This window comes from Tursiops truncatus, chromosome 13, assembly GCF_011762595.2.
Source record: "Tursiops truncatus isolate mTurTru1 chromosome 13, mTurTru1.mat.Y, whole genome shotgun sequence".
Classification (NCBI taxonomy): Eukaryota; Metazoa; Chordata; class Mammalia; order Artiodactyla; family Delphinidae; genus Tursiops; species Tursiops truncatus.
Window position 1 is genome coordinate 57,020,181 of NC_047046.1, and position 72,089 is coordinate 57,092,269.

Here is a 72,089-nt window from a genome sequence, read left to right on the forward strand (position 1 = left end):
GCAAAGTGCTTCCCACCTTGATAAAAACTCATTTTAGACCTGTCACAGTCCTGGGATTTATTTGTCTCTGCATTCCCAGCATCTAGCAGCAGGACTCTTTCTTAGCAGGGTTCAGTGAGCATTTGTCAGTGAATGTGTGATGTGGGAGGGCTGAGCCTGAGTGGTGAAGGATTTGTACCTCTCACTTGGAGCAACCAAGAGAGCCAAGAACTGAGAGCTTCCACCCTCCCTGTCAGGAGCACACCCTCCCTCTGTATCTTGGTCTCTCTGGATGCTAATGGGTGGTGGTTTCTAGGGTGAAATGTAACAAGAGGTGCACTAGAGTCACAGGAATGGGGCTTTTCTCCCTTATCTGCTACCAAGACTGGCTGATTCAGGACAGTCCTCACTATTTTCTTGCCTCAGTGTCCTCATCGATCCAATTCAGGGCTGGGCTTAAAGCCTCTGTTGTCGATCTTTTTAATGTATGCTGAAATCAACAGCAGAAAATTGCCTGGTATCAGTTTTAAAATGAAATAAATCCATCTTAGTTAATACCTCCAACTGATACTATGAAAGTAACTCCATCTACATCTGATAGATGAGAAAAATATGTCTGATTCTTTCCCCTGCCACTCTTTTTGTCTGGCCCATCACCATTTCAGGCCTGGTTTATTAATCAGTCTTCTCTGCCTCTGGTTCTTCTTCACCTTGGTATGTCCAGCTCACTGCTGTCAGAGTTATAATAGCAGACTATTACTTCTGTGCTCAGAAGAGTATTCTGTGCCCCACCATGCATAGAATAAAGAATAAACTCATTAGCTCTCTATTGAAAGCCATGTGCAAACCATCACCACTAGCATAAAATAGATAGCTTGGGGTTCTTTGCTCTCCCCCAAACTGGCCATTTTTTCCCCCTGCCTGCTACATGCTTTCACATGCCCTCCTGCACACATACAAGCTGGTTTCCTGGTCTGAGGTGATCAACACCTCCCATGACACCTGGCTCACTTCTTATGCATTGATTGGCTCCCCACCAGCACTCTGGACATGCCTCTCTCATGGAATGTACCATATTACATTGACTTTATCTAGAGGGACAAAACTTATGTCACATTCATCTTGGGTCCCCAGTTCAAGGCATATACATTTGATCAAACTGAACCAACTACATGTCTCTGCTCATACTGTTTCTCCTTTGGGAATCTTACTTTCTCTCAGGTCTTATTTTCTCCCCTAGCCGTGCTTCTCTCAACCCTGCTGCATTCTGTGACTGGTGAGCTACTTTTTATCTTATACTTGCTGCTTATACATCACCTCTTTTGTGAACCCTCACCTAGGTCTCTCCCACCATTTAACTTCATTGCAAGCAGTTGGTGGAAAGCAGCCAGACTACTCAGGATCATGTTCCTAGACCCTAGCCCAGGCTCTTGATACACATTTGTGGAATGAATATTATTAGTTTTTGTTTCTAAGTTACTTTAAATTTCATAAAATTCTTTTACCTTAATCATCTCTTTTTATAAAACAAGGAGATTATATAGGTATGGTAGCAATGTTAACCTTTTTTTAATACAAGAGATTGAGATTCATACAAAATGGAACCCAGACAAGATCAGAGTTCAAAAGCCAATGTGGGATTCACACTATTATATTTTACATAAACTGAGTTTTTTGTAGTTGTTGTTTGTTTCCTTTTTTACTATTTCTATAATGAGATAGTCACCAGAGTCCTCTTCTCATGGACTCTGGAAATCCTACCTGGGATCACCTCAAGCCTTCAACATGATGCTTTCGCACACCCCCAGGCTGTGTGACCTCCTACTTCTCTGTTAGTTGGCAGGTCACCTGTGTGACATGTATGGCAAGAGGTGCCTGACATTTGGGGAGTTCCTATGTGGTAGAAATTTCATATTTACTATGCAGTTCTTACATAAACCCTTTGCTCTACCTAACTATGATCTTTTATTATTTCATGTTGTTATTTTGTAAATTCCTCTATGGGGAGTATAGGTTTTCGGTTATCATTTGTATCAACCTGCATATAAGAGAAACCAGACTGAAATTCTTATCTTCTGACTCTGATTCCATGGTATTTTCATCAGACCACACACTGTTTAATTAAGGAAAGGTGAGAGTTACAGCCTCTTAGACCTGGGCAGGTCACATTCTTAATAACACACATTTAAAAAATTCCTTGCCTTCTCTACCTTAAGAAATTTCCTTCTCCTCTTTGAAAACTGACAAGTAACCAACCAAACACAGAAATGAAGCATCATCTTTGGGCCAATTTGCTCTTCATAAAACCAGAAAAAGTATGATTTCTTTATCAGAAAGTGCATTTTTTTCATTCCAGTGAACAGCTCTATTTCAAAAGTAACTTTCCTTTGCCAGAAGAATGCCTTTGGTGCAAATACTGTGTTCTTAGATAAAGCCAGCCTACCAGAGGCAAAATGACAAGGGAGGAATGGCATCCTCTTGGAAATACCTGGCGGGTATGTTGTTCTTGAATATACCTTCTATTGTGGGCAGTGGTTTGTTCTGTGAAGTTGAGGTATTAGAGAAAGTGGAATTTGTCTAATGACAAAAAGAGCATAAAATTTGGGGAAAAGGACAAGGACATTTCAAAGCTATTCAGCATCAGGAATTTCATGGAAGTTAGTAGACAGGATGTGTTAGAAGTAATGTGTGTTGTGACCAAAATTACTCTGTATGTGGATTTTTCTAGATTTGGAAGGCCAGTTTGACTGTTCACATGATTACAAAGGACCCAACATTAAGCATAGATTAAGTAATGATCACTTTCTTGGAAAAGCTTGAGAACTGAATGAAATCCTAGAGTGATGGAATCGTTGAATTAAAAGGCTGCAAAGAAAGCTTAGAGGATATCCTCTAGAATTATGTTTTTTAAATGATTGGTCATAACCCTTTAGTTAGGCATGAAATCAATTTAACAGCATTAAAAAAATTAAAATGGAACTGAACCTAAATAGCATAGGGCAATTCATATAACAAGATTAGATACTGTTTCATGAAAATAATTTTTACTCACATAAACACACACACATACACACACACACACACACACACACACACAGAGTGTTTGATTTAAAATATATTTATACATGTCTTACAGTGGGTCATGTCAAAATGTTTAAAAATCACTACCCTAGACCTAAGTTCCAGGAGAACACGGAAGAATCTGTTTTGTTTTGTTTTTCCCCATCACTGAACGTCCTATGTCTAGCACAGTACTTGACCCAAAACAAGGTAAATATATGTCGACTGGTCTAGACCACCCCTGTTATCATATTACTGTGGCCCAGAAAGGTGAAATGTCTTGCCTAAAGTCACAAAACTGGTTAGTGAAAGAATCAGGAGTTCTTGGTACTGAGTCATGTTTTACAATGCTTTCTACTCCATCCTTCAAAGAAAAAAAAAAATTCTTCATAGAATTGTCATTGTATTGGCAATTTAAACTGTTTTCCCTTATAACATGAATCCCTTTTCTAGAAATTTGACCTCTTCCTGATCCCCCCAGTCCTTCCTGGTTCTGCCCATTACACCTGTTCCCCTTTGTCTTGGAATAATTGGCCCTGAGCTTAGCATCTGTCCTCAGACAATTGTTCATCATCTCATCACTCATTTAGCCTAGACTTTTGGTCACAGTGTCCTTCATCTTGGTCCCTGCCGTGTTGTCTTAGATCTCAAGCCCCATAACCTGGATCATCATTAACTCATACTTTTTTCTATTAATTTTAATTAGTTGCAATGATACTAGTTGCATTCTGCTTTCTTCTACTAATATTTTAAATGATAAAGTGTCTAATGAGGATAAGGGTCCTTTTCTTTTTTTTTTGTCCACACTGTGTGGCTTGCGGGATCCCCGACCAGGGATAGAACCCGGGCTCCCTGCAGTGGAAGCACAGAGTCCTAACCACTGGACCACCAGGGGATTACCTGTAAGGGCCTTTCATACTCTGATATATTATGATAATTGCAGGGAAAACATGCAGGTATTAGGCAAAGCACTCTTTTAATTGTACCAGAAGTACAACTCAATAAGGAAATATAAAGGAATAAGGAAAAATAAAAGGAAGGTATTTAATGGCTCCAGGCTTCGAGGCTCCACAGTTTGAATTTTGTTTCCTCCTGTGGTTTGATCTTATATTCTCCTTGATGAAGTTTGGCTTCGCATATGTGCCAAGGGAAGTTGGCAGGTCTGGATTCACATACTTCAGATTCCCCAGTGGAAAAGAGAGCTGCCTCCTTTTAATGTCTGTATATCAACTCCAGAGATGAGCTCTAACTGGTCTTGCTTGGATCATTCTGTCCCTTTCTTGGTGTGCTGGGTTATATGATTGACAGTCCTACTATATCTCTCTTCTCTAGAACTTGCTGTTGGGAGCAGAAGCTGATTGACTGCCTCTAGTTACCACATCTCTGAATTACACCAGGCCACATTTTCACTGGGCTGCTCCCAGCCAATGACCAAGCACAGTGGGAATACTCAAACCAGACCATTTCTGTCTCCTGAGGGATTCCTCTAATGGGCTTTACTGAGTTCAGAGACCCCCCTCCCCCCACTCTACATTGGCCTGGCTGAGACTCTCTCAGAACTGCACTGTAGTCTGATGTCCTTCTACCCAATTCTTCCTTCCCTTTCTCCTTTTATAGATGTCAAACCTCCATCATGGTCTACACAAAGTTTCTCCCTGCCTATTTCTACTGTCTCCTTCTTCGTCTTTCACAAGTATTTCCTCCAATAAACCTCTTGCTTTCTAATCCCGACTTGCTGTCTACTTCTGGGAGGATGTGAACTTATTCAGATTCGAACATAAAATCACATAAAATGGGGATGAGATGATTCACCTAAAGAAGAGATGGCGGGTGTACAAAAGAAAACACATGCCCACTACAGGATTCATCTTTGGGTGTCTGTCAAGTATGGATCATGATGTAGAGAAGATATAGATTAAGTGCCAAGGTCAGAGCAATTAGGCCAGTTTCAAGCCCTCAGGTGTCTTCTAGAGGACATGATATTCCTAAGGGACAGTGAAGTCTCTAAGGATCAAGATAAAGAGATCATGTCTTGGTTTTTGAATTTGTTAAAAGGGATTACTCTAAATGCTCATTCAGACTTGTTTACATGTGTTACTCTGAGCCCTGAACAGACATCAGCCATACAGCAACTTGTGTTACTAACATTGCACTACCCACCTGATGTTCCCAGAGCCTGTTTTGCTTTTTTTATTTTATTTTATTTTTTTAGCGGTACACGGGCCTCTTACTGGTGTGGCCTCTCCCGTTGCGGAGCACAGGCTCCGGACGCGCAGGCTCAGCGGCCATGGCTCACGGGCCCAGCCGCTCCGTGGCACGTGGGATCCTCCCGGACCGGGGCACGAACCCGTGTTCCCTGCATCGGCAGGCGGACTCTCAACCACTGCGCCACCAGGGAAGCCCCTGTTTTGTTTATTTTTTAAATTAAAACAACAATAACAGAGAATTAAAACCTCCATCTACTCATCATTTGGAATTGACAAAAGCTAATGTTTTGTTATATGTGCTTCATATTTGTTTTTTGGTTGTTGTGCAATGATTCTACTTTTTAAGGGGAACTTTATCAGGACCAAGAAATGGTGGTGAGTAAATAGAATTCTTCCACTAATTAGCCTGGATTAGATATCCACCCTGTAATACCATTGATTTTCTTGGTGATAATCCATTTGGCATTCATTATTTCTTTCTTTTGGGAAAATTATTTAAGAGACTATTATTTTTTTATTTTTATTTATTTTATTTTTTTACATCGTTATTGGAGTATAATTGCTTTACAATGGTGTGTTAGTTTCTGCTTTATAACAAAGTGAATCAGTTATACATATACATATGTTCCCATATCTCTTCCCTCTTGCGTCTCCCTCCCTCCCACCCTCCCTATCCAACCTCTCTAGGTGGTCACAAAGTACCGAGCTGATCTCCCTATGCTATGCGGCTGCTTCCCACTAGCTATCTGTTTTACATTTGGTAGTAGGTATATGTCCATGCCACTCTCTCACTTTGTCACAGCTTACCCTTCCCCCTCCCCATATCCTCAAGTCCATTCTCTAGTAGGTCTGTGTCTTTATTCCTGTCTTACCCCTAGGTTCTTCATGACATTTTTTTTTTCTTAAATTCCATACATAAGTGTTAGCATACTGTATTTATCTTTCTCTTTCTGACTTACCGCACTCTGTATGACAGACTCTAGGTCCATCCACCTCATTACAAATAGCTCAATTTCCTTTCTTTTTATGGCTGAGTAATATTCCATTGTATACATGTGCCACATCTTCTTTATCCATTCATCCAATGATGGGCACTTAGGTTGTTTCCATCTCTGGGCTATTGTAAATAGAGCTGTAATGAACATTTTGGTACATGACTCTTTTTGAATTATGGTTTTCTCAGGGTATATGCCCAGCAGTGGGACCCCTGGGTCATATGGTAGCTCTATTTGCAGTTTTTCAAGGAACCTCCATACTGTTCTCCACAGTGGCTGTACCAATTCACATTCCCACCAGCAGTGCAAGAGTGTTCCTTTTTCTCCACACCCTCTCCAGCATTTATTGTTTCTAGATTTTTTGATGATGGCCATTCTGACTGGTGTGAGATGATATCTCATTGTAGTTTTGATTTGCATTTCTCTAATGATTAATGATGTTGAGAATTCTTTCATGTGTTTGTTGGCAGTCTGTATATCTTCTTTGGAGAAATGTCTATTTAGGTCTTCTGCCCATTTTTGGATTGGGTTGTTTGTTTTTTTGTTATTGAGCTGCATGAGCTGCTTGTAAATTTTGGAGATTAATCCTTTGTCAGTTGCTTCATTTGCAAATATTTTCTCCCATTCTGAGGGCTGTCTTTTGGTCTTGTTTATGGTTTCCTTTGCTGTGCAAAAGCTTTGAAGTTTCATTAGGTCCCATTTGTTTATTTTTGTTTTTATTTCCATTTCTCTAGGAGGTGAGTCAAAAAGGATCCTGCTGGGATTTATGTCATAGAATGTTCTGCCTATGTTTTCCTCTAAGAGTTTGATAGTTTCTGGCCTTACATTTAGGTCTTTAATCCATTTTGAGCTTATTTTTGTGTATGGTGTTAGGGAGTGATGTAATCTCATACTTTTGCATGTACCTGACCAGTTTTTCCAGCACCACTTATTGAGTAGGCTGTCCTTTGTCCACTATACATTCCTGCCTCCTTTATCAAAGATAAGGTGACCATATGTGCATGGGTTTATCTCTGGGCTTTCTATCCTGTTCCATTGATCTATCTTTCTGTTTTTGTGCCAGTACCATACTGTCTTGATTACTGTAGCTTTGTAGTATAGTCTGAAGTCAGGGAGCCTGATTCCTCCAGCTCCGTTTTTCGTTCTCAAGGTTGCTTTTGCTATTCGGGGTCTTTTGTGTTTCCACACAAATTGTGAAATTTTTAGTTCTAGTTCTGTGAAAAATTCCAGTGGTAGTTTGATAGGGTTTTCACTGAATCTGTAGACTGCTTTGGGTAGTAGAGTCATTTTCACAATGTTGATTCTTCCAATCCAAGAACATGGTATATCTCTCCATCTATTTGTATCATCTTTAATTTCTTTCATCAGTGTCTTATAATTTTCTGCATACAGGTCTTTTGTCTCCTTAGGTAGGTTTATTCCTAGATATTTTATTCTTTTTGTTGCAATGGTAAATGAGAGTGTTTTCTTGACTTCAGTTTCAGATTTCTCATCATTAGTGTATAGGAATGCCAGAGATTTCTGTGCCTTAATTTTGTATCCTGCTACTTCACCAAATTCTTTGATTAGCTCTAGTAGTTTTCTGGTAGTATCTTTAGGATTCTCTATGTATAGTATCATGTTATCTGCAAACAGTGAAAGCCTTACTTCTTTTCCGATTTGGATTCCTTTTATTTCGTTTTCTTCTCTGATTGCTGTGGCTAAAACTTCCAAAAGTATGTTGAATAAGAGTGGTGAGAGTGGGCAACCTTGTCTTGTTCCTGATCTTGATGGAAATGCTTTCAGTTTTTCACCATTGAGGATGTTGTTGGCTGTGGGTTTGTCATATATGGCCTTTATTATGTTGAGATAAGTTTCCTCTATGTCTACTTTCTGGAGCGTGTTTTATCATAACTTGGTGTTGAATTTTGTCAAAAGCTTTTTCTGCATCTATTGAGATGATCACATGGTGTTTATCCTTCAGTTTGTTAATGTGGTGTATCACATTGATTGATTTGTGTATATTGAAGAATCCTTGCATTCCTGGGTTAACCCCCACTTGATCATGGTGTATGATCCTTTTAATGTGCTGTTGGATTCTGTTTGCTAGTATTTTGTTGAGGATTTTGGCATCTATGTTCATCAGTGACATTGGCCTGTAGTTTTCTTACTTTGTGACATCTTTGTCTGGTTTTGGTATCAGGGTGATGGTGGCCTTGTAGAATGAGTTTGGGAGTTTTCCTCCCTCTGCTCTATTTTGGAAGTTTGAGAAGGATAGGTGTTAGCTCTTCTGTAAATGTTTGATAGAATTCACCTGTGAAGCCATCTGGTCCTGGGCTTTTATTTGTTGGAAAATTTTTAATCACAGTTTCAATTTCAGTGCTTGTGGTTGGTCTGTTCATATTTTCTATTTCTTCCTGATTCAGTCTTGGCAGTCCATTTCTTCCATGTTTTCCATTTTATTGGCATAGAGTTGCTTGTAGTAATCTCTCACGATCTGTTGTATTCTGCAGTGTCAGTTGTTACGTCTCCTTTTTCATTTCTGAATCTATTGATTTGAGTCTTCTCCTTTTTTTTCTTGATGAGTCTGGCTAATGGTTTATCATTTTTGTTTATCTTCTCAAAAAAACAGCTTTTAGTTTTATTGATATTTGCTATCATTTCCTTCATTTCTTTTTCATTTATTTTTGATCTGATCTTTATGATTTCTTTCCTTCTGCTAACTTTGGGGTTTTTTGGTTCTTCTTTCTCTAATTGCTTTAGGTGCAATGTTCAGTTGTTTATTCAAGATGTTTCCTGTTAACTAAGGTAGGATTGTATTGCTATAAACTTCCCTCTTAGAACTGCATTTGCTGCATCCCATAGGTTTTGGGTCATCTTGTCTCCATTGTCATTTGTTTCTAGGTATTTTTAAATTTCCTCTTTGATTTCTTCAGTGATCACTTCGTTATTAAGTACTGTATTGTTTAGCCTCCATGTATTTGTATTTTTTACAGATCCTTTCCTGTAATGGATATCTAGTCTCATAGTATTGTGGTCAGAAAAGATACTTGATACAATTTCAATTTTCTTAAATTTACCAAGGCTTGATTTGTGACCCAAGATATGATCTATCCTGGAGAATGTTCCATGAGCACTTGAGAAAAATGTGTAATCTGTTGTTTTTGGATGGAGTGTCCTATAAATATGAATTAAGTCCATCTTGGTTCAGTGGGTTGTGTAGGCTTCTTGGTGGAGGGGACTAGTGCCTGTGTTCTGGTGGATGAGGCTGGATCTTGTCTTTTTGGTGGGCAGGTCCATATCTTTTGGTGTGTTTTGGGGGTGTCTGTGGACTTATTATGATTTTAGGCAGCCTCTCTGTTAATGGGTGGGCTTGTATTCCTGTCTTGCTAGTTGTTTGGCATAGGGTGTCCAGCACTGTAGCTTGCTGGTCGTTGAGTGAAGCTGGGTGTTGGTGTTGAGATAGAGATCTCTGGGAGATTCTCACCATTTGATATTATGTGGAGCTGGGAGGTCTCTTGTGGACCAGGGTCCTGAATTTGGCTCTCCCACCTCAGAGGCACAGCAGTGACTCCTGGCTGCAGCACCAAGAGCCTTTCATCCACAAGGCTCAGAATAAAAGAGAAAAAGTAGAAAGAAAGAAAGAAAGAAAGAGGATAAAGGAAAATAAAATAAAGTAAGGTAAAATACAATAAAGTTATTAAAATAAAAAAATTATTAAGAAAAAAAGTTTTTTTTTAAGTAAAAAACAAAACAAAACAAAACAAAAACTGACGGATTGAACCCTAGGGCAAATGGTGAAAGCAAAGCTACACAGACAAAATCTCACACACAAGCATACACATACAAACTCACAAAAAGAGGAAAAGGCAAAAAATATTAAATCTTGCTCTCAAAGTCCACCTCCTCAATTTGGGATGATTGGTTGTCTATTCAGGTATTCCGCAGATGCAGGGTACATCAAGTTGATTGTGGAGATTTAGTCCGCTGCTCCTGAGGCAGCTGGGAGAGATTTCCCTTTCTCTTCTTTGTTCGCACAACTCCCGGGGTTCAGCTTTGGTTTCGGCCCCGCCTCTGCATGTAGGTCGCCTGAGGGCGTCTGTTCTTCGCTCAGACAGGACGGGGTTAAAGGAGCCCATGATTGGGGGGCTCTGGCTCACTCAGGCCGGGGGGAGTGAGGGGTACGTTGTGCGGGGTGAGCCTGCGGCGGCACAGGCCGGCATGATGTTGCACCAGCCTGAGGCGCACCGTGCGTTCTCCCAGGGAAGTTGTCCCTGGATCCCGGGACCCTGGCAGTGGCGGGCTGCACAGGCTTCCCGGAAGGGAGGTGTGGATAGTGACCTGTGCTCGCACACAGGCTTCTTGGTGGCTGCAGCAGCAGCCTTAGCGTCTCATGCCCGACTCTGGGGTCCGCGCTGTTAGCCGCGGCTCGCGCCTGTCTCTGGAGCTCCTTTAAGCAGCGCTCTTAATCCCCTCTCCTCGCGCACCAGGAAACAAAGAGGGAAGAAAAAGTCTCTTGCCTCTTCGGCAGGTCCGACTTTTTCCCGGACTCCCTCCTGGCTAGCCGTGGTGCATTAATCCCTTCAGGCTGTGTTCACGCCGCCAACCCCAGTCCTCTCCCTGCGCTCCAACCGAGGCCCAAGCCTCAGCTCCCAGCCCCGCCCGCCCCGGCGGGTGAGCAGACAAGCCGCTGGTCGGCACCGATCCTCTGTGCGGAAATCTCTCCGCTTTGCTCTCTGCACCCCTGTTGCTGCACTCTCCTCCGCGGCGCCGAAGCTCCCCCCCTCCGCCACCCGCAGTCTCCGCCTGCCAAGGGGCTTCTACTGTGTGGAAATCTTTCCTCCTTGACGGCTCCCTCCCACTGGTGCAGGTCCCGTCCCTATTCTTTTGTCTCTGTTTATTCTTTTTTCTTTTGACCTACCCAGGTACGTGGGGGAGTTTCTTGCCTTTTGGGAGGTCTGAGGTCTTCTGCCAGCGTTCAGTAGGTGTTCTGTAGGAGTTCCACGTGTAGATGTATTTCTGATTTATCTGTGGGGAGGAAGGTGATCTCCACGTCTTACTCTTCCGCCATCTTTCCCCTCTCCCTGTAGAGATTCTAATACTTTCTGAATATAAGAGCCTATTATTAACATGCTATTATTCTTGAGAGGACTTACTTTTAACTTTGGTCATGTTTTATAATCTCTTCCATGTGAGCTACTGATTGGCTCTGATTTCCAACTGACTACTTGCTGAGAGCAAGACAAGAAAGGGGCAGTTCACTTTCAGTGAATTTGGAGGTTAAGAGCAGAGGTGTTTGTACCACAGTGTGCTGTCTCCACAGACTGGCTTTGAGGGCCACAAGGTCATGGGTGTGCACTCTGGGGCCACTGGAGGGACACCATGAGGTGAGGGAATGGGAAGATTGAAGAAGAAATGAGGCAAGCAGAGGTTTTTTGCTTTGCAGTTTTGACAAGGACCTGGCTTGGACTCTGTTTGCTTTTGCAGGAAAATCTGCAAGAAGTAGTGACATCCGGAGCAGGACAGGTGGTCACAACTTCCCCTGCTTCTCTCTAGCCAGAAGGAGGCTAATGTCCAGCCCCTGGTGAGGCCCACTTGATTCACCAGTCAGAGCATGATGATCTGAGGATCTGTGCCAAATCTCCTGCTGGGTCAAGCTGTGAGACCAACTGTTCCTTATTTTCTAAGCACTGAGCTGCTTATGGACTTTGCTCCTTTGTTTAGAAATTGTGTCCAATCCCTCTCCTCTGGATTTGCTGGATCTCCAAGCCTGAAGTCAAGCCAGCATTGGCTATGATCTATTCCCCCAATCATACATTTAATAACCATAATAACCACACCACAGTTACAGCTTCCCTTCTTGTCTTCAAGGGGTTTCTACATATTCTACCTTATTTGATACTAGAAGGCAGATGTTGTCACCTGTTTGGCAGGTGTAGGCCTGAGGTCCAGAGAAGTTAATATAAAGCCAGTGTCAGAGCCAGTAGCCCACCTTCAACATCTTTACCTATAGTTCAGGGCTACCAATGCATTGCCTCTTGGGAAGAAAATGCACATTCCTACTTCCTATTGGACAAAATTTAAACTCTTATAGGACTTTTTATTTTTAGTTCTTTGTTCTCAAGGAGCCAAATGAAGGAAAAGGGGTGTTGGGGAGGGGGATATTTCTTCCTCTACTCCTCTTGAGGTCTTGTGGCTAGACTAATAATAAAATTGACATAAGACAGATTAACAGGAGAAAAAGAAAAAAAAATTATTTTGTGCACACAGAGGTCTCATAGAAATGGGGCCCAAGAAGTGGCCAAAGCTGGCAGTGTTTATACTTTTTGGACGAAGAAATAATAAATGTGTGAGGAATTCACAGGACAAATAAACTTAGGTTTGAGGTGTTCGATTAGTGTATCATCTAAATCGAGTTTGGGCTTGAGGTAGTAAATTTAAAAAGTAACATGTTTTGTTCATATAGATTTCTCGGCCTGAATTCCCTATTCTAGTGATGAGGGTGTCCTTTTACCTCCAGATGCAGGGAATTCACCTTTCACAGGGGAGATTTATTTCCTGCTTTCAGGGAGACAGAGAGGAGCGTCAGAGTGTCCCTCTTGTGTTGGCTGTTTTCTTAAGTAACTTTAATTCAAAATAATCAATACGCCTTTGAGGCATATTATGGGGTGGGCGGCCCGCCCTCATCCCCAAGAGGGGTATTGGCATCGTGGGGCCCAAGGCTATCCACTTGACAAGGCAAAAGTAGGAACTTGTAGGAGTAGACAGTGTGTCTGTGATTTAACAGGAGGAATATAAGAGCAGAAATGAGAAAACTTGAATTTTAATCCCGACTTTTCAGTGAATTAGCTCTGTGACATTTGTTAAACTTAATCTCTCTGAACTTTGCTCCTGTCATAAGCAAGAGTTTATATCCCATAGAGTTAATATCAGATGAAACATAAAATAAAACTGTATTTTAAATTGTAAAGCAAATTCAAATAGAGACATATTTTCAGCATTGTTTTAAATTATTTTTGCATAGAAGGACTAAATAAATATCTCTTGGAAGAACGAATGAAGAAATGAATGAATGACTTGGCTCTTTTGAATACTCTACATCTTCATGAGCTCTTGCAGTCTGTTAGCTTCTCCAATCCCTCCTTCTTCCCAGTGCCCCATTGACTGAGGGTAGATTGTCTTTTCCCCTTTTCCTTTAACTGGATATCAGTCTGCTAGGCACCTTGATCCCCAAAGTGTGTGTATAGTCACCAACCAGTGTTCATGATATCAGTGACAGCCCCTCCCATGCCCTAAAATACAGGGAGAATACTTTCTGAACCAACTGGCCTCACCTCCCACTCCTGTTCTTCCCTCTACTGAGCAGTGTCTCAGAAGTTGTCACCAAGTTTAGCTAATGATAAAACTCTTAGACACTACAGGGGAATAGACTTATTGATTCAAAGACCCTTAGAGCTAAAAGGGTACTGAGAGACCATCCTAACCATTCTCTTTATTTTACAGTTGCAAATGCTGAGGTTCACAAAGATGAAAGGGCTGCATTGGGCCCACTCAGCTAGTTAACACAAGAACCACTAAATCCAAGACTCTGGACTTCCCAGTGCAGTGGTCTTTCCACTTTATAATTCTGAAAGGAGCCTGCAGAAAGAGAAAGCCAAATCTGCACTTGAGGCTTTCTTTAGATAGAAGAGTCAATTCCAAAGATATGTCTCTGTTGCTCTTACCTCCCAGTTTTGAAGATATCTCTTTAAAAAAATTCTTCAGCCTATGCAGTGCCCTTCAGTGCTGTATCCTGCTGAAGCTAACTGTTCTAGGCAGTATTATTTTTCTGATTTATACTTTAGAGAACTCAAGACTTAGTGCTCACCATCTTGTTGTTTGTATACTTTTTAAGTTTTATTTCATTAGAGAGTGAATTCAGTTGATGACAACCTGGAGAGCTTATTGGGGAAAGTCCTAAGGGGCTGATCCCAACTTTGTTTAGTAATTTGGAAACTAAGGGGATTTCCAACCTGGAGCAGGCTGGAAAAAATCTCAGTGACCATTTTTTTTTTTTTTTTTTGGAGGGTGTCTTTTTCTTTTTCTTTTAATTGAGGTATAATTGACATACAACATTATATTAGTTTCAGGTGTACACCATAATGATTCAACATTTGTATACATTGCAAAATGATCACTACAACAAATCTAGCCTACATCCATCACCATATACAGCCAGAGAATTTTTTTTTTCTTGTGATGAGAACTTTTAAAATCTACTCTTCTTAACAACTTTCAAAGATATAATACAGTATTATTAACTAACTACAGTCACCATGCTGTACATCAACAGTCCCCAACATTTTTGGCACCAGGGACCAGTTTTGTGGAAAACAATTTTTCCACGGACGGTGGGGGGTGGGGGATGGTTCAGGCAGTAATGCGAGTGATGGGGAGTGGCAGATGAAGCTTCGCTCACTTGATGGTCACTGACCTCCTGCTGTGCAGCCCAATTCCTAACAGGCTGCAGACTGGTAGGCATCAACGGCCCTGGGATTCGGGACCGCTGCTGTACATGATATCCCCATGGCTTATTTATTTTATAATTGCAAGTTTGTAACTTTTGACTCCCTTCACCCATTTGGCCCACCCTCTACCCCCTGCTGCTGGCAACTACCAATCTGTTCCCTGTATCCATGAGCTTGGTTTCTTTGTTTGTTTGTTTTAGATTCCACATATAAGTGAGATCATATGGACAAATGTCTTTCTCTGTCTGACTTATTTCACTTAGCACATGCTCTCAAGGCCCATTCATGTTGTCGCAAATGGCAGGATTTCCTCATTTTTATGGCTTAATAATATTCCATTGTATATATATGTATACCACATTTTTTTATACATTAATCTGCCAAAAGACACTTAAGTTGTTTCTATATCTTGGCTATTGTAAATAACACTGCAATGAACCTGAGGGTGTATATATATTTTCGAGTTAGTGTATTTGCTTTCTTTAAATAAATACTCAGAAGTGGAATTGTTGGATCATATAGTAGATCTATTTTTAATTTTTTGAGGAACCTCCATAATGTTTTCCATAATGGCTGCATTCTCATCAACAGGGCACAAGGGTTCCTCTTTTTCCACATCATTGCCAACACTTGTTATTTCTTTTCTTTTTGATAATAGCCATTCTAATAGGTATGAAGTGATGTATTTCCCTGATGATTAATGATGTTGAACATCTTCTCTGTACCAGTTGGTCAGCTGTATGTCTTCTTTGGAAAGAAATGTCTGTTCAGATCCTCTGCTTATTTTTTAATTAGATATTTTTTACTATTGAGTTGTATGAATTCTTTATATATTTTGGATATTAACCCCTTATCAGATATATGATTTGCAAATATTTTATCCCATTCTTTTGGTTGCCTTTTCATTTTGTTGATAGTTTCCTTTTCCTCCAGAATTATACTATGTACTCATAGAATGAGACAATGCAACAGATAAAAAGATCAAACCTTGGATTTGAATATGGTAGAGTAGCATGTAGCTAGTTGCTAAATTTTTCACTTTTTCCTTTTTTTTTTTTTTTTTTTTGCAGTACGCGGGCCTCTCACTGATGTGGCCTCTCCCATTGCGGAGCACAGGCTCCGGACGCACAGGCTCAGTGGCCATGGCTCATGGGCCCAGCCACTCCGCGGCATGTGGGATCTTCCCAGACCGGGGCATGAACCTGCGTCCCCTGCATCGGCAGGCAGACTCTCAACCACTCCGCCACCAGGGAAGCCCTAAATTTTTCACTTTTTAACTGTCTGTGTCCATTTTGATTATTTCACTTCCCATGCCATATTGGTTGGTATTTGTGTATCACCTGGTTATGACTCCACCACCAGGCTATACTGTCTTTGTTGTTTTTTAATTAAAAAAACATTTTAATTGTGGTAAAGTACAGATAACATTACCATATTAACTATTTTAAGGTGTACCGTTCAATAGCATTAAGTATATTCACATTGTTGTGCAACCTATCTCCAGAACTTTTTTCATCTTGCAAAACTGAGACTCTAGGGCTTCCCTGGTGGCGCAGTGGTTGAGAGTCTGCCTGCCGATGCAGGGGACACGGGTTCGTGCCCCGGTCCGGGAAGATCCCACGTGCGGCGGAGCGGCTGGGCCCGTGAGCCATGGCCGCTGAGCCTGCGCGTCCGGAGCCTGTGCTCCGCCACGGGAGAGGCCACAACAGTGAGAGGCCCGTGTACCGCAAAAAACAAAAACAAAAACAAAAACAAAAACAAAAAAACAACTGAGATTCTATACAGATTAAACAACAATTCACCATTCCTCCATCCCCCCCACCCCCAGCTACTGGCAAACACCCTTCTACTTTCTGTTCCTATGAATTTTACTATGAGTTACTCTATATAGCTCTTGTAAGTGGAATCATGTAGTGTTTGTTTGTCTTTTTGTGACTGACTTGATTCACTTAGCATAACATCCTCACGATTTATTCATGTTGTAACATGTATCAGAATTTCTTTTCTTTTAAAGTGAATTTCCTGGTGGTCCAGTGATTAGGACTCCATGCTTCTACTGCAGGAGCCACAGGTTTGATCCCTGATGGAGGTAAGTTCCCACATGCTGCATGGCCAATAATAATAATAATTTCTTTTAAAGGTTGGATACTATTCCATTGTATGTATATACCACATTTTGTCTATCCATTCACCCATCGATGGGCACTTGGGGTTGTTTCTACCATTTGGCTATTGTGAATAAAAGTGAAACATGCATGAAGTTAAAAAGTCAATGCATTTCTAAAGGGCTTATGACGTCCTCATCCTTATCTCTTTGCCCTATAATCACACTCCCCAAAGGCAGCCTTTTTCAACTCTTTTAGTCGTTCTTCTGGGCCTTGAATGCATAATCCTAAATAATATGCTAATGCTGTTATTTCTTGATTTATCTGTTTCAGTCATTATTATTTTGTAACTATAGCAAAGGTTTAAGCATTCTTCAAACACTCTTGTTCCTCCCATTCTCCCAATATAGTTATATAAATATGTTTAGTTTATTCAATACAACTAAGTGTCATTTACTTCTGATCTATATATTGTAAATAAGTTATGTTTCTTTCTTCTTTTTCCAGATTTAATAATTGCCTCATTTTAAAGTTTGGTCTATTTTCTATAGATTTTCTATATGTCTATTACTAATTCTTCATATAATCAAATGACTTCTTAGTACAAGCTTTATTAGAGTCAGATATATCAGACAGCTCATGATTTCCCTGTTTTCCTGGACATGCTCCTCCTGGAGGCCTCTGTTCTCACACTCTTCCAATCTAGATGAATTGTTTTCTAACAGGCTCCACTGTCTTTGAACTGAACTAGCTGCTTAGTTTTGGGAACAGTGTTGGCCAGAAATTCAGTTCCTCGCTGGCCCAGGTCTGGTTTATTCATCTTTTGAACTTCTTTTCCAAGTGTACTCTGGGACCCAACCCTCTAGCTAGGCCTGGAGATGATGGGTCAGATAGGTGGCGTGGAGAGAACACTGCACAGACCTCAGTTTCCTCATCTCTAAAATTAGAATTATAAAGTTTATTTCACAGAATCCTTCCGAAAATCAATTGACATAAGGTTTATGGAATCACTTAATAAATGGGAGAAGTAAAAGGTGACATTACTTTTATGCAGGAAAGAATAGAACAGTTAATGCATGTGACATCCTACAGTATATGTCGGCAGGTACACTGATCTATAAGCTTCTCTTGTGTGGGAGCTGGGTGGGTGCTAGTCAATGTTACATTTTTGGTTCCCTGCATTGTGTCTGACACATGATGTATGTTTGAAGAAAATAAATTATTTTAGTAAGAAAATAAGAAGTCAGTGCCAAAAGACATGTACAGAAAATAAGGCCTATGGAAGTTCACAGAAGTGACAAAATTCAGTTATATCTCCATATAACAGCAATTTTTGTGTAGGCTTAATTTAAGAAAGAACTTTCTAAAAATAAAACTATTAACTATGAAATGAATTGTCATAAGATTATCACAAATGGAGGTAAGTTTCTTGCCCTGGAAGTATTCTAGAGAATGCTAGAAAAATGACCTATCAGAAACCTTCTGTACTACATGTAATAAAAATATAATAATCTAGTACTTGTGTATGATACCTACACAATTTAAAAGTAATTTTACATCAATCCTTTCATTTGATTCTCACTATGATTACAATACTGTGAAAATGATAATACATCCTAAGCACGGTTCTACATATATTATTAATATATTATCATATTATATTAATTGTGTATTAATATAATATATGTAAATTCATTTAATCCTCAGAAAACCTTGTGAGGCAGGTCACTATTTTTATCTTTATTAGACAGACAATAAAGCTAAGGCAGGAAGAAGTTAAATAACTTCCCTAAAGTTACATAGCTTATAAATGGCAGAGCTGAGATTTTAATATATGCCATAAAAGCCAGTATCTGTGTGCTCTTAACTATTACACCTTGTGGCCAAGGAGCAAACTCTGATGTCTATCTGGCCCTGGCCTAAGACAGACATGAGTAACATAGAAACACCAGAGAGTGATAGCCCCCCCCAAAGACGGCAGCCGACCCTCAATGCCAGGTAGTTTTTGTCATGTTGGAATGCATATACAATGTTGCTAGATTTTTTGAATTTTATAAAGCATCATTTAGTTTTTAAATGTGGCAATTAAGTAAATATGTGCTTTCATATGTGTGTGTGTATGTGTACATATATACCCATACGCCTGTGTATAAATGTATGTATATCATGTATATTAACAGTGTTCACACTGAACAAACCTGTGCGCTGGGTTTGGCTTCCCTGCTCCACAAGCATGTGACCCCTGACTTCACTGAAACCTAGGGAAACCCCAACTTTCCTGACATGCAAGGAGAGGTTAACTGAATTGTTCAAGGTGTTAGCGGTTAGTTGACTCTGGACATAAGGAAAACCTGGCTTTTATCTCATTATCATGTTCATTCTGTACCATACTTACATAAAGAGGAGATGAAGGAAGGAGTAGCTGAAGGGGGGGTTCCCTCCTTCATGTGGAATATATCTCAACATTCCTGTGGTAGATTAAAATGGCTTTGTTATTCTTGTCATTAAGAGATGGAGTCTAATTCTGCTCCCTAGTGATTTGCTTTGCTTGACCCAAAGAATGTGGCAGAAATTATGTTCTGGGACTTCTGAGATTAGTCATAAGAAGCCGTACAGCATCTGCCTGGACCTTTTGGTACAGTCGTGGTTGGGAATGATTTCTCTGGAACCTGGCCACCTGCTGTGAGAAGCCCAAACCACACAGAGAGACCAAGTGTTAGCTCTCTGGCTGACAGCCACAGTTGGGCTCCCAACAATCCTCCGGAACCAACGGCCAAGCATCCTGCCCAGACCTCAGAGCTGTAAGCCAAGGTACCATATTGGATGTGAACCCTTCTTCCTCAGCTGCCCCATTTGATGCTACATCGTTCAGAGCTCAACTCCTCAGTCCAGTCTCTCCTAAATTCTTGACCCACAATGCATGAGCCAAATAAAATAGTCATTTCAAACTACTACATTTTGGGGTAGTGTGCTGCACAGCAATGGATAACCTGAACAATACCTTTAATTAGTCTACTCAGAAAAATACTCCAAAGCTGCCTCCTTCTCTCTGCCCACTTTGCCTTCAAGTTCTACTGTAGAAATTGCATTTACTGCTGGGACGTCACACAAGCCTGGTTGTGCAGAGAAGTCATTTTTGTAAAAGATGACTTGGGAGTTTCCATTTTCTTATTGAAAGCATTTGTCACTTGGACACAGATAACAGGTGGAAACCCTCAGATAAAGGGGGTGAATGACATATTAGTGTGTGTTCCTGGCCATAGGATTTATCATACCATCTCTTGTGGGTCTTTGGAAGACGAGTAGAGTTGGGAGGATGAAATGACTCCAGGCCCTCTTAGGATCCCACCTGGATTCACAGTGTTGATTAGAAGCGACTGTTGTGGGAAGAGAGAACAAACTGTGGTCCCAGGATTGCTGTGTCTGACAGTCTGACACTTGTGGATGTGCCAGGCAGAATATGTTTGTATCTACCCAGGTGGCCCTTCATTTCATCTCACCATAAACAGTGTGCCAGTGGCTGAAAATATAAGAATAAACAAATAAGCCTCTTGCCTCAAAAAGCTACAGACTAAAAAGGTATGTATGTATACATACATACACACATCTCCTTTATACCTACACACACATACACACCTTTTTTACATATATACATAAAAAATAGTATACATTTATTACTTGGGCTGAATTTTGTAGCGTATAAACAGGAAACGGCTTCGTTATTATCTTACCATTTCCTTCAGCATGCTTTGTCTCATTTCCCTTCTTTGCCTCTTGATGACATCTTGGGCAGATTCCATAGCTGTCCAATTCCTTTTACTTCTTTTTGACAGTGTAAAGTCCCTTTAAAACATTCAAAAGCCTAATTCTGTCCCTTTTAAAACTCCAAGGTCTCTTTTAATTTAAAGCTTTTTGTATTCACTCAGAGCATGTTAACTTGTGTCTTGGTGACCAGGGGTGGGTGTGGGGGGCGGCAGTCTGATCTATTCTTTCTCCATCACCTTTCCCTGTTCTGCTTCATCTTCCTCCAGGGTTGGGGGTGGAGGCCAGGAGAGGTAAGATCAGGTTTAGACATTGCAAGGATAAGGGAGGCAGCAACCACATGGCTGATGGTTTGTAAGGCTGGCATCCATGCCCTATGCTGTAGCAGATGTCCCGATGCTGTGGGAGGCACGGTGTAGGTTGTTCACAGGACCTGCTGCCCCGTGCCACCACCCCACCTCCAACATGGGGATTTCTGCAGTGTGGTTTCCTAACACAGGGGCCACACTCTCTGGATGACCGTTGGCAACTCCTTTCTAACACCAGTCCCTCTGAGGTGAATCTATAGGCATGCAGCCCTCTTGGGCAGGATATCATCCAGTTGCCTCCCACTTGGCCATCCTCTCAGCCTTGCGCTTGGTTCTCAGGAAACTCTCATACACTTGTCATGCCCAACAATTTTCTGATGTGCCTGCTGCCCTCTCACTGTCATCCTGGGCTGCTCTGGGTATCCCGATGCCAGAGTCCTCCAGGGTGGGAAGGAGGTTTCAGTCTCTGTGTCCACAGATGTCCCCAACTCAATCTCTCCCAAGAAAACTTACTCTGTGTTTCACTTGGATCCTTGGCTGCTGTGATGCCTGTGACTCTGTGGCAAGGTAAACATCCTCCTGGAGAATAGGGTTCCAGCCTCCCCTTCTTGCAACTACACCCAAGATCTATAAATAATGCTCTTCAAGCCCTTCCTTCAGCCCCTTGGTTGAGAAAAGCCAACAACTTTCTATTCGTTTACTGAAACTCTTTCATATTTCTAGAGTTCTTTTACAGCCTGGATGGCTTAGTGGTCTTCAGCTTCTCTTTAGAATGTGTGAGTACTTCTCTGTTGTCCTCAGTTTTAGCCTAGATTCTGGGACAACAGGACACACCCCATTAAATACAAAGTATTCTGAACCACATTGGTAACTGTTAATGGAGCCAGACAATAAACCAGTTCAATGGGAGGAATGGCAGGAGAGTCTCAGGCGGCCAGGCATCCAGGAGGAGTGAGCTCTGGAAGGACAGTGAGGAGGAAACTCTAGGCAGGGGGGTGAGAAAAAGTCTGATGACAGAGCATTTGGTGAACTCAAAGCACAGCAAGTTGGCAAGTCAGGTCTGTGGGGGAGGGAAGGGGCGTCAGGGCTGCAAAGCTACCTGGAGCCAGAGTGTAGGGAAATGGGGCCACTGAAGATACATACGAAGGGGGGTGATGTGATATCCTTGCTAGTCAGAAGGTGTCTAGGATGGAGAGCAGGAAGAACAGTTAAGAGACTTGTGCCAGGCCAGATGAGCAATAACAAAGGTCTGCTTTAGTCAGGATAGACTTGGAGAGGAGGGCTGGTTGGAGAAAGAGCTTCAATTAGCGTCTGGAAATTGGCTGTGTGGAACTCAGGGCTGTGAGTGGAGGTAAAACCTTGTCCAGGTCCCTCAGATGGTCTTATTTACCTTCAAAATTTTACTCTCTTACATCTTCCTTAGTTATCCTGTTGTCTTGTGTTCTTGAATCTCTTCACCTTCTATGTTCCCCACTAGAGGGATAACAGACAGTGGTAAATAGTTGGCAAACTATTTATTTGGTGGTGGTGGTGGAGCAGGTTCACATCCTATAGTAAGAGTGAAGCAGGTATCTGAAAATGCTCTATAAAGCTCTAACCTGAGGAAATGCAGGGAGCTCTTATTTTTAGACAGATATTGTTTGTAACTCATTTGGCAATAATCATGAACTATCTGTGACATTTCTTCTCTTGTTATCTTGAATTGTTATTTAAGACTATGAATCCACTTGCCCCATCCCTTGGGGCTCTGCTCTTCGGTTTCCAAGGTGACAGCTAGCTAGCTAGCAGGTAGATTAACTCATGCTAAGCCATTAGTTACTACCATAGCAGACAACTCTGAGTAATGCCATGCATTCTGAAACCTAGTAATATTCAGGTTTCTTTTAGAAGGAGAAAAAAATTCAGACCCAAAGTATTGACCTAGATAATTTTAAATTATAACATTAATTAAATAAGTACGTAGACTATTTGAGTGTGACAGATATGTTCCTTTACTTTATGTACTTTAGTTCAGATTGAATAAGACCCTCATCCTGCCAGGCCAGCAGGAAATTGAAACTTAGTCTTATTAGGGCTCCTTGTGGCTCAGCTGACACATCTAATACAGGCTGTGAAAAGGTCTTGGGAGCGTCTTAGGCAGTGACAAAGCATGTAAGCCATTGGCCTTGTTAGAAATCAATGAGATGGCCTCATCCAAGTTCTCAAGGCAACTTAAAGTCTACTGCTTGCTCCCTCTAGACCATATTTGGGGCCCAGGAATTGGACCCCAGATTCCTAGTATCCAATTCTCCAAGGTACACCAAGCCTTGTCCTGAGAAGGAATAGGACATGTATCCCACTACTTGAGGGACCCTCAGAGACTTATCTCCTCCCAAACTTGGGTAAATCTGCCATCATTTTCTCTACATCTTCCTCTATCCCTGGTGAGAAACTTTGCCTCCTTCCTTACCCTGCTGGTGTACTCAGCATATCTCCTAAATAAGTGAGGTCTTTACAAAAATCCCTGTATGATGTGGTCTTCTAGTAGCTCCACTTATGGCCCCACAAATGTCCCTGTTGTGAGAGAACACAACGCACATGAGTAACCTCTGGAACAAAAGTGGTGGGCAACGTAGACTGCAAACAACTTAACATCTTGATAAATTCTCCTACTTCTTGTAGATAAAAGTAGATGTTTTTTAATGTCTCTAGTTTTTAGCAAAATAATAAACATAATAATGTTATTATTTAAATAGAAACAAATACACTCCCTAATAAAACTTACATTAACAATATTACTCATATGTGATGATATTTGAATAAAGGTTTTTCTGGGCATCACTATGGCTCTGACTGCTATGGCACACCCCTTTTGAAATCAGCATGAGTGTACTATTATGTGTTGTGTGATGATGACTCAATTTGCCCACAGTTCTTCTGTTTCAGCTATTGTGACCTTTTTTCATACAAACAGGTGTGATGCCATTTGGAATTCACATAGTGCCAAAATTATTATTTACATAATAAATATGCTGTACTCTTTTTCCATTATTCTGGGACAATTAAAAATAAAAGAAGTACCAATTGGTACCAGCTCCATCACCAACACAACACAAACTTGAACACAGAAATCATGGGGTAATGTTTGGTTATTAGATGGTCATTAAGATAAGCCTATGTATATTCATCATTTTAAAAACAACTGAAATGTAAATAGACAATTAAGAATTTTTTGGATTGAATGCTTTGAATTCTGGGCATCTGTCTGTGAATCCCAGTCCCGTGGAAGTCAGTTTGAAAATACTGCTATAGTGGCATGAGTATGAGCTCTGAAGTCAGAGCTGAATTTGAATTCTACTTCAGTTTCTTCATCTGCAACATATGAATGGTGATATCTGTCTCTGTATTTGTTAGTGCTTCATAACAAAATACAAAAAAACTGGGCAGCTTAGAACAATAGAAAGGTATTATCTCACAGTTCTGGAGCCTGGAAGTTTGAAATCCACATGTTTGTAGCCGGTGCTGCCTCTAAAGACACTAGATAAGGCTCTGCTCCCTGAGTCTCTCTGAGCTTGCAGTGTCCTCAGGCATTCCTTGGCTTGAAGGTGCATCACTGCAATCCTCCATCTTCACATGGTATTTTCCCTGCATCTTCACATCATTTTCCCACTGTGTGTGTCTGTCTGTGTGTCCAAATTTCCCCTTTTTATAAGGACATCAGTCATGTTGGATTAGAGCTTGCCCCTAAAGACCTCAAGTTAACTTGATTACTCTGTAAAGACACCATTTCCGAATAAGGTCACATTCTGAGGTACTGGGGATAGGACTTCAACACATGTTTTGGGGGACAAAATTCAAAGCATAGCACCTTCCTTTGCTGGTCTGGGTTCGAAGTAATGGATCGGAAGTGTCAGGGTCATAGGTGCTCAATAAGGAGCAGTTGGTATGTTCCTAACAGGATGGTTCACTGCTCCTCCCACAGACACGCTTCACGGCATATTTACATTCAGCACACTGGCTGTAGTTTGGAATTTCTGACACTGCAGTGCGTCAGTGAGAGAAAGGCCCTTGGCAACAGATCAAATTCCACCAAAATGTTTATGTCTACTCAAGACTCAGGCTGACAGATTTGGTTATCTACTGTGTTAGTTTTCAAAAATCACTTTGGACCAGACTGTGAGTCTTTTGATTGCATTCACTACCCTATCTCCACAGTTCAACAGCTGCTTAGCGAATAACAGCCCCTCTGCCCTTCCAAGCTTAAGCTGTGAGTTTCTTTTGCTTCAAAGAAAAGGCTGCTATATATTTATTTTCTTTACTTTTTTTTTTACTTGGATTTTGGGACTGAATCTGATTCTCCTATAAATGAAGAAAAGTAATGCCAAGTTAGAGGCGGTGAAATGAGGGACTCAGAAGACTTTGAAAGGAAGGGAATATGTGTGGTTTGTTGTCATTTCTGTGGCCACCTGTGTCCAAGATTTTGAAAGTCTCTGCATTTTAATACTGGGCTTTCATATTCTGTGCAGATTAGATTCTCAAAGAGAACTCTGAACAGTGGCCTTTGCTTCATGGGCATAAAAAATTTTCTTTGTGGAGTCTCTTGCACATTAAAACAAGGAAAGGAGACTGGCTCATCAGGCTGGCTGAGGGATTTTATGCGGTAGAGGAAGAGTGGGGCACCAGCTTTATAGAGTGCCCTTTCAGGTAGATACACATTTGACACAAGAATGCTGAGTTATCAAGTTTCCTCCAAGGGCAATCATATATCTTGAGAATCCAGAGGCAAATTATATTTGACATTTCATTTAAAACCTGAGACATCTTGATGCTAAACCAGAGTCTAAGAGTGCTAAAGCATGAGGCCATTCAACTTGACAGAGGGGATGTTTCTATTCCTATCTTACCTGCATGGGTAATAGACAAGTCCTGATAGCTCTTCCTTATTTCATCCAGATGAAACCACGGAGTAAGCTCTCTGCTGAAATGACAGTAGCTCAAAGTTATTTCCTCTCTGGCAGCATGAAGGGTGCCCATCTGGAGCCATTTAGAAGCTACGTTGTGGCTGGTATTATTTATGCAGTGGATAACAAAGCTATATTTACTTGGCTCACATTCCAGATCGAAGAGGTATGAGTGTGTGTGAGTGTGTGTGTGTGTGAGTGTGTGTGTGTGTGTGAGTGTGTGTGAGCAGGCCCATCAGATGCCATTTCCTCCACATGTAGGGGCAGAGGGGGAGGAGGCTGGGAAAATTGCCTTTAACTCAGGGTGGCGATGATTCTCATATCTTCTTCATTTTTATGAGAATTTTATACTTGTCTATGTGGATTTAAGAAGGAGAGCAGAAGGGAGAAAAGGGGCAAAAAGAATAATAGTTTAGACTAGTGTTTTCCAGAGGCATGGAAATAAAATAATTTATCAAGTAAAAATAAGAAAAATGCAGATGTATTATATTGCATGGTGGTATGTAACATATATACAATTCATAGATAAAGAAATATGTGTGTGTTGAGAGATGATGCTCAAATATCTATATATCTATCTACATATATATATCTATATAGATATATATCTATATATATATCTATATCTATCTATCTATCTATCTATCTATCTATCTATCTATATATATATATCTCCTTTTTTTGTACTGAGGGGGTCAAAAAACCAATGTCCTACACTGGTCAGTATGTAATAAACCTTAGGAAGTTATAATTACACAGTCAGTTCATCTTGTAGTCAATAATTATTTTATGAATGCCTAGTCCCATAATAGAGCAGAGTAAGAGGAATAAGCTGGATCCCAAGTGAGTTGCTGAGGGCAGGGCACACGCCTCCATCTTTCCAAGCCCAGTGTCTGTGTCAAGCCTGCCAAGGAGCTGGGGATCAAGAAGAGTGGCAGAGTGAAGTGAGTGAGCAAGTGAACAAACAAATTACAAAGTGCTCTGTCAGACTGGAGCTAAGGGAAAACTCACAATGGACTGGGCTGCAGTGGTGTCAGAGAACTAGAAAGAAGGGCAAATTTACGAGCTGGGAATTCTTATTTTATTTGTGAACATCTACATATGCAGCCGGTTTCCACTTCAGAGACCTCAATCGGGACCCATGCCCAAAACGGGCTCCTTGAAGGATGAGAACAGACACATCAGTGCCTCCAACACCATCCATCATGATACTTCCCTGCTCCAAGCTGTTCTTTTTGCCTCATTTATCATCTCTGTTTTTAAAATATTTCTATGACATTACAGCCAAATGTTAGAGCACAAGTAGAGTTGTATTGCTAAATTTTAGAGAAAAAAAACCCCAAACCAGCACATTTTCATCACTCAGCAGTGACCGTTGTTCATACCTTGTTGCATATCCATCTATGCCTATCTATGACGTTTCACACCAAACTGAGATCATATTGCATATGTTGTTCTGCAACCTGCTTCTTTTTTCAGTAGTGATGTCCACCTTTTTATTTTATTAGATGGTGAACTCATCAAACATTCTCCCAAATGACGTTCAAGTAACTTTTACAGTTGGTTTCTCCAGGATTAATCTAGGACCACATGGAAACAGGCAATGTCCTCTAAGCAATGGCATGCCATAGCTGGCTCTGACTGTGTGCTAAAGATTTTGGGAGCTGTTTGATGTCACACAAGTACCCTAAAATTACCTTGGTGGGACTGTTTACAACATGGAAATCAGCAAACACTGCAAATCCCTATCACTCTGGACTGGGTGTGAAACATTTGCCAGCACACTTTTTCCTCTGGTATCTTTTAATCCAGCATAACACCCCCGTCACTTTTTTTGTATGACACTGACTTGTTAAAAGAACAGGTCAGTTGCCCTGTAGAATGTACTACTTTCTGCCTTTGTCTGGCTGTGATGTAATACAGCCCACATATTTCCGTTATACTGGAGGTTATGTCAAAAGGCTTAATGGGTTCAAGTTAAACGTTTATGGCTTTCAGTTGATTTTAGGTATATAATATTGTAGTTTTCCAGAAGACACATAATATTTGGTTGACCTATCATTAATGATACTAATATTGGCCTCTAGATTAAATTTAATGAGGGCAATTCAGTCCCTCCATTGTAGAATTATGTTTTTCTCTTGGGACTAGAAAGTAATCTGTGTAGTATTACTTTGCACTATATGAATGTATTACTGTACAAAACATTCACCTACTGGTTTTGACACCAATTGATAAACATTGCCTGAAGCAGTTAATTTAATTAGAGTTTCTAAAATGTTTTTACAATTCCACCACTCCTTCATTTGTTAGCTGGCATTCCTATGTAAAGAAGAGCTTTTGCTCACCAAGTGGGCTATTTTATTACCCTGAAACCCAATTCCTGCTAGAAAGGCAAGATAAATGATCAATTCTTTTCCTTTATTTCCCAATCTTCAGAGAGGAGTTGTGTTAATACCTACCTCAAATAGTGACTAATGAGTTTTCTATGACTTTCTTTTTTATAGTATCATTATGCACTCATTGATTTTTCATTGATTCAATCTGTTTCAATCCACTAAACTCATTATTCTCTTTTGAGGTCTAAATTGTTTCAACTTTGACCAGTGGTACCTTCTCCATATTGACTCCCAGATGTTTGACATAACCCCATGAATCTTTGCAAGCACATTTGCTTTCTGGCAAAAGAGGTCCCAGATTTACCTGTTCCCTTTCCCTCTTAGACTGGAATCAACCATTTCTCCAAGGAGCCTTGGTTTCTTTCCATGGAGAATGGTAATAGAAGCCACAGCCTGGGCACAAGGGCTGTTAATTGCTGTTGAGATTACATCACTTCTAGAAGTTTCCAAAGTGTTTAAATATATATTTAAAAAGTCATGAGCTCACATTTATCATTTAAATTAAAATGTTTACATCAGAGTGTTTTCACTTTTTCTTATTTTATATTTGTATTCTTTGTTTTACACTGAAAGTTTTGATTAATAAAACATAATTAACATAATAACTTATTTTGATATGCAATATATTTTTAAAAGTTTGAAAATATCGATGCCAGTTTTAAAAACCAACAAAGTATTGTGTTTTTTTTTGGTATGGTTCTTTTTTCCTAAGGATATCTCATACTGTATTATAATATTATAATATCATAAGTATTCACAGTCAAAATACTGTGTTTTCAGGAATTCCCTGGTGGTCCAGTGGTTAAAACCCAGTACTTTTACTGCCATGGCCTGGGTTCAATCCCTGGTTGGGGAACTAAGATCCTGCAAGCTGCATGGCAAAAAAAAAAAAAAAATACTGTGTTTTCAAGTCCTTTGAATGAAATCTTTTCACTGTTACCAATTTGATATATAGATAGCTTCATTTGTTTCAATTTGAGGTGTTTTTCTAATTTAGTTTTCTTTAAAAGTTAATATGTCTATATAATTAAAAAGTCAAAACAATATATAGTGTATATACAGAAAGTCTTGCTTTCATTTCCCCCTCACCAATTTCATGTAATCATTTAAAAGCTTCTGGTTTATCATTTCAGTGTTTCTTTTTTATATATATTTTCCCTAGTCCATATACAACATTCTGTGTCTTGCTTTTTGTTATTATGCAGTATTTATTGGCAATCTTTCCATATCGGTTGGTTCATGAATATCGTACTCATTCTTTTATTCCTCTGCAGAGCATTCCTTCTTGAGGGTTTCTCACAGGTGGGGAAGGGAGAATAAAAACAGAGCGGAGTTCAGAAAGCAAAAGCCACGCCCCATTGCTTGTGGGCATCACAACAAAGCCAGAATGAGGCAGAGTGGGAAAGGACAGGGTTATGCCAGGGGGGAAGAGAAGTGTGCTTTGGACTGGATAAAGTTTTCTCAGTCTCCACCAGACAACTGCTTTCCTTCTCAGAGGCTAAAACTTTCTCCAGCTGATTCCTCCTTTCCCAGTACAATAAGGTTCAAGGCTGTTTGTGCTGTAGTGAGCCTGAAAATGAGAAGAGCCAACATTCTTTAGCAGGTATCAGGGCCTCCTCCAAAGGGATCTGGTGACAGATGAGAGGGTGGTGATGTCAGGCTATGTCTCCTGTATGGAAGGAGCCTGAAAACTGACCTCACTGAAGTTATTACTTATGATCAGATTTTATGTTTAATCGATAAAAATGGGCTGATACAGAGTATGGGAACACAAAGGTCATACTTATTACTTCATTCATTATTTTATTCAACATACATTTATTAACTGTGTACTATTTTCTTTTCCTTTTTTTTTAGTGTTTCTAAGAGAATTCATTATCCCATCTGTAGTATTAAAATATTAGCAAGGAAGTATGTTACCACTGAATTACTCAACAATTTACTCCTATAGTATAGCCAAAATAGATGCACACACATCAATGGTTATCATCAAAATGTAAATGTGAACACAGCCACATACATCCCTCCCTTTATACTTCCTTCTGCCCCTCTGCTGCTAACATAATGAACAAGTCCTGACTCAGAGATGGTTTAACAATTCCATGTCCTAGATGCTGCTTTTCTATCAATTATTTTTAAAAGATATTTACAAATTGGTTAATTCACTAACTCTACTTTTTATCATACATTGTCACCTCAGGATGTTTAAAAAGCTTAGATGTTGCAAAATAAAGAATGAACTTTGTTCATAATAAACACAGACACTTTACAAAAATGCACATGTAGACCTATGGTTATAATCTAAACCTGTCTTCTCAATATGGAGATACTAGCCAAGAGCCCTTCCCTTCATCCTTCTTTTCCCTTCTCTATCATTTCAATGGACAGTCTGCTGTTTTCTAACAATTTAGTTGGGCAAAGTAAGACATAATCCAGTTTTAAGGATCTGCTAGTATAGAGCAATGGCTGCCAGCTTTTTAAATCTCACATCCCAGCACTAAACACTTTTTGACATGCATTCCAATTATCCTTACTTATTCATAACACAACATACTTTGCTATTCTAATATGAACATTATAAAATGTACTTATTGGCTCTTAATTGAGTACTGTGTGATGTATATACATATCTTAAGCACTGTGAACCAGAACCTTGTTTGTAGTCTTTTCATAATTCAGTTGTTTTTCTGTGTAATTATTTTATTAATGTTGGTATTCCCTCAGACCATCTGCCCCATGAATGCAGAGACCATTTCTGATTTATAGTCAGTTTCTGCACAGGAACTAGTATCTAGTAGTGCTAAATACATACTGGTGGAAGGAAGGAAGGAAGGAATGAGGGAAGGAAGGAAGGGAGGGAGGAAAAGACGGGGGAAGAAGGAAGGAGGGAAGGATCGAATACAAAAAATACAGCACAGCTGTAGTCCTTGAATTCTTGGTTGGGGAATCTTCAAATGTTTTGGAGAGGTCGGTGATTTTTAGTTACTCAGAACCTTCAGATTATGGGACATGAGTAGGGTGACCATAGCTCTGTTTGCCTGACTCAGTCCTCATTTGCTCCTGTTGACCTGGTATAATTATTAATAAAGTCCCTTTTCAGTCTCAGAAGTGTCCTGACTAGCAGACAAATTATATGGTAACACTAGGCAAGAGGATGTAAAAAATGGGATCTTTTAGAATTTAGCTACCCACTGGCCACTCTTAGCTGACCCAGTATTTTTCTGACTTCATAAAATATGAACCTAGGCTGCATCCCACAAAGCTTTGTAGGGGAGGAAAAATAATTTCCCCCCACCCTTCTGAGTTCTTGACTGAGACTCCTGTACTAAAATATAGATTAACAAGAGAAAAACAAATAGAAGTTTATTAGTATGTGAATCATGGGAAGTACCCAAGAAAAAATGAATAGCCCGAAGAAGTAGCTTTAGAATTCAGGATTAAATACCATCTTAGAGAGAAAGGAGGGAGGAGGTGTAGGCCTCTTAGGGGAGAGTAAATGATTTTGGAAAGATGAATGGGCTCTTAGAATATATTGAGGGGTATGACATTTTGTGACAAAGTGTGTCTGGGTGTGGTGTCGACTTCTAGTCTCCTCTCCCATGATAAAAGTCAATCTTCTCTGGTGGATGAAACTCCTGGGAAGGGGATTTATGACAATTGAGTTCCTTTTGGAAGATCTGTCTTTAGGCAGATAAGGGGAGTTCAGAGAAACCATCACCCTGCAGTTGTTTTTCAAGTGCTTATAGGTCAAAATAATCAATATTCCAAGATGACATATTTTGGGCTGGCATATTCTGCTACCCTTCAACTTGTACCTCCTTGAACTGGTCCCATGTGCAGTGATCTAAAAAGACCTTTGAATCAAAATACTTACATAATTTAACCATTTTTTTATTCTTCCAAGGTACAGGATCTGGTTCCAGTTTCTTGGATGCCAAACAGAAATGAAACACCTGGAAGAAGTGATATGTTCCAAGTGCCTTAGTTAATGTCTTGTTTCTCACTAGTTTGTGACTTTTTGCAGCAACCAGAGTGTTTATTTTCACTCCTTGATAACAGCAATAGGGAGAGAAATGGGAGCTAGCAGTGTAATTTGGGTTGATTTGGTTTGTACAATACCAAAACATTAGGACAAAAAAGAAACCCTTCAGTGAATTATCTGACTGTATTGTTTATGTGACATCCATCATATAGATGTGGAATTTGGAAATAGCCAAAATATTCTGATTTTCTACTGTTTATCTGATTTTTTTTTTTTTTTTCCCACCAGCACTAGCTAGTTCTCATTTGGCTTCATTCTTCCTTTGGAGGGACAGCAGGGTCAGATCTGCCAAGTGTTCAGCTGAAGCTCAGAGTGAAGAGAATTAACTTCCAAGTAAAAATGAAACTATAAGCAGGCTGCTCAGATCCCTGTAAACTCTGAATTTAGATCTAAGAGGAGCTTGTGTGCTTATCACACCCTCATTTTGGTGTTGAGGAAACTGAGGCTCAGAGAGGTTAGATGACTTGGCAAATGTCACGCAGCTGGTGGCAGAACCTCTATTTCATTCTGCTGCATATGTAGAGTTCAGAAAAAGCACTTTCCACACTCTGATTTCTGTTGCACTCAGTGCTGAGCAGAAGTCAGAGTTCTTGTTTCAAAAGGAGTGTGCTGCAGCAGAATAATCCAGGAACAGCACAGCAGGCTCTGAGAGCGATTTGCAGCCGGCATGTGAAATTTGAGTGTCTGGCTGAAACTGACCTCAGTCAATCACTGGCTCTTTCTCTGGCTGTTGGGAAGGAGGTAGTATAAGTTTTTGGTTGTTGCTTTAGTTGTAGTTATGGGTTGATATTTTGAAAAAATACACTTTTTTTTCTTTCAAATCTTTGTTTCTGGTAAGGTTAATTAAACTGGGCACTTGATTTGTCATATCTAGCACCAAGGAAAAATAGAGGCTCCTCCCTTCAAATCTACGTGTGGTTCTCGGCCCCTGTTATTTCATATATCCCAGGCCATGTGGTTCATGCATCTTAATCCTGTAATTATTTGAAAAGATTCCAGTAATGTCTACTTATCAAAGATCTCTGGGATACATACCATACCCCTCTAATTAGGGGTGGTTAGTGAGGATTAGAGAAATACCTGATATCAAACTCTTTTCACATTTTCTTCTATATTGATTGTCCAAAAGGTGATTATTGTGGCTGCTTGGCTGGCAGTTCTCATTAGGAATCCATTGATTGTTGGCTAGTAATGGTTCCACAGGCCAGGCTAGATGTGCTGCATTTGATTCATAGTGTGAGGAGACACATAAGAAAAAGGAAAATTAAGGCTAGCATTTTATCGTCCAAGCTCTGGTAAAACTGTTCTACCTTCTGACTACTTCCCCAGCTCCCTTCCCCAAAGAAACAACGTTAATTAGTGTTTTCAGCAATGCAGCCTTTGGAAGCAGTACCCTGGATCTATTGAAGGCTACATTATTAAAATTATCTGCTGTGTCTGCCCTTAATAAGGTCAAAGAAGGAATCTATGAAAGCTGATTCATCACAAAGGCCCTGGGGTTGCACACTTCTGAGAAAGGCAATTTTATTTCCTGTTGCAAGATAGAACTGGGTTGCAACTACCCTTGCTTATCAGAAAGGCAAAGCCTAATGAATCCACAATTAATTTGGAGAAAGGCTTAATCACTTCATCTGGCCTTCTTCATGAAGGTTTCCTCATGACCAGGCAACAAATAGGGGATGCAGTGGTGAGGGAAGGTTTTAACTCTTTAAACAAACAATAATTCCTCCCGGGAGATTCTTGTCAGAGTAGATTTCCCTCTGAGCTCTCAGCTTATATTTCTTTAATAGTTATGCCACTGTATTGGCAATGCCCCCTTCCCACCACCATAAAATCTCTCCAAAGAAGATTGCTACCGCATATGTTCAGCAGGATGTAGGAAGGCAAGATGCTGGGAAGAAGAATTGATTTTTCCTCTTTCAATAGAGGACAATGATGGAGACATTGGTCTGTCTTATAGCACAATATCTTCAAATTACTTCAAAATTGCACAGGATAGTCTCCATAATATCCTCAAAATGTAAAGGCTTCTAACTTGGTATTTAATTTGTGCTTTCTGAAAAAGAGTTGTTCCTTATTTCTACTGAAAAAATTGTAGTTCTGGAATTTTGGGGACTACGAGTGTAGGAAAACAGTTGGTGTTTGGCCCCATACAGAGACACATAGTAAGTATCAGTGAATATTTGCCGACTTGTGGATAGTTGCCAAGATAAAAAGCTAAAATTCCCCAGGAGTCATTTCAATACAGCACCCATTTACAACAAGTAATTTCAGTTTGATCTTTAACATATTTCTTAAATAAGTGTGACTATATAACTGTGGAATCTGAGCACTGGAGTTTCTGCAAGCTCCCCCTTCACATCAAATGCAGGCATCAGCTGAGAAGTCATCATCCAGCTTCCAGCTGTGGGCTTGTGTTAATTTTTTTCCATTTCCAGACTTGCAATGATATTTCTTAGAATATGTGCAAAGTTTTGGCCTCACCCCTAACCAAGTAACAGGAGTATTAATAAAATGAGTGGTGAGGTAGGTTCTTTTTCAAAACCTTGAAAATTGTATTCGATCCCTCTTGGCTGAAAATGTTGTGGAAAGTTTTGATTACTAGGTCATGTCATGAAGCTTTTTATTCATCATACTAAAAATATTTATCTAGCAGTTTCTAGTGGGTTCTGGGCCCTTTGCTTGAACTTAGAAGTATAAAGATAACTAAACTGTGGCCTCTAGTCATCCAGTCTGATTAGATTAGTAAAATGCTATGGGGCAGGGAGGAGACAAAAAAGATTTCCCAGTTGGATATGCCACAGAATCCAAAAGAGCATTGTCTACTCTGGAAAATTTAGTCTGCTTGTAAGTGAGTGGCTGGAAGAGAGTTTGAGAACTAAAGATGGGCCAGGCCATTCAGGACTTGATACATCAAACTGGGGAGACTGGATAATTTGCTGTATGGCTAGCAGAAAAATTTAACCTGGGATGAAAAGATCACCCTTGCCCCTTAGAACGTTGTGGCTGTCCATAAATCCAAAGAAAAAACCCAGATATTCAGTTTACAATATGCCCGATATCTAAAATATCCTGAGATCTACCCTGGCTGTTGCATTATTCTACTGAGGGCTTTTTATATTTTTTTCAACAATTTCAATAACAGGCTTGGAGAACACATCCCTGTTGAGAGATCACAATTTTTATCATTGCCAACACCACAGAGAAAAATATAATTTGTTTGACTCTAAGAAGACTAACTGATCTTCGGGTGGGATAAATATCTTGCATGTACTCTTCATTTGATTTCTGATTTACATAGTAACTCTCTTTTCAGCAAGGAACACCCTACATGGCTTCTTGATGCTGACCTGGATTTTACTTACAGCTGCCCTAAATTGTGTTATCCTGGTATACCAGTTGTTCAGTATTCAATGTTCCCCCTCTGTAAGTTAATATTATGATTTATTTCTGACTTGGATTTTCTTTATCAAATACTGACTTTCCCTAAGAGGTTCATGTGGAAATGTGCTGCATGGAAAAAAGAGCAGTTTGCCCTCAGGGCAAAAACATGAATACTGACCCAGGGACACAAATACAGGGCAGAAGAGTTGGTGCCATGAGTACTTCAGCAGCCAGCAAAATTAACTCATTCCTTGGTCTCTTGTATGCTCTTAAATGTTGTGGAGTGACTGCAAATTTTAGCATATAAAATAAAGTTAGGAAGTAGTTGTTGTCTGCTAACAATCTGTTGTTTCAACCTCATAGTTCAAAAATTCGCTTAAAAACTGCAATTACATTTTATCTTGGCTAATGCACCAAATTTTAAGCTATGTGGTGATTCTGATACTACCTAAAAAGCAAATATTTCTTGCAGTCTATTTCTGAATGATTTGAATGAGCTCAAGTAAATGACTCAGAGATGGATTAAATGTCCCTTGAAATACACCCAAAAATGATAATTAGGAGAAGAGTGATTGAATAAACACATTTAGAGTGTTATCGAGCGTATACAAGCTTAGATGGTCCATATTTTGAAAAGGCAGTGAGTCTATAGCATGTTCTGGGGAGCTGAGCTTATTACACCATAAATAAAAATAGCAGTGGAGGCATTTGTTTTATCATTCAGTTAAACAGGAGGAATTCTTTCCTTCGTAGAGGGACTTAGGTAAGACTAATGATCAGACAACTCTAACAATAAGAACAACAGAAAATAAGAAAGCATTACCTTTCAAGAGTATGAAATCACTTCTCTCAGAGTCTTTTAGGATTTAATACTTTTTTTATTGGTAATGTCAAATTAAAACTTTCCCTAAAGCAGTGGATAAGTAGATGAGTCTTCACATGCCATCTAAGGCTTATGGTCTCCCATAATTCAACTAACATCCCTGTGTATCTTTCGAAATCCTTCTTTCAATGTCTCTAGTGTTCAAAAACCTGCTGGACAGAGTGAGGTATGGAGGAGGAGTGTGTTCAAATCCTGGCTCTGTCACTGGCTTGCTCTCTTCATTTTGAGCAGAGTACTTAGTATCTCTGAGCCTCAGTTTCCACATCTGTAAGTGAGGAGTAGTGAAACACCAGCCTCATGGGGTTGCTTTGTGGGTTGAATGAGGTTCACAGGGCAAGGTGCATAGCTGGCTTTGCAACAATCTCCTTATCCAACAGTGAGTCCTCTTGGCATGTGTACTCATACATGGCCTTCCAGTGTCATCCCTTGACTCTTTCTAACACATCTCATGCAGTCCCCGCTGGCTGTTTTATTTTCCAGTCCACAAATACCCCTGGAATTGTACCATATCTGTATTCCTTCCACATTATTCCCCCATACATGCAACCTCTAATGACAGTGCAATCTTTTTAGAGAACCTCTGAAGTAGAAATATTACTAGTCCACAGTGAATATAAAAATAGATTAATAGCAAAAGGAAAGACTGAATATGATTGAAGATGAAATTATGTATTTCCTTGGGACATATATAAATAGAAAGTACTCATTTTTTTACTTAAAGAAGGGGAAAGTTCTGGGATCTTTCTGTCATTATTCTGGCTATCCTAACTGTACAGAAAGTCTTGATTCCCCACTGAGGCTGCTTATTATTGTGATTTTCCCAGGGGCCCTCTGGAACAGACAGAAATCCTCCCTCCCCGCAAGCTATGAGTCAGACATGGCATCTACATGACTCATTACCAAATGGTTCTTCACCAGAATTCCCCTTGCTTACTTTCCCCCAGTCCAGCCAGTCCCTGTGACTGGCCACCTGCCCTAACTCGTCCTAGACGCAGCTCTTCTGCTTGTTTCTGATGCTTCTCCTCAGAGTCATTTCAAAGAACCTGGCTTGTGCACGGCGACCCCACTCTAATCAGTTTCCAAGGGCTGTCTTAACAGCCAGGTGGTCTACAAGGTAATTTGTGTTTAGAGAACCCTCAAGGCCAAAATGCATTTTAGAAACTCACTCCCTTGGGTATGTCAGTCTTCCCCCTGTTCAAATGCATATGCTCTGGGAAGAACACACAGCAAATCATCTCTCCATTGATAATAGTGTGAATCTCACACAGGGCTGGAATGAGTTTGTGATGGGCAGCATAAAAGGGAGGAAAAAGTTACAAGGGTTGAGGTGGTTAATATGGGAGATGTCCATGAGAAGACTAGGGAGAGGATTTGGGACAGGTCTGCACACATGGAGGAGAACAGAGAATAACCAAACCAAACCCCTTATATTGCACAACTGTGCCACGAGCTGCCCCTGTTCTCCACAACACTTTAGGAATAGTAGTCACCTGTACCTCTCATTGGGAGCAAAATCCCTTATTGTTTATAGTATATTCCACTTTTTAGAAGACAAAAGTCCCCTGATAGAACTAGCCTGTTCAGAATGGTATTCAAGTTTTCAGAAAAGCCCAGCACCAACATATTTCTTATCCATTTTGAAGGTTATAATAAGTCTCCCCTATTAATTCATAAGTCCTTTAACCACATGCCATTTTTGGTCCATGTGCTTTCCTTCTTCTTTCTAACCCTGGGGAAAATTTTTCATACCCAATCTCTATAGATATATGAATATGAAATTGGGTATGGTTATCTTATTCCTCTAATCAGAAGGTCAGCAGTCACCTAGGGCTCTTCCATCTCTCCTCTAGCTTAACACCATCATTTAGTAAATCAAAAATTGGTTACAAATTAGTGAAGCTGACTGGCTCAATGAGATACAGCCCAGAGTTTTTGGTGAAAGTGTGAAGGTTTAAATATGATTTGAAGGGAGTTCTGGGTGAACTCTATTTGTCAAAGCAATAGAGTTAGCAACATAGATGAGAGATACTCTCCTGAGAAAAGTGTCAAATTGCATGAGGAATGGAAATATTTCACAAGGTGATTATTGGATTTTGAGCATCACTCTGAGTGGATTAGGTGTAGGTTTTTTTGGTTTTGTTTCCTCCCCACACACACAGGTATAAGGAAGTAGCTGGAAACAATTTTCAGCCTAGAAAATTATTTCAGCCTAGAAATAAGTAGAGAAGCCTCTTGTATATGTCTAGCAGTCTGCAAGGTACTAGAGTGATGCAGGATACGTTTCAAAGTTCACACACACATGAAATAATTTTCAAACAATGAAGTGCTAACCTATGTGATGTGGATCACAGCTGTATCAGGACACTAGAAAAGGAGGGAAAGAGAGCACCAGCTGAAGAAATTTCATGGAAGCTTCACAGACAAGGTAAGTCTTGTACTGGGCAATAAAAAATGGGCATGTAGTTGGTTTTTTTTGTTCGTTTGTTTTGTTTTGTTTTGTTTTAACCAGAGGTAGAAAGAGTGGAAACTGGAGTGGGAGGAAAGATACAAGTAATGATGAAAGTGGTTGGTGAAAGTGAGTAGGTCTGGAAATGGGATCAAGTAAGAAGACTCTCCTCCCATGGACACACCAAAACTACAATTACATATAGAACAACTCTCTCTGAGAACAACCTGAAGACTATCAGCACAGCTTTTCTACAATTAAGGATCAAAAGAAAAAACATATTTAGACAGGTATGAACGGGAGAGAAATAATCCAGTCAGAACACACACCTTCAATGGGTGATCTCAAAGAGAAAGGGGATATCACAAACTCGGAGGCCCTTCCTTAGGAGCAAGGATGTTGAGCCCCACATTGGGATTTCCAGCCCTGGGGACTGGCTCTGGAAAAATGAGCCCCCTTAATGGGTTTTGAAAACCAGTGGGGTTTATGACTGGGAGAGGCTGTAGGAAACTGAGACTCACAAACTCACTCGCTCTGAGTCCCCGCACAGGGACAGCAGGTTGAAAAGCACCTGACACTCTAGCTGGCCTGCCAAGGCCACCCCAACATGACCCACAGTCTGCATCTGGCTCTGGCTCCAGCACACTTCTGGAGAAACCCTGGCCCACAACAGACTCCAGCTCCAGTCCCATCTGGCCAGGGTGGTGGTCTTCAGCATACATTGGGAGAAGCCCTGGTCTGAGCCAGGCCCCACTTCAAACCCTCTCCCCACCAAGGCAGTGGTTTTATATGTGCCCTGAGAGAAGCCCTGGCCCACATCGGGATCCATCTCCAGCTCACCTGGCCAAGGTGGGAGCCATGTACCCCAGAAAAAGCCCCAGCCCCCCCTTGCTTTAGCTTCAACCCTCCTGTCAAAAATACTGGGCATATGTAGTCTGCATAGGGATGCTCCTACAAAAGGAATGGGAGACACAACTTTTTCACCTAATTCATAGAGACAAACATAGAAAGTCAAACAAAATGAGGAGACAAGAATATTTTCCAAATGAAAGAACAAGATACAACCCCAGAAAAAAACTGTAATGAGACAGAAATAAGTAATTTACCCGATAAAGAGTTCAAAGTAACAGTAATAGACATGGTCACTGAACTCAGGAGAGGAAGAGAGGAACAGTGAGGACTTCAAGAAAGAATTAGAAAACATTTTAAAAATATCAGAGCTGAAGCATATAATAACTGAAATGAAAAACATACTAGAGGAAATCAATAGCAGATTAAGTGATACAGAATAATGCATAAGTGACCTGGAAGATAGAATAGTGGAAATTACCCAGTCAGAACAGCAAAAAGGAAAATGAATTTTAAAAAATGAAGATAGCTTAAGGGACCTCTGGGACAACATCAAGCATAATAACATTCACATTATAGGAGTCCCAGAAGATAAAGAGAGATATAAAGGGGAAGAAAACAAATTTGATGAAATAAAGGCTGAAAACTTTCCTAACCTATGGAAGGAAACAGATGTCTAAATCCAGGAAACATGGAGAGCCCCCAAAAAGATAAACTGAAAGAAATGTACACCAAGACATATTATAACTAAAATGGTGAAATTTAAAGGTAAAGAGAATTTTAAAGGCAACAAAAGAAAAACAAAGAGTCACATACAAGGGAACCCCCCATAATACTATAAGCTGATTTTTTAGCAGTAACTTTGCATGTCAGAAGGGAGTAACATAATATATTTAAAGTGCCAAAAGAAAAACACTACAACCAAGGATAATCTACCCAGCAAGTTTTTCATTCAGAATTGGAGAGATAAATTTTCCCAGATAAGCAAAAACTGAAAGAGTTCATCATCACTAAACTGCCTTATAAGAAATGTTAAAGGGTATTCTTTAAGTGAAAAATAAAAAGCTCTAACAAGAAATAAGAAAATATATGAAGGAAAAAAAATCTCACTGGTAAAGACAATATATATATTAAGACAGTAGATCAACTACTTAAAAACTTAGTGTGAAAGTTAAAAAACAAAAGTCATACAATCAATTGTAACTACAATAAATACACAAAAAAATGTAAAATATGATGTCAAAAACAAAACATTGGGAGGGAAGTAAAAATATAAGATCTTAAAATGTGTTTGAACTTACATAATTATCAGTTTAAATCAAATATGTGTGTATATAATATATATAGATATTGATATATATGAACATTATGGTAACTACAAATGAAAAAATATACAATTAATAAACAAAAAAACAAAGAAAAAAGAACTCTAACATAACACTAAAGAAAATTTTCATACCATAAGGGAAGAGCCTAAAAGAAGAAGAAAATAATATAGAACTACAAAAACAACTGAAAACAAATAACAAAATGGCAATAAGTAGATACCTATCAATAATCACTTTAAATTTAGGTAGACTAATGCCCCAGTCAAAAGACACTGGGTGACTGAGTGGATTAGAAAGCAAGACCCATCTACATGCTGCCTGCAAGAGACTCACTTCAGAGTTAAAGACACACACAGACTGAAAGTAAAGGATTATATTGAGCAGAGTTCCCTGGGGAAAAAATTAGAAAAACGATAGATACATGTATATGTATAGCTGAAAAAAAATAAAGGAATTAAAATAAATAAATAAATACAATATAATAAATAAGTAAACCATAAAAAAAAAGAACGTAAAGGATAGTAGAAAGATATTCTATGCAAATGGAAATGTAAATAAAGCTAGGGTGGCAATACTCACATCAGACAAAACAGACTTTGAAATAAAGACTATAAAAAAAGACAAATTATGGCATTACATGATGATAAAATGGCCAATCAAAAATAGAAGTACTTAATATATAAAGCAAATATTAACAGACATAAAGTGATAAATTGATAATACTACAATAATAGTAGGGGACTTTAAAACCCCACTTACATCAATGGATAGATCATCCAGATAGAAAATCAATAAGGAAACATTGGTCTTAAATGACACAATAAACAGATGGATTTAATAGATATCTACAGAACATTCCATCCTCAAACAGCAGAATACACATTATTTTCAAGTGCACATGGAATATTCTCCAAGAGGCCACAAAACAAGTCTCAGTATATTTTAAAAGACTGAAATTATACCAAGCATCTTTTATGATTGTGTGAAACTAGAAATCAATTACAGAAAGAAAACTGGAAAAAAACACAAACACCTGGAGACTAAATAACATACTAGTAAAAAACAAATGGATCAGTGAAGAAATCAGAGGAAATAAAACAATACCTTGAGATGAATGAAAATAGAAACATATTTTTCTAAAATGTATGGATACAGCAAAAGAAGTTCTAAGCGGGAAGTTTGTAATGATACAGGCCTGCCTCAAAAGACAAGAAAAATCTCAAATAAACAACCTAACTTTACACTTAAAGGAATTAGAAAAAGACAGAACAATCAAAGTTCAAAGTTAGTAGAAGGAAGATAATAATAAAGATCAGAGTGGAAATAAATGAGACAGAGACTAAAAAAAGAATAAAAGAGAGAGAAAGAGACAATAATGAAACTAAGAGCTACTATTTGAAAGGATAAACAAAATTGATAAAACTTTAGCCAGATTCAACAAGAAAAAAGAGAGAAGGCCAAAATAAATAAAATTGGAAATGAAAAAGAACTTACAATCAAAATCACAGAAATACAATCATAAGAGAATACTAAGAACAATTACATGCCAACAAATTGGGCAACCTAGAAGAAATGGATAAGTTTTTAGAAACATATAATGTTCCAAGATTGAATCAGGAAAAAGTAGAAAATCTGAACAGACTGATTACAGTAATCAGTAAGAAAACAAACAAACAAACAAACAAAAACATCTAACAAACAAAAGTCCAAGATCAGGTAGCTTCCCAAACTATTCCAAAAAATTGAAGGGGAGGAAACACTTACAAACTTATTCTATGAGTCTAGAATTACCCTGATACCAAAATGAGAAAGACATTGCAAAAAAAAAAAAAAAACAAGCCAATATCTCTGATGAATATAGATGCAATAATCCTCAGTAAAATATTAACAAACCAAATTCAACAATACATTAAAAAGATCATACATGATGATCAAGTGAGATTTATTCCAGGGATGCAAATATGATTTGATATCTTCAAATCAATCAATGTGATATAGCACATTAAAAAAACAAAAAAATAAAACCACATGATCATCTCAGCAGATGTAGAAAAATATTTAAGAAAATTCAACATCCACTCATTATAAAAACTCTCAACAAAGTGGGTACACAGGGAACATACCTCCACACAATAGAAACAATTTATGAGAAACACACCAGTAATATCATACTCAACAGAGAAAAATTGAAAGCTTTTCTTCTAAGGTCAGGAGCAAGACAAGGATGTCCACTCTCATTACTCTTATTCAACATAGTATTGGAAGTCCTAGCCACAGCAATCAGACAAGAAAAACAAATAAAGGCATACAAATTAGAAGGGAAGAAGTAAAACTGTCACATTTTCAGATGACATGATAATATATGTAGAAAACTCTAAAGACACCACCCAAAAACTATTAGAACTAATAAATGAATTCAGTAAAGTTGCAGGATATAAGATTAATATACAAAAATCTGTTGCATTTTTATTCAACGTAACTATCTGATTTAATGTAAAAGTTAGGGTAATAAGAAAGGTATTAGAAGGCACAAAAATTAGATCTCTAGTATCAGATAGCCTAATAATTCACATAGATTATTCTAACTAATGTACAAAAATATTAAAGCTGCATTTTTATACAATAATAGTGAAGTATCAGAAAGAGAAATCAAGAAAACAATCCCTTTTACAATCACATCACAAAGAATAAAATACACTTGACCCTTGAACAACACAGGTTTGAACTGCATGGGTCCACTTATACACGATTTTTTTCAATACATACATACTACAGTACTACACAATCCATGGTTGGTTGACTCTGTGAATGCAAAACCACAGATACAGAGGGCCACCTGTAAAGTTACACACAGATTTTTGATTGAGTTGGAAGGTTGGTGCCCTTCGCCAAAGCATTATTCAAGGGTCAGTCTACTTAGGAATAAATTTAACCAAGGAGGTGAAAGACCAGTACTCTGAAAACTAAAAGACACTGATGAATGATATTGAAGATGCAACAAATAAATGGAAAGATATACCATGCTTATGGATGGGACAAATTAATACTGCTTAAATGTCCATACTATCCAAAGGAACTAATTCTTTAATAAAGATTGCACAGATTCAGTGCAATCTTTATTAAAACACCTATGGCAGTTTTCACCAAATTAGGAGAAATACTCCTAAAATTTGTATGAAACCACATAAGACTTCAAATAGCCAAAGTAATCTTGAGAAAGAAGAACAAAGCTGGAGGTATCATACTCCATGACTTCAAAATGTGCTACACACTTATAGTAATCAAAACAGTATGGTTCTAATTCATTCTTTTATATGTAGCTGTCCAGTTTTACCAGCACCAATTATTGAAGAGGCTGTCCTTTCTCCATTGTATATTCTTGCCTCCTTTATCAAAAATTAGGTGACCATATTTGCATGGGTTTATCTCTGGGCTTTCTATTCTGTTCCATTGATCTATATTTATGTTTTTGTGCCAGTACCATACTGTCTTGATTACTGTAGCTTTGTAATATAGTCTGAAGTCATGGAGCCTGATTCCTCCAGCTCTGTTTTTCTTTCTCAAGGTTGCTTTAGCTATTAGGGGTTTTTTGTGTTTCCATACAAATTGTGAAATTATTTGTTCTAGTTCTGTGAAAAATGCCATTGGTAGTTTGATAGGGATTGCATTGAATCTGTAGATTACTTTGGGTAGTAGAGTCATTTTCACAATGTTGATTCTTCCAATCCAAGAACATGGTATATATTTCCATCTGTTTGTATCATCTTTAATTTCTTTCATCAGTGTCTTAGAACACTCCCTAACATAATACACAAAAATAAACTCAAATTGGATTAAAGACCTATATGTAAGGTCAGACACTATAAAACTTTTAGAGGAAAACATAGGCAGAACACTCTATGACATAAATCACAGCAAGATCCTTTATGATCCACCTCCTAGAGAAATGGAAATAAAAACAAAAATAAACAAATGGGACCTAATGAAACTTCAAAGCTTTTGCACAGCAAAGGAAACCATAAACAAGACAAAAAGAGAACCCTCAGAATGGGATAAAATATTTGCAAACAAAGAAACAGACAAAGGATTAATCTGCAAAATATACAAGCAGCTCATGGAGCTTGATATCAAAAAACAATCGACCCAATCCAAAACTTGGCAGAAGACCTAAATCAACATTTTTCCAAAGATATACAGATTACCAACAAACACATGAAAAGATGCTCAACATCACTAATCATTAGAGAAATGTAAATCAAAACTTTAATGAGGTATCACCTCACACCAGTCAGAATGGCCATCATCAAAAAAAATCTACAAATAATAAATGCTGGAGAGGGTGTGGAGAAAAGGGAACACTCTTGCACTGCTGGTGGGAATGTAAATTGATACAGCCACTATGGAGAACAGTATGGAGCTTCCTTAAAAAACTAAAAATAGAACTATCATACGACCCAGCAATCCCACTACTGGGCATATACCCTGAGAAAACCATAATTCAAAAATAGTCGTGTACCACAATGTTCATTACAGTTCTATTTATGATAGCCAGGACATGGAAGCAACCTAAGTGTCAACTGACAGATTAATGGATAAAGAAGATGTGGCACATATATACAATGGAATATCAGCCATAAAAGGAAACAAAATTGAGTTATTTGTAGTGAGGTGGATGGACCTAGAGTCTGTCATACAGAGTGAAGTAAGTCAGAAAGAGAAAAACAAATACCTAACACATATATATGGAATCAAGAAAACAAAAAAAAAAAAGGTCTGAAGAACCTAGGGACAGGACAGGAATAAAGATGCAGACGTAGAGAATGGACTTGAGGACACAGAGAGTGGGAAAGTTAAGCTGGGATGAAGTAAGGGAGTGGCATGGACTTATATATACTACCAAATGTAAAATGTATAGCTGGTGAGAAGCAACTGCATAGCACAGGGAGATCAGCTCAGTGCTTTGTGAACACCTAGAGGGGTGGGATAGGGAGGGTGAGAGAGAGACCCAAGAGGGAGGAGATATGGGATATATGTATATGTATAGCTGATTCACTTTGTTATAAAGCAGAAACTAACACACCATTGTAAAACAATTATACTCCAACAAAGATATTTAACCACCCCCCCAGCCAAAAACCATATGGTACTGGCACTAAAAGAGACACAGATCAGGGGAACAGAATAGTGTCCATAAATAAATGCAAACACATATGGTCAATTAGTCTATGACAAAGAAGGCAATAATATACAATGGAGAAAAGATAGTCTCTTCAATAAGTGATTTTGGAAAATTAGATATGTAGAAGAATGAAACTAGACCATTTTCTTGCACCATATACAAAAGTAAACTCAAAATGGAATAAGGACATAAATGTAAGACCTAAAACTGTAAAACTCCTAGAAGAAAATATGGGTTGTATGCTTTTTGACATAAGTCTTCACAATATTTTTTGGGGTATGTCTCCTCAGGCAAGGGCAACAAAAGCGAAAATAAACAAATGTTACATCATCAAACTAAAATGGTTTTGCACAATGAAGGAGACCATCAACAAAATGAAAAGGGAGAATGGGAGAATATACTTGTAAATGATATATCAAATAAGGAGTTAATATCAAAATTATACAAATAACTCATACTACTCAATATCAAAAAAAGAAACAACCCAGTTAAAAATGGACAGAAAATCTGAATAGGCAGTTTTCCAAAGAAGTCATACAGATGGCCATCAGACACATGAAAAGATGCTCAACATCAACAGTCATCAGGGAAATACAAATCAAAACCACAGTAAGATACTACCTCACATCTGTCAGAGAGGCTATCATCAAAAAGAGAACAAATGATAAGTGTTGGCAAGGATGTGGAGAAAAGGGAATGCTTGTGCACAGTTGGTGGTAATATAAAATTGGTGCAGCCCATATGGAAAACATTATGGAGGCTCCTCAAAAAATCAAAAATAGACCTAGCATATGATCCAGCAACTCACTCCTGGGTATTTATCCTAAGAAAAGGAAAACACTAATTAAAAAAGATATATACACGCCAATGTTCCAATATTCATTGCAGCATTATTTACAATAGCAAACCTATGGAAGCAACCTAACTGTCCATTGTTGGATGAATGGATGAAGAAGATGTTTATATACATATATATTTATATAATGGAATATTACTAAGCCATAAAAAAGAACAAAATCTTGCCATTTGCAACAATATGGATAAACCTAGAGGGTATCATGCTAAGTAAAATAAATTAGACAAAGACAAATCTCACATGATCTCACTTATATGTGGAATCTAAAAAAGAAAGCAAGCAAATATAACAAAATGAAATGGCACTCACAGATACAGAGAACAAATTAATGGTTGCCAGAGGGGAGTGGGGCAGAGGGATGGGTGAAGGGAATTAAGAGGTTCAGACTACCATTTATAAAATAAATAAGTCACAGGGATATAATGTACAGCACAGGGAATATAGTCAATAATATTGCAATAACTTTGTATGGTATGTAACCTATAAAAATATTGATTCACTATATTGTACACCTCAAATGAATATAATATTGTAAGTCAACTACACTTTAATTTAAAAAGTGAAAAGGAGAGTTAGTTTGTCCAGCTGGAGCTGAAGGCAAGTGCTAAGAAATGGTGGAGAAGGATGTTGGTGGTCAGAGAAATATTGGCCAATGCATTTGGAGGTGATATTTTAGATCAAAGGAATCCACAGATGTTTCTCCATAATAATATGAAAGAAAGACAAAAGTGATATTTTAGTATGTATCTGGCTATTGGGGTTGAGACTGGGAAGAAAATCCATGGTAACCCCCACACATAACTTGATGGGATTGGTTTACAATGAAGTGCTAAAGGGAAGACACAATTTTGCAGTGAAAAATGTCAATGAAAACCAAGAGTACTCCCCCCCACCCCCCCAAAAAGAAAAAAAACTCAAGAGTACTCCATCACAATGCAAAGAGGATTTTAAACAACTGAAAAACTTCCAGCCTGCAGCAGAGGAAAAAAATTGTACCTCGGGCTTCTATTGGGCTTCTTCACTGGAATGTTTCCATTTCAGCCAAATTGCTCGGTACGTATGTGAGGTCTGGGTCCCCTTTAACATGAAGGGGTCTTCTGTGTCTCCTCATGTTCAGGTGGGCTCAGGAAGCAGCCATCACTGGGGGATCTTGATGCACCCTTGATGCAGTAGAGCTGGGATGGGCCTGCCTAGAACAGGTGATAGTGGTGTAGGAGCCTCAGGGCTCTGGGATGTAATAGTTACAGCCTTCTGTGTTTGTGAAGGATTCCGGAGCTCCTTGACCACTTGCACCTGGCTTAAGGCACAAAGTTGAATTGTATGTGCTGAGAAGCAGGTGCAAAAGACCTTGTGATGTGGTTTAGCTTGTGTGTCGATCTGCTGCCCACCCAGCATTTGCATCTCAGAATGGTTGAGTGTTTCCTTTCTCTCATTATCCTGTACCCAGTATTCTTGTGGAAGGTCTGAAGGGGACACTGAAATTTCTCCCTTTAGAATTTACTGTGTTTATGGCAGAAGTGATATAATAAAGTACTATTTGTAAACTTAGGCAAGAGTAAGGGTCTATGAACATATTTATGAATAACAAATTGGGATTGAATCATGTTGGGCCTGCACCTGTTCAGTCTTGGTACTGCCAGGATGTGGGGTGAGGAGGGGAGGGAGTTGGCAGAAACGGTAAGGGGCAAATGGGGGTCAGGGATGCAGGGTCAGGAATTGAACTAAGCTGAAGCACAGACAGGCAGGGCTGGGCAGTTTAGCTGGATGCTGAGGCAAGAAGAAGAGGCTTGCTTTTTCTGCAGATGTTTGTCTAGAACCATCTTTTATGACAGCATTCACTCACAGTTCTCTGAAGTGTCCAGCCTGTGGAAACTGAGTGATGGGCTGGCAAAGCCTCTTTTGGACCCAAGGTTGGGTCTCTGCCATTGATGACTTTTCTGAGCTGGTGATAGTAGCAGTTCTTCCTCAATTTGGCCCAAGGGTTGTGAGGATGTCAGACAGAAACTGAATTCCTGAATCCCCAGGGTCATCACTGTCTTATTTGGTTGCTGCAGCTGGGGCTGAAGGCTTTGAAATGAGGCATATAACTAGGGCTTTGTCTCCCTTTAGCAGTCATTTTCACACTTTTTCAAAAAATTATGTATTTTCCCAGGAGGGTGTATGGCTGCCTATAGCAACCTTCAGCTAAATGAAAGTATTCTCTTGGTCTCTGGGGAACCAGATGCTGACAGCGAGCTTCTAGGATTTAGAATTTCCTGGGTGTGTTACTTGAGCCTAACAAAAGAGAACAATCCATTCTGGATGCAATTAGATCATTTTTTCTTTGTCTTCTCTGCCTCTCCCACCTGAGAAATAGAAGAAGAAAAGTGAAGGACAGACTTTTCCCGCTGTTACTGGTAATTTTAAGCCCAGTGTGGGTGAGTTAATATCTGATAACAAATAAAAGGTTTGTATGTGTCCTTTTATCTCTTTGAAAAAGCTATAATGCCATGAGTACACTCTGAATAAGAGGGGCATTCTCAATATATTCAAATAAAGTAAAGGATAATTTTATTATGATACCATGCAGCAAGGCTTCTGTGTAGAGCTAGACTCTCCCAGAGGAAAGCAGTTTCAAAGCAACTAGCACAGACTGGGAAGGGCATGTTGACCCTGAGAGTTGTAGCAGGAGGGAGCACATATTCTTGTTATTCGGCATAACAGACAGGGTGTCGTGCCCACAGGTGTGTAGTAATCAATTGTGATATATGTCCTCCCAATCTTGTTGCTACTAATAAACACTAGTAAACACTGTTATTGTGATAACTTCAATTTTAAAATTATCTTTGTTGAGTTATATTTTGTCTACAGTAAAATTAACCAATTTTAAAAGTACAATTTAATGAGTTTTGACAAATGTGTGTAGTCATGTACCACCAAAATGATCAAGATCTAGAACTTTTCCATCACCCTAAATGTTCTCTGTGCCCTTTGCAGTCAATTCCCTTCACCCACTCCACTCCCAGTCCATGGCAACCACTGATCTGCTTTCTATCACTATAGTTTTGTTTTTGTTTTTCCTCTGCTATATTTCTAAACTAATCTTTCAAGTAATTACCATATTGTTTCAATATATTTGTGTATATTACTAATCTCATTTTAGCCACATCTTTATGGATGGCTTTAGAGCCATTCTGTGAATTTAAGGTAACTTTGTAGATTTCCACTTCAATCTGTTAACATGTGATCCATAAACGATCATAGTTTAGCTCATTTCTTTTTTTTTTCCCTCCAAGTTCTTGGTGGGGAGCAGCTCATTGTCACCTTTATACTTTAAAAATTGTGAAAGGAGGTCATATATACACATATATGCTGGGAAGCAGGCAAGGGTCATGAAGAGAGGGTAACCAGCAAGAGGCTGAGGGGCAGGAAGGGAGCGCATCACTGATGATCTTGCAGGAGGGAAAATATGTGGCTGCATTTGGAGGGGGTGGAGAGTGGAGACATTTCTTCTGGGACAGTAGTTAGAATAGATAATGCTGACAGGTTAACCTAGAGGTGAAGAAATGCCACTGAATCATGTGTTCAGAGTGACTAGGATAGATAGAATTAGGGATTCTGAAGAGTGTGCTAGAAATTTACAACCACTGGAGGAAATGCAATACAGCAATAACGAGGTATAAAGAAAGAAATTGCTAAGGAGCATTGAGAGACCAATTACTCCTTTAGGTACCACCTGGGTACCATTTTCTATGGGTTCTTCTTTGATCAGACACTTAATCCCGCTCAATTAAATTTTTATTAAAAATACGTTCATATCTACAGAAAAGTTTTAAGAACCCTATATTTTATTCCCATATATCCTTCACCTAAATTCAACCCAATGTTAACATTTTGCCACATTTGCTCTTTCTATCATATAAAACATATAGAGCATTATTCTTATAATTATTACCATCTTGCTGAACCATTTGAAAGTAATTTGCAGAGGTCATGATGCATCATTCCTTCAGCACATATTTCCTAAGAATGTGGAATTTTTTTAACATAACCATAGTTCAGTTCTCAAAATCAAGAAATTTAACATTGATATAATAGTACTATCTAATATGAAGGTCATATTCAAATTTCTTCTGCTGTATTGGCTTGCATTTTAAATGACTGTAAGCCAAAATCATCCCATGACTCAAAAGAATGATACTGTTGGGGAACTATAGGACATAGGATTACTATCTGAGAGAAGAGGGTTACCCATTGACCAGGTATGTTCCTAGTCTTATGGAGAGTGTCCAATAAATATTTGTCTAATTGACCTGAAGTATTTGAACATTATTTTAAAAATCATTTGCTTGGTTTTCATTTTTTATTTTTAGCTTTGGGGACCTTGCTGTTACTGAGTGAGCAAGCTAAGCCATTAGCTATTTGGAACGCTCCATCTCAGCTCCATTTCTCCAGTGCCTTGTAACAGGCAGGACTGTACAAAGGAAAACCCTTTTTATGGCCCCAATTCATATCAATCAAATACCAAGGAAAGGACCCTAATATCTTTCTAAAATTTTTTCATTTATCTTGGTGTTTAGTTGTCATAAAATCATATGTTTAAAGCATCCATTGGGTGTAAATGGTTCCATAGACTCTTGTAACTGACTGACGTGATGATGAAAGTATCTTCACAAAGAACAGCAAAATAGATCTCTTTTTTTTATTGTAATCATCAAATACTGTGACTCATGGTATTGATTGAATTATACATTAACCTGATAAGGATGATAGCATTCTGGTTCAAAACAAACCACACACAGATTAGGATACAAGAAATAACCTTAATTCTAACAATATCCAGACTCTGCTGGATGGATACCAAAACAAAAATATTTCCAGACAAAAATATTTCCTGTAGGTATGCATTTTTTTAGGATTGTACTGTGAGAAATTTTATCAATCAAAAAGTAGGAAAGACTTTATTAAGTCTTTGTCATATGAGAGAGAATCGAATTCCAAGCAGCTTCTCTGAATTTCTTTCTAGCTCTTTCTTTACTGCCACTGTATACTTTATTTCATGTCTTTTTATTTACTTGGACTTGTTTTTATTTTCTGTTGAATCACCTTGAGTAATTTTTAAAATAAAGCCGTGTGTTGATGGGTTAAAAAAAGAGGAAACTTAGTGTTTCTCTTTGAAGGCAGATGCACACATATATGCTTAATTTATTTTTGACAGATGTGCCAAAGAAATTCAGTGAGTAAAGGATAATCTTTTCAACAAATAGTGCTGGAATAATTTTACAGCTATATGTACACAAACAAACAAGCAAAAAACAAAACAAAAAATACCCTCAATTTTTACCTAATACCATATAGAAAAATTAACTTGAAATGGATTTTGTTCCTAAATGTAATAGCTAAAACTATGAAACATCAAAATTAAAACAGAAAAAAATCTTAGTGACATTCAGTTTGGCAAAGAATTCTTAAATACCACACACAAGGCATAAAATAAAGAGCACTAAAGTAAAAAAAAATTGACTTCATCAAAATTAAAAACTTTTGCTCTTCAGAAGACACTTATGAAAATAAAAAGGCAAAGACACATTCTGGTTAAAAACATAGCAAAAAACATGTATTTAATAAAGGATTTTGTATCTAGACTATATACTTTTACAACTCAATAAGAAGAAAACACCCAATTTTTTTTAAAAAGAGCAAGAGATTTTTTTTCTTTTAAAATTTATTTATTTTTTGCTGTGTTGGGTCTTTGTTGCTGCACACAGGTTTTCTCTAGTTGCAGTGAGTGGGGGTTACTCTTTGTTGTGGTGCATGGGCTTCTCATTGTGGTGGCTTCTCTTGTTGAAGAGCATGGGATCTAGGCATGCGGGCTTCAGCAGTTGTGGCATGTGGCCTCAGTAGTTGTGGCTTGCAGGCTCTAGAGCTCAGGCTCAATAGTTGTGGTGCACAGACTTAGTTGCTCCGTGGCATGTGGGATCTTCCCAGACCAGGGCTTGAACCCATGTCCCCTGCATTGGCAAGCAGATGTTTAACCACTGTGCCACCAGGGAAGCCCCAGAGCAAGAGATTCTAAAGATACTTTACCATGGAAATGTACAAATGTCAAATAAACACATTAAAAGATGTTCAACATCATTAGTCATCAGGGAAATTCAAATGAAGCCCTTAGTAAGATACTACTACACTCCCATAAATGGCTAAAATGAAAAAACTGACAATATCAAGTGTTAGCAAGGATGTGGAACAACTCGAACTCTCACATACTGCTGCTGGGAATGTGACATGGTATAATTACATTGTAAAACAGTTTAACAGTGTTTTAAAAAGTTAAAAATGTACCTCCCATATGATCCAAATATTCCACTCTTAGGTCTTTACACCAGGAAAAAAATAAAGTATACATTCATTTAAGATTTACACAAATTTTCATAGCAGCTTTATTTGTAGTAACCAAAAAACTAGAAACAACAGATGAATGAACAAACAATTTATAGTATATCCATACTATGAATTATTACTTAGTAATAAAATGGAATAAACTATCGATACAGGTAATCACATGGATAAATCTCAAAATAATTATGCTGTATGAAAGAAGCCAGACAAAGTTACATACTGTGTGATTCTATTTATATGCAGTTCTAGAAAATGTAAATTAATCTCTAATGAGGAAAAATAGATCAGTGATTACTTGGGGGTGAAGAGAGGGACAGGAGAAAAGAATTTCAAATAATACTGAGAAAATTTGGGGAAGATGACTTTGGGGTGTTCATTTATTGATTATGATGATGGTTTCACAGGCATAGACATGTTAAAATGGGTCAAATTCTACTCTTTAAATATGTACTTTATTGTATGTCAATGTTATCTCAATAAAACTATTTTTAAAAATTGTTCCCAAACTGATAGTTTTGCTGTATTGTAGCTTAAAAGTAATCTAGTTTCTCTTTGGAAGGCAGATGTAATATAAAGAACATGGGCTGCTGAGTTATGTAGATATGAATTTGTGCGATTGCTCTGCCACTTCCCAGATGAGTAAACTTGTATGAGTTCATCTGAGTTTAAGAACCTTAGTTTTCTCTTTTGGAAATTAGGTATAATAATAAAATTGAGAATTGATGGGGAGATTATACAATGTGGGCAAAGAACCCAACATAGTGATTTCCATGTAAGGATCATTTCTCTTCTCATTCCCTTCTTCTCTCTTCTCCACCAAGCGAAGCAGTTTGCATGTGTAACAAGTGCTGAATAAACCCTTGTTTGAATCATTCATCATTTGTTTGTTTCAATCTTCAGTTTATGAGAACACTCTCTTTCTTCCCTTCTACCTTGTGAGATTACAGGGAAAGATGGCCACCTAGGAAGTGAGGCCTCACAGACAATGAATCTGCTTGCACTCTTGCTACCTACCTTGCACTCTTGCTACCTACCTTGGACTTCTCAACCTTCAAAACCATGAGAAATATATATATTTTGTTGTTGTTGTTTATAAGTGAACCAGTTTATGGTATTTTGTTATAGCAGCCTAATGGACTAAGAAAATATGATTAATAAGCACTTTTATGTGTATCACCTTATTTGAGCAGTGTAAAATCTGTGAGAAAGGAGTGGCAAGAGCTTTCATAACCGTTTTGAAAATGAGGAAATAACCTTTCTGGGCCTTTAAGTGACTTAAGCATCATTCTATAACTTCTGAGTATTTAAACAAAATACCTTTTGATTTCATTATCGTTTCAGTGTGGTGAAATAAGATGTATTTTATTGTTTACAGTGTTTGTAATAATGCCCAAGATAATGTGTAGCCAAATATATTTTGATTGCACAAGCATAAATGGCATTCAATGGATTTTTAAAAGAATAAATGATAATTCTAACAGAATAGCTGATTACATTTCATATTATTTTCTTTCAGTTTTCGTTGGCATGTAACTATAATAGTAGGAATTATACATTACTGAATCTGAATTTTTTAGTTAACAATATGTTGTAAATACTTTTCTTTGTAGTTTAATACAGTGCATTGCCTTTTTTTTTTTTTTTTTTTTTTTTTGCCATACACGGGCCTCTCATTGTTGCGGCCTCTCCCATTGCAGAGCACAGGCTCTGGACGCGCAGGCTCAGCAGCCATGGCCCACGGGCCCACCCGCTCCACAGCATGTGGGATCCACCCGGACCAGGGCACGAACCCCTGTCCCCTGCATCAGCAGGCAGACACTCAACCACTGCACCACCAGGGAAGCCCCCATTGCCATTATATTTTAAATTATAATTTTATTGTGTTTAATATTTTATTCAATTATTCAAAAAATATATAGTTTAGACAATGTGCAATGACTATTTTTTTCAACATCTTTACTGGAGTATAATTGCTTTACAATAGTGTGTTAGTTTCTGCTTTATAACAAAGTGAATCAGCTATACATATACATATATCCCCATATCTCTTCCCTCTTGCATCTCCCTCCCTCCCACTATCCCTATCTCACCCCTCTAGGCAGTCAAAAAGCACCGAGCTGATCTCCGTGTGCTATGCAGCTGCTTCCCACTAGCTATCGGTTTTGCATTTGATAGTGTATATATGTACATGCCACTTTGTCACAGCTTACCCTTCCCCCTCTCCCCTGTCCTCAAGTCCATTCTCTAGTAGGTCTGCGTCTTTACTCCCATCCGGCCCCTAGGTTCTTCATGACCTTTTTTTTTTCTTTTTAGATTCCATATATATGTGTTAGCATATGGTAATTGTTTTTCTCTTTATGAATTACTTCACTCTGTATGACAGACTCTAGGTCCATCCACCTCGCTACAAATAACTCAATGTCATTTCTTTTTATGGCTGAGTAACATTCCATTGTATATATGTGCCACATCTTCTTTATCCATTCATCTGTTGATTGACACTTAGGTTGCTTCCATGTCTTGGTTATTGTAATTAGAGCTGCAATGAACATTGTGGAACATGACTCTTTTTGAATTATGGTTTTCTCAGGGTATATGCCCTGTAGTGGGATTGCTGGGTCATATGGTAATCATATTTTTAGTTTTTTAAGGAACCTCCATACTGTTCTCCATAGTGGCTGTATCAATTTACATTCCCACCAACAGTGCAAGAGGGTTCGCTTTTCTCACAGCCTCTCCAGCCTTTATTGTTTGTAGATTTTTTGATGCTGGCCATTCTAACTGGTGTGAGGTGATATCTCATTGCAGTGTTGATTTGCATTTCTCTAATGATTAATAATGTTGAGCATTCTTTCATGTGTTTGTTGGCAATCCATATATCTTCTTTGGAGAAATGTTTATTTAGGTCTTCTGCCCATTTTTGGATTGGGTTTTTTTTTTTTTTTTTTTGATATTAAGCTGCATGAGCTGCTTATAAATTTTGGAGATTAATCCTTTGTCAGTTGCTTCATTTGCAAATATTTTCTCCCATTCTGAGGGTTCTCTTTTCATCTTGTTTATGGTTTCCTTTGCTGTGCAAAAGCTTTTAAGTTTCATTAGATCTCATTTGTTTATTTTTGTTTTTATTTCCATTTCTCTAGGAGGTGGGTCAAAAAGGATCTTGCTGTGATTTATGTCATACAGTGTTCTGCCTATGTTTTCCTCTAAAAGTTTTATAGTGTCTGGCCTTACATTTAGGTCTTTAATCCATTTTGAGTTTATTTTTGTGTATGGTGTTAGGGAGTGGTGTCATTTCATTCTTTTACATGTAACTGTCCAGTTTTCCCAGAACCACTTATTGAAGAGGCTGTCTTTTCTCCATTGTATATTGTTGCCTCCTTAATCAAAAATAAGGTGACCATATTAGCATGGGTTTATCTCTGGGCTTTCTATCCTGTTCCATTGATCTATATTTCTGTTTTTGTGCCAGCACCATACTGTCTTGATTACTGTAGCTTTGTAGTATAGTCTGAAGTCAGGGAGCCTGATTCCTCCAGCTTTATTTCCTTTCTCATGATTGCTTTGACTATTAGGGTCTTTTGTATTTCCATACAAATTGTGAAATTTTTGTTCTAGTTCTGTGAAAAATGTCATTGGTAGTTTGTTAGGGATTGCATTGAATCTGTAGATTGCTTTGGGTTGTATAGTCATTTTCACAATGTTGATTCTTCCAATCCAAGAACATGGTATATCTCTCCATCTGTTTGTATCATCTTTAATTTCTTTCATCAGTGTCTTATAGTTTTCTGCATACAGGTCTTTTGTCTCCTTAGGTAGGCTTATTCTTAGGTATTTTATTCTTTTTTTTCAATGGTAAATGGGAGTGTTTCCTTAATTTCACTTTCAGATTTTTCATCATTAGTGTATAGGTATGCAAGAGGTATAAAGGTATAAATTTTTCCATTTCTTTCAGGTTATCTATTTTATTGGCATATTGTTGGTTGTAGTAATCTATCCTGGTCCTTTGTATTTCTGCAGTGTCAGTTGTTACTTCTCCATTTTCATTTCTAATTCTGTGCATTAATTTTGTATCCTGCTAGTTTACCAAATTCATTGAATAGCTCTAGTAGTTTTCTGGTGGCATCTTTAGGATTCTTTATGTATAGTATCATGTCATCTGCAAATAGTGACAGCTTTACTTCTTCTTTTCTGATTTGGATTCCTTTTATTTCTTTTTCATCTCTGATTGCTGTTTGGGCTAAAACTTCCAAAACAATGTTGAGTAATAGTGGTGAGAGTGGGTCATCTTTTCTTTTTCCTGATCTTAGTGGAAATGATTTCAATTTTTCACCATTGAGAACAATGTTGGCTGTGGGTTTGTCATATATGGCCTTTATTATGTTGAGATAAGTTCCCTCTATACCTACTTTCTGGAGAGTTTTTATCATAAATAGGTGTTGAATTTTGTCAAAAGCTTTTTCTGCACCTATTGAGATGATAATATGGATTTTATTCTTCAATTTGTTAATATGATGTATCACATTGATTGATTTACGTATATTGAAGGATCCTTGCATTCCTGGGAAAAACCGTACTTGATCATGATGCATGATCCTTTTACTGTGCTGTTGGATTCTGTTTGCTAGTATTTTGTTGAGGATTTTTGCATCTATGTTCATCAGTGATATTGGCCTGTAGTTTTCTTTTTTGGTGACATCTTTGTCTGGTTTTGGTATCAGGGTGATGGTGGCCTCATAGAATGAGTTTGGGAGTGTTCCTCTTTCTGCTATATTTTGGAAGAGTTTGAGAAGGATAGGTGTTAGCTCTTCTGTAAATGTTTGATAGAATCCACCTGTGAAGCCATCTCGTCCTGGACTTTTTTTTGTTGGAAGGTTTTTAATCACAGTTTCAGTTGCAGTGCTTGTGATTGGTGTTTATATTTTCTATTTCTTCCTGGTTCAGTCTCAGAAGGCTGTACTTTTCTAAGAATTTTTCCATTTCTTTCAGGTCGTCCATTTTATTGGCATATAGTTGGTTTTAGTAATCTCTCATGATCCTTTGTATTTCTGCAGTGTCAGTTGTTACTTCTCCTTTTTCATTTCTAATTCTATTGATTTGAGTTTTTTTCCTTTTTTTCTTGATGAGTCTGCTTAATGGTTTATCAATTTTGTTTATCTTCTCAAAGAACCAGTTTTAGTTTTATTGATCTTTGCTATTGTTTCCTTCATTTCTTTTTCATTTATTTCTGATCTGATCTTTATGGTTTCTTTCCTTATGCTAACTTTGGTTTTATTTTGTTTTTCTCTCTCTAATTGCTTTATGTGTAAAGTTAGGTTGTTTATTTGAGATGTTTCTTGTTTCTTAAGGTAGAATTGTATTGATATAAACTTCCCTCTTAGAACTTCTTTTGCTGCATGCCATAGGTTTTAGGTCATCATGTTTTCATTGTCATTTGTTTCTAGGTATTTTTTGATTTCCTCTTTGATTTCTTCATTGATCTCTTGGGTATTAAGTAGTGTAGTGAAAAACACCATTGGAATTTTGATAGAGATTACATTGAATCTGTACCTTGGAGTTTTAATATTTTCCATTTACTCTTTGTAACAAGAATGGATATTATCCTTCTCCTTTAGCTACTTGCAACAGACAAACCTGGTTTCAGGTTAAGAATTGAGGCATGGAATAGCTTTATACTGCTAAGACTGAATCCTATATTTAGTGTCATTGAGTTCGCTGGAGTAATATGTAGCTAATGCAAAAATTCACTTTATTTAAATTGTTTATGTGACTTTATGTCATAAATTGTTTATTCACTGCTCAGTGACATCCATTTTTAAAAAATGTGTTACTATCCTTGGTATCCAGAGTCATACTAAATTTTCACATTCTTTGAAGCTTGAACTCAAGGGGCTAGACATAATAACCAGGAGACCACTTACAATTTTAGTCTTAACTAAAGACATATGTTGGCTTCACAATTGAAATGGGAAGTCTACAGAGGGAACAGACTTTATGTCTTTTGCCTATTACAGGTTTTGTCACAGAAAAGTGGATTAATAGAGTAACATTTCATTGTAAATGGACATTAATGAATGTTAAATTACCACCACATTCCTACGGAACTGCACATAACAGCTACTTTCACATTCAATGAATTTTTCATGATTAATGTTATTGTAATGAATACCAAAGAAATTAATAACCTTTTGTCACTTTAAAAGAGTTGCTGATTAATTTTATGCTATTATTCTATTCTCATTTGTCATAAGAGAACCTCGAATTTTAATGTTTAATATGTGGTGTGAATTAAAGAAGTAGCCATGCCCCCCTGACCTTTTCAATATTCTAATCTTTTCTTTCCTGACCTCTCAGAACTCTTTCTGGCAACAGTTAGGCTTTTGAGAGGAGGGAGAGCTGAGCCTGTTGGGTAAGTGAATGGAATGAGGAAGCATTTTAAGACAAATTTTCATAATTTACTGATTATTGGAAATTCAAAATTTAGACTATTCATTATCTTGACAAAAATTGTAATATGTGCAGAATATGGCACCACATAAATCCATTCTGGTGACAAACAATGCAATGAGAATGGGAAATAGCAGAAACCCAAAGTAATCACTTTACAGTCCAGATACTGGATAAAGCTAAAGTCCCATCAGGTTTCACAACAGCTCTTTTTTTGCACTAGTAACAATTGCTTTCTACAGAAAACACAGCATGGCACCATATCCAAGCACTCATAATGGGAGTTTGGACACATTCATTTGAAAGTGGCCTCCATCCAAGTAGAACATCAATTTAATGAATTCACGTTCTTTACTCTGTGTGGGGCAATAATTTGACATCATTGTTGATTTATATTGAAAGTGATTATTTTGGATTTTGAAGGGACATAAATATTTTCATCTATTAGTGTATTCATTAATCTATTTCATTTATCTATTTGACTATTTGATAAGTATTTATTAAATTACTGGTGTGTGCATAACATTGTGCTAGCTAATATAAGGGGCTTGCAATAAAAGAATTGGATACGGATGGACGGACACTAAAAGTACAAATGACTGAGGATAGATTCCCTCAGAATGAAAAACTATGACTATAATTTTCTGGAGAATATGAGGGGGATCACTCTATTCATGAGGAGCTTGGACAGTTTTGTGCCAATAAGTGGGGTATTTGGTCCCTGGAAGTGTGAGGATGGCCAATCTGCATGAGAAAGGAATTTAAAGGATATGAGGAGAAATGAAGAAACATTTGTATTTTAAACAATTTTGTAAACTAGTAGACATATCATTATAAGTTTTTATGATTGTTGCCAACAAAATCTTAGCCAGAAGTAGCACAGACTTAGCACCAACAAATGTGCTTAGCACCTACTTTGGGAAGGACTCATCCTAGAGCATTTAGGGAGTAGAAGCCACTGAACTATGGTTGTTTGACACTGTACCATTCAAACGTACCAATATTTTCATGTCTTTGATGATTACACAACCATGTGTCTAGTCTATGTGACTGAAATTTGCAGTCAGAATAGTTTGCTAGTGGGAACCTGAGAACAGGTGGCCAATCTGAACAAGGAGTATATCCAATTGCTGAACTTTAAAGCGAGGTCATATATGAGTACTGAGTAGAGGCCTTAGAGTCAGGAGTTAAAACTGGGGTTTGGAACAGATTGGCCATATGACAATGTGTTAGAGGTCAGGAAACAGGAAATGAAGATCAAAAAGGAAAATAAGAACACTAATAAGGCAAGCAGCAAATGGAAGCAGCAGTTAAGACAAGGAAATCTGAAAACTCTACAAGAGTGAGACAAAGTGATTAAAAATCTTGCTTTTGAGGTAGATTGTAAAACATGGCATTTTATGACAGCAGGTCAGACAAGTAAGTGATTGTGACATTTGCATTCACTTTATACATAATATTAGCACTTAAAGGAAACAATTCTATCACCAAAATTTCTGGAAGGGAAGTCCTTAAGAGGTCCCTGACAAAGCTGATACTTACAGGTTATACGGTCAAAGATAAGTAGTGTTACAAATACTAAATATTGGAGAGGTTGTGCAGAAGAGAGAACCCTCTTGCACTGTTGGTGGGAATATAAATTGATACAGCCACTATGGAGAACAGTATGGAGGTTCATTAATAAACTATAAATAGAACTATCATATGACCCAGCAATACCACTACTGGGCATATACCCTGAGAAAACCATAATTCAAAAATAGTCATGTATCACAATGTTCATTGCAGCAATATTTACAATAGCCAGGACATGGAAGCAACCCAAGTGTCGATCAACAGATGAATGGATAAAGAAGATGTGGCACATATATACAATGGAATATTACTCTGCCATAAAAAGACAAGAAATTGAGTTATTTGTAGTGAGGTGAATGGACCTAGAGTCTGTCATACAGAGTGAAGTAAGTCAGAAAGAGAAAAACAAATACCATATGCTAACACATATATATGGAATCTAAAAAAGAAAAAAATGGTTCTGATGAACCTAGGGGCAGGACAGGAATAAAGACACAGACGTAGAGAATAGCTTTGAGGACATGGGGAAGGGAAAGGGTAAGCTGGGATGAAATGAGAGAGTGACATGGACATATATACACTACCAAATGTAAAATAGATAGCTAGTGAGAAGCAGCTGCATAGAACAGGGAGATCAGCTTGGTGCTTTGTGACCATGTAGAGGGGTGGGATAGGGAGGGTGGGAGGGTGTAGAGGGGTGGGATAGGGAGGGTGGGAGGGAGACGTAAGAGGGTGGGGATATGGTGATACATGTATACATATAGCTGATTCACTTTCTTATACAGCAGAAACTAACATAACATTGTAAAGCAATTATATGCCAATAAAGATGTTTAAAAAAAAGATAAGTAATGTTTTGGGGCTAGAAAATTGACATGGTTTAAAGCAATTGTAAAAGTCTAATATCAATTAAATTTCTTGCCTCTATGCACTATCAGTTTGTTTATTTACTTTTTATTGTGGAAAAATATAAAACATGTAACCAAAGGAGAGAATGGTATAATGAATGCCCAAGTGCCTGTCACTTAGCATCAGCAATTATTAAATCATGAGCCATTCTTTTTCATTTACACCCCTACTCTCATCTCTCCTTGCTCTGATTATATTGAAGTAAATCCCAGAGTTGAAATAATTTCATCCATAAATATATCTGTATGCATCTCTAAAAGATAAGGAATGATTCTTTTATTAAGCATAGCCATAATACTATTATATCAATCACCTTAAAAAAATTAAGGATTATTTCTTATACTATTTAAGGTTTAGTCAGTGTTCAAACTTCCCTGATTTTCTTATAGTATTTCTTTTTATTGTTTGTTTCTATGGCAGAGTCACGTAAGTCCATGTATTACAATTAGCTGACATGAGAATCAGGCTTCTTTGGGAGTTCCTTGGTGGTCCAGTGGTGGTTAAGACTCTGCGCTTTCATGGCTGAGGGCCCAGTTTCAATCCCTGGTTAGGGAACTAAGATCTCACAAACTATGTGGCAAGCCTTCTTTTAAATACCTGACTTGATGTGTTTTGTTAGTTTTGGAAAAGTCTCAGCCATTATCTCTTTAAATATGGCCTCTGCCAGATTCTATTTCCTCTCTTTCTTGGATGCTCTGTATCATAGTTTCTCAGCAGCAGCTCTATTGACATTTTTACACCAGATAATTCTTATTTGTGGAAGTCTGTCATGTTCATTGTAAGATGTTTAATAGTATCTCTGGCCTCTATCCACTAGATACCAGTAGCAACCTCTAGAAATTGTGATACTAAAAAAAAAAAAGTCTCTAGATAGTGCCAAATGTCCTCTGAGAGAGGAGGACAAATCAGCCTCTAGTTAATAACTTTGAATTATATGTATGTTAATCGTATAAAAAGTTGTACTCCAGATGTCTCTTGTGCTTATCCTTTCTCCTCTCGTTGTTTCAATATGTATGCTTGTGTCTGACCTACGTTCCCATTATTTATCCCTTTCATCAATTTTGTTACTTTATCCACTTTATTAAACTCACCTCTTAATTTCAGTTGTTTTTCAGTTTTAGAATTTTCATTTTATTTTTTTAAAAAATTAGTTATTTGCTGAAATTCTATATCTTGTTATTTATTTCCTTGACCATAATAATTACAGTTATCTTAACTATGTCTGTTAACTTGAATATCTGGATCACTTTCAGGTCTCTTCTATTTTCTGTTTCATCTCTTGGTCTTATTTCTTTTTATGCCTGGTCATTTTTAATTGAATACCCAACATTATTTATGAAAAATTGAAGAGATTCTGGTCTCCCTACAGAGAAGATAGTGGCAGATCACTGTTTCAGTGAGGGATTGAGCTAATTACAAGTTGAGTATATAGTTCTTCAGGTATCCTAAGTGAGAACCTGAAATCTTTATCAGGGTCCTTCTCCTACTTGGTGGGCATTGAATACCATTTCTTTTCCTCCCCAACACTGTGGAACTGTTAAAATTCCTTCTTCTTTTCTCAGTGTTTTGGAAACCACATTATGCTTGGCTTATGTCTTAGATTTGTTCTCTAGAAGCAGAGTCAGAGTCAGTAATTCCTGGGCAATAATTTATTGAGTGAGTGTTCTCAGCAGACTATTAAGGAAGACAAGATAGGGCAACAGAAGAAAGCTAAGCAAGAAAAATGGTCTTGGCTAAAGATTAGCTTCATCTTGGTCCCAAGGGAAGCTCTGTAGCACAAATCATACCATGGAGATGGTCTCCTCTTAAGGCGGGGGGCGGGGGGGGAGACAAGTTTCTGTACCTATCATGTCAGTTAATTATTTGTTTCTGACTGTCTCGGGTGGCAAGTCTTAACCTCTTGAATGAGACAGCTCCTGTTTCCATTTAGCCAAGGAAAATTCTTTGGAGAAAGGAGCAGCTATGAGCTGTTATCAGCAGACACTAACAATGGGTGGGCTGTGTGCACCAGCTCAGTGAAAGTGATCTGGCTGGAGGCACCAACAGCTTCCACTAAAGTCCACTCCTTGCACTATTTAGATTTCCTTGCTTGTCACATTAAGATCACTTTATTCAAACACAGCTTCACCAGCATTGTGGTTTGTCACAGTTTATGGGAAAACTTGTTTTTAAAAAGGAGGGAGAGGGGTTTAGTGAGATTAAGTTGGTCCTGAGTTTGTAAATGCTAAGTTGTAACTTATCTCTCTTCTTCATCACCCATTCATGATCGCACCTCCCTTTTGGCTACCCCTTCTTCTGGTCTTCATGGCTTGCTACGCAGCCATGCGTAGTTACGCAGGCCCTTGATACTGAGGCACCTCAGTCGTTGGTTATCATGTTCTTACTAAACTATTATTTCTATATTTGCTTACTTATAGTTACAATAGGGCATGAAACCAAGATGTTCAATGGATCATCTGAGTGTCAAACATATTCCTTCTTGCCTCTTAATGTAGCATCAGTTGTACCTTTTCATAATGATCAAGGTTGATTACCTCTGTCAGCAAGTAGCTACTTTTTGTGCCCACTGGCCATTTGGCATATGGAACCCAAAATGACCAGGCAGAAACCTTCATCCAGGATTAGGATAGACCCTAAATCCAATGACAAGTCCCTTTTTAAGAGAAGAGAAGACTACAGAGAGTAGAAGGCAATGTGAAGATACAGGCAGAGATTGAAGTGATGTGTCTACAAATCAAGGGATGAAAAGGACTGCCAGCAACCACCTAAATCTAGGAGAGAAGCATGGAACAGATTCTCCCTCAGAGCCTTCAGAAAGAACCAACCTTGCCAATGCCTTGATTTCATACTTCTGTTCTCCAGAATTGTGAAAGAATAGATTTTTATTTTTATTATTTTAAGTCACTCAGTTTGTGCCAATTTGTTATAGCAGCCCTAGGAAATAAGTATTGATCGTGATGCTGACTAAGGTATTGTGGGTAGAAAAGGTAAACCCATATCTACAATATGAGCAATGCCAGTCAAGACAAAACATTACCGTTTCAAGGTAGAAGGTAATTAATATAATCAACTTGCCACCGAGATACCGGTTGGTCTACTTGAGAGTTGGTATCATACTGAGGGCTCAGCATTGACTTCTATTGAGAGGTTGGACATTTAGCGGTGACTATCAGTTTTAGTGAGATCATGCTGTTGGCCATGCCTACACACTGTGTCTGTCAGTTTGGCTAATCCAGTCTTGATCCCATTGCACAAGCACTTTGTCTGAAGGGAGAAGCTGACTGACACCTGCTGGTGAACATATCTCTCTGCTTGGTTGTTTGGACCTGTTCTGCAGTTGATAATTTCTCTTGGGCATTAATGTGCAATACAAAAATTCTCACATTTTGTGCCTACTCTCCAAAATCCAACATTTGCCTCTTTCTCATACCTTCTTGCACTCAGTTTTCTAATATTGCAACTTCAAGGCCTCCAACTAGATAGGCAAATCATTTACCACTTCACATAAGCACATGCATATCTTAATTTGGGCCACTTCAGTTTCTACAGAAATTGAATGGCGAGCTGCTCCACCTGAATCTCTGCCATTGAGAGGATTGCCCTTTAACATTCTCTTTCAAAGACATGCCTGAGTGCGGCTGTAGTGAGACATCAGTCTGTTTTTGGCTTGTAACCACATACCAAACTGATTCATCCATGAACCAAGATTATATTTCTTCCTTCTCCATCAGCTATTCATAGGGAATGTCTCATGCAACTGTGAGTATGAGCCCTCTGGACTTGCCCAAGCCTAATTTCTGATATACCATTTCTACTTTATGATGAGTTGTTGCTGGGCCTATGTGAAATTATGAAAATCATCCAATAGTATGGAGTGTATTGTAGGGAGTTCTGGTCTCAGGGTCACTTGATACTCCATAGTTAGATGTTCATTTCCTACCAGTGCCAAGTAGCATGCCAGACCTACTTTTTAAATGGTGTCTAGTTCTCTGCTAAGTTTGGTATGGTATTGCTCCAGATATCACGAGGTTTTTGCTTTGAATTTCCTATTAGGACTAAAGCTAGAGTTTCACATGTCTTTTTTCCTCTAATCCAGATACCTCGTCTCTTATTTTGGGCCTCCATAAAATTCTGCAGTCTTCTATGCCACCTGATGAATGGGATTAAAAATTATTCCCAACTATAGGATATGCAGTCTCTAAAACTCAAAGAGACGGACCAAGCACTGTATATCTTTCTTAATGGTAGGAGTTGCAAGGTGCAATAACTTGGCCTTTACTTTGTAGGGGATGTTCCAAGATTCTCTGGATCGCTGGACCCCTAAAAACTTCACCAATGTGGCAAGTCCCTGAATTTTTGTGAGGTTTCTTTCACTCTCTAGAATGCACGCATATTTTCAAGGCATTCAGAGTAATTGCCAGTTATTGATAATCAGGTTTGATAAGCATGATTCCATCTATATAGTGGGCAGTGTGAGATTCTACAGAAGGTCCAGATGGTTCAAGTTCTTTTGAGCTATATTTTGACAGAAAGCAAGAGAATTAAGGTGGCTCTCTGTTGGTTTGCAACCTTGGGAGTTCTCTGGGTATAATAAAAAACTGGCCCCCATACATGGTGAATGCAGGAAAGAGGCAGACCATTCAAGATTGGTAGATGGCAGATTTAATAAGAAAGAGAACTTATATATGGGGCTTGTCTTGGCTGGCAGCCAGAATCTTAAAAGTTTATATAGAGGCCTTAACTGGGTTCAGTCACATATACTGTCCAGATGGGCTCAATAACACCTTACTCTTTTAAGCCTATGTCCCTGAAATGGCTGGTAGTATGGGAATAATAGGCAAGGGAAAGGATAAGGAGCCTCCAGCTGCCTGGGTCCAGGTCACCAGTCAACCAGCAATCATGTCCTCTCAATGATCTCCTCCAGCACTCTCAGGAAGAACCATGAATGTATACTGTTGTCTGTCCTAAGTGAAAACAAACTGCTTCTAATCCTCCTTCCTTACAGATATTGAAAAAGCTGCATTTTCCAGATATATAACTATCATATTACCAGGGATGTGTTAATCTGCTCTACTAATACCATATTTGATATAGCAGCTGTACGTGGGCCTACTATTTGCTTAGGTTTTCAGTGGTCCACTATCAGTTGCTAAGATTCATTGGGTTTTTTGCAAGAGCTATACTGCTGAATTAAATAGGGCATAATGGCACTGCCATAACTGATTTCAATTTTTGAAAGTGACACTGTTCATACCTCTCCCCAGAATATAATACTGGTTTTTAATTTACTATCTTGACAGAAGGGAAAAAATTCAGGTATTTCCATTTGCCCTTTCCTACTACACCAGCTCTTACTTAACAGGTCCAGAAGCTAATATGAAATTTCTAAATTGTTATTCACGTCTCTTCTAATTAGACATGTTGGAACTGAGAAATAATTACCAGGTGAGCCCAAGACCTATTGGACACACTGTGAGGTGGACATGGGTCACAACTCCATTTATTCCCTGAGCCTCATACTGTTACTCTAACAGGAGACCATGAGGACTCTGGATCCCTGGTTCTCAGGATCAAGTCATACCCACTATATATCTGGTTATTTTTTCTCTAATGTATGGTTATCTGAATACAGAACCATAGTCACGTTTCAGAAGGACTGTGGAGAGCACTAGTGTGCACACTTTCTGTGGGATTACTGGATCCTTATTCATCAGGACCTGACCTCTCCCTCAGCTGATGTGTTCTGAGTCTGAGAATTGACTCATGTTTGGAAACTGGCCAAGGAACATGACTTTCCATTAGGTAAGTGATCTCTGCATTCTGCTTATCCATTTTTGGTATATTTTCATTATGAGTTGTCAAGCAATAGTCTTGATGACTGTCCATCCTGTTACTAAGTCAACCCTACCCTGGTTGCCATCCAAATTTGCTGCCTATTATGGTAATTTTGACTACCTTGCTACTATGGTTAATTGTTACAACTTGGCCTCTACTATTTCAGGCTCCTATAATCTCCATTAACAATTGTTCAGATATTTTTGATTTGTTGTGATTTCTTCTTTGATCATGGTAGCACAATTCTGTAACTATATCTTCTATTATCTGTTGATTTTTTAAAAAATAGGTTTTTGGTGTTATTTTGTTAGTAGTTGCTTGGAATTAAAATATATATCTTAATTTATCAAAATCTACTTTAGGTAAATACTGACTTAATTCAGTATTTATTAATTCAAAATATGGCAGCTTTGCTTTAAAATAGCTCAATTTTTCCACTCTCCCTATTTGTACTGTTATGATCACATATATCATATCTTTATATGTTATAACCCCCCAAATAGTGTTATCATTATTTCTTTATACAATCTTATGTTTTCTTTAAATTATGAGAATTAGAAAATATATTTACACAGTCTTTAATTTACCTATGCATTTACCATTTGGGGGTCTCTTTATTTCTTTCTGTGGATTTTTTTTCATAGAAAAATAAAACAATATTTTTAATATTTCTCAAAAAATAATCAGAAGCTCTAACAGAAATCTCACCTTCCTACACAGCAGCTGCCCCACTGAGATGGCATGAAGGCCAAGTTTGCCCCAGTCTGCAGCACTGCTTAATATCTCTCCATCACTAACCAAAGTCAAAAGGCCACTTCAATTTATCATTGTGTTCATTCTGCTGTTTTAATTTATTTTTTATTTTTAAATTAATTTTTATTGGAGTATAGTTGCTTTACAATGTTCTGTTAGCTTCTACTGTACAACAAAGTGAATCAGCTGTACGTATACATATATCCCCTCTTTTTTGGATTTCCTTCCCATTTAGGTCACCACAGAGCACTGAGTGGAGTTCCCTGTCCTATACAGTAGGTTCTCGTTAGTTATCTATTTTATACATAATATCAATAGTGTATATATCTCAATCCCTATCTCCCAATTCATCCCACCCTCCCTTCCCCCTTGATATCCATATGTTTGCTCTCCACATCTCCATCTCTATTTCTGCTTTGCAAATAAGATCATCTATACAATTTTTCTAGATTCCACATATATGTGTTAATATATGATATTTATTTTTCTCTTTCTGACTTACTTCACTCTATATGACAGTTTCTAGGTCCATCCACATCTCTACAAATGATCCAATTTCATTCCTTTTTATGACTGAGTAAAATTCCATTGTATAAATGTACCACATCTTCTTTATCCATTCCTGTTGATGGACATTTACATTGTTTCTATGTCCTGGCTATTGTAAATAGTGTGGCAATGAATATTGAGGTGCATGTGTCTTTTTGAATTATGGTTTTCTCATATCATTTATGTCTTTTAACTTTGGGTTTTTTTTTTTTTGTTGTTCTTTCTCTTGTTGCTTTAGGTGCAAGCTTAGGTTGTTTATTTGAGATGTTTCCTGTTTCTTAAGGTAGGATTGTATCGCTATAAATTTCCCTCTTAGAACTGCTTTTGCTGCATCCCATCGGTTTTGGGTCGATGTGTCTCCATTGTCATTTGTTTCTAGGTATTTTTTTAATTTCCTCTTTGATTTCTTCAGTGATGACTTCGTTATTAAGTAGGGTATTGTTTAGCCTCCATGTGTTTGTATTTTTTACAGATCTTTTCCTGTAATTGATATCTAGTCTCATAGCATTGTGGTCAGAAAAGATACTTGATACAATTTCAATTTTCTTACATTTACCAAGGCTTGATTTGTGACCCAAGATATGATCTATCCTGGAGAATGTTCCATGAGCACTTGAGAAAAATGTGTATTCTGTTGTTTCTGGATCCAATGTCCTATAAATATCAATTAAGTCCATCTTCTTTAATGTATCATTTAAAGCTTGTGTTTCTGTATTTATTTGCATTTTGGATGATCTTGTCCATTGGTGAAAGTGAGGTGTTAAAGTCCCCTGCTATGAATGTGTTACTGTCGATTTCCCCTTTTATGGCTGTTAGTATTTGCCTTACATATTGAGGTGCTCCTATGTTGGGTGCATAAATATTTACAATTGTTATCTCTTTTTCTTGGATCGATCCCTTGATCATTATGTAGTGTCCTTCTGTCTTTTCTAATAGTCTTTATTTTAAAGTCTATTTTGTCTGATATAAGAATTGCTACTCCAGCTTTCTTCTGGTTTCCATTTGCATGGAATATCTTTCTCCATCCCCTTACTTTCAGTCTGTATGTGTCTCTAGGTCTGAAGTGGGTCTCTTGTAGACAGCATATATATGGGTCTTGTTTTTATATCCATTCAGCCAGCCTGTGTCTTTTGGTTGGAGTATTTATTCCATTCTCATTTAAGGTAATTATTGATATGTATGTTCCTATTACAATTTTCTTAATAGTTTTGTCTTTGTTTTCATAGGTCCTTTGCTTCTCTTATGTTTCTCACTTAGAGAATTTCCTTTAACATTTGTTGTAGAGCTGGTTTGGTGGTGTTGAATTCTCTTAGCTTTTGCTTGCCTGTAAAGATTTTGATTATTCCATCAAATCTGAATGAGATCCTTGCCAGGTAGAGTAATCTTGGTTGTAGGTTCTTCTCTTTCATCACTTTAAGTGTATCATGCCACTCCCTTCTGGCTTGTAGAGTTTCTGCTGAGAAATCAGCTGTTAAACTTATTGGAGTTCCCTTGTATGTTATTTGTCATTTTTTCATTTTTCCCTTGCTTCTTTCAATAATTTTTCTTTGTCTTTAATTTTTGCCAATTTGATTACTATGTGTCTCGGAACGTTTCTCCTTGGGTTTATCCTGTATGGGACTCTCTGTGCTTCCTGGACTTGGGTGGCTATTTCCTTTCTAATGTTAGGGAAGTTTTCCACTAAAATCTTTTAAAATATTTTCTCTGGTCCTTTCTCTCTCTCTTCTCCTTCTGGGATCCCTATAATGTGAATGTTGTTGCATTTAATGTTGTTCCAGTGGTCTCTTAGGCTGTCTTCATTTCTTTTTGTTCTTTTTTCTTTATTCTGTTCTGCAGCAGTGAATTCTACCATTCTGTCTTCCAGGTCACTTATCCGTTCTCCTGCCTCAGTTATTCTGCTATTGACTCCTTCTAGTATATTTTTCATTTCAGTTATTGTATTGTTCATCTCTGTTTATTTATTTATTTGTTCTTTAATTCTTCTATGTCTTTGTTAAACATTTCTTGCATTTTCTCTATCTTTGCCTCCATTCTTTTTCAGAGGTCCTGGATCATCTTCACTATCATTACTCTGAATTCTTTTTCTGGTAGTTTGCTTATCTCCATTTCATTTATTTGGTTTTCTGTGGTTTTATCTTGTTCCATCATCTGGTACATAGCCCTCTGCCTTTTCATCTTGTCTATCTTTCTGTGAATGTGTTTTTTGTTCCACAGGCTGCAGGATTGTTGTTCTTCTTGCTTCTGCTGTCTGAACTCTGGTGGGTGAGGCTATCTAAGAGGCTTATGCAAGTTTCCTTATGGGAGGGACTGCTGGTGGGTAGAGCTGGCTGTTGCTCTGGTGGGCAGAGCTCAGGAAACTTTTTTCTTTTTTTGATTTTTCTTTGAATTTTATTTTTTTTTATACAGCAGGTTCTTCTTAGTTATCTATTTTATACATA